The sequence below is a fragment of the Trichomycterus rosablanca genome, chromosome 16 (genome assembly GCF_030014385.1).
Source record: "Trichomycterus rosablanca isolate fTriRos1 chromosome 16, fTriRos1.hap1, whole genome shotgun sequence".
NCBI classification, from domain to species: domain Eukaryota; kingdom Metazoa; phylum Chordata; class Actinopteri; order Siluriformes; family Trichomycteridae; genus Trichomycterus; species Trichomycterus rosablanca.
Genome location: NC_086003.1, coordinates 14,127,285 through 14,199,373, shown reverse-complemented (window position 1 = coordinate 14,199,373; position 72,089 = coordinate 14,127,285). Strand labels below are relative to the sequence as shown.

The 72,089-nt window shown below is 40.9% G+C and overlaps 1 protein-coding gene across 1 annotated transcript; it reads right to left on the bottom strand.

Annotated features, from left to right (window-relative positions):
• Positions 1–40,635: 40,635 nt before the first annotated feature.
• On the bottom strand, positions 40,636–58,398 carry yipf5 (Yip1 domain family, member 5). Its single transcript, XM_063011348.1, has 6 exons — positions 58,334–58,398; positions 55,788–55,904; positions 48,625–48,797; positions 43,997–44,142; positions 43,578–43,759; positions 40,636–41,276 (listed from the first exon to the last, which is right to left on the bottom strand). The coding sequence occupies exons 2-6, from the start codon at positions 55,892–55,894 to the stop codon at positions 41,114–41,116; spliced, it is 771 nt and encodes a 256-aa protein (XP_062867418.1). The 5' UTR covers positions 55,895–55,904; positions 58,334–58,398; the 3' UTR covers positions 40,636–41,113.
• Positions 58,399–72,089: the final 13,691 nt, after the last annotated feature.

Genomic DNA, 72,089 nt, shown 5'->3' with positions numbered 1-72,089 from the left:
GCCTAGTGGGTAGAGCGTTGGGCTATCAGTTGCAGCCACTGTTGGGCCCTTAAGCGTGTCTGCTCTATGGGCGCCATACAATGGAAGATCTTGTGCTCTGACCCCAGCTTCCAAACAAGCTGGGATATGCAAGAAAAGAATATCAGAAAAGAACTGTACATGTGTATATACACTGATCAGCCATAACAATAAAACCACCTCGTTTCTACACTCACTGTCCATGTTATCAGCTCCACTTACCATATAGAAGCACTTTGTAGTTTTACAATTACTGACTGTAGTACATCTGTTTCGCTGCATTCTTTGTTAGCCCCCTTTCATGCTGTTCCTCAATGGTCAGGACTCTCCCAGGACCACTACATAGTAGGTATTATTTAGGTGGTGGGTCATTCTCAGCACTGCAATGACAATGACATGGTGGTGTTGTGTTAGTGTGTGTTGTGCTGGTATGAGTAGATAAGACAGCGTCCTGTGACCACTGATGAAGGTCTAGAAGATGACCAACTCAAACAGCAGCAATAGATGAGTGATCGTCTCTGACTTTACATCTACAAGGTGGACCAACTAGGTAGGAGTGTCTAATAGAGTGGACAGTGAGTGGACATGGTATTTAAAAACTCCAGCAGCGCTGCTGTGTCTGATCCACTCATACCAGCACAACACACACTAACACACCACCACCATGTCATTGTCACTGCAGTGCTGAGAATGATCCACCACCCAAATAATACCTGCTCTGTGGTGATCCTTTGGGGGTCCTGACTATTAAAGAAAAGGGTGACAGCAGGCTAAACAAAGCTTGCAGAGAAACAGATGTACTACAGTCAGTAATTGTAGAACTACAAAGTGCTTCTATATGGTAAGTGGAGCTGATAAAATGGACAGTGAGTGTAGAAACAAGGAGGTGGTTTTAATGTTATGGCTGATCAGTGTATATTTATGACAAATATAAACATTCTTCTTCTTACGTGTTTGGCAGCTCCATCAGGAAGCTGTAAGTTGAGCGAAATGGTATAGTTTATTGGCGTCTACTCGAATCTCGAAGCTAAACAGCAGAGCTGTGCTTCTTACGGAGGTGCTTGCTAGCTCATCGCTGTGAGCTTATCACTACTGTGTTAAACGCCGGGAACTGCTAGCAGTGGTGGAAGCCAGCAAGCATTTTAGGCCTTGCCTATATGGCTAGAAATTCAGTCTTCGCACTAGTCACTCGTTTTTTATTTATATAAGTTTTAAATCATCAGAGGGCGAGGTAGCAAGATGACTGGAAGTGCTTCAGTACATGCAGTTCGATACGGTCTATTAGGTGGACCCGAAGCACAAGAAGGCCAGCAGTTAAAGACGACGCAGCGGAGGCTAGGGGGATGAGCATAACAGCAGTCGTTGACAGCTGGGATTTGACAACACTGAGGTGGAGCATTAATCGGACCAGTGGTAATCTAGATAGAACAAGGCCAATAAAATGATCTGCATTGTGAATCACAGTAGCGCTTCTGTTGCCATAGCCTTCATTTCATTTTTGGCATTTATCCAAAGCAACTTACAGTACTGTGACAGTATATATCCTCTAATCAATTGAAGGTTCAGGGCCTTGCTCAAGGGCCCAACAATGGCAACCTGGCAGTGGTGGGGCTTGAACCAGCGACCTTTCAATTACTAGTCCAGTACCTTAACCACTAGGCTACAACTGCCCACCTTAATGACCTCTGGTATTAATCTTGCACACCCGAACAGTTGTTAGAAATTCGGCATACAGGAGTCAGGAGACCGGGTCTTCAGGGTAGAGTAGTTTATTAACACATACAGATGTATGGGCGCAGCTTGGAAGACCAACAGAATCTAACTAGACATATTTTGGGAAGACTTTATCTACACTCTAAATGAGGGGAGGAATTAGGAAAAAGAGGAGGAGGTTAAGGGGGAAGGAAATTACAATGGAGTGGGGGACTACAAAGGTGAACAAAGATTGGGGTAGTGTGATAAAAGGGGTGTTGGTTTTATAACGGGTAATACAAGACACAAGAGGGGGGTCAGGATACAAGATGACAAAAGGTGTGAAGAGAAAGGACTAGGTGTCTGTAGGAGACGAGTAAAGGGAGTAGGTGAGGGGTAAATCTCTCACAGTTGGCAGTTTGTGGCTTGTCCCTCCTTGTGTCACTATCAGTGGGCACTCACCACAGCTGCCTACGAGCACCCACTGTTTTTGTTTCTGAGATACTTTAACCCAGTGGTCTGGCCATAAAGATTTGGCCCTTATCAAAGTTAAATTTAGTTTGTTCAAGGTTGCTGCTGGGATACACATGTGTATTATTATTTCTGAGAACACACACACACAAAACAAGCAGCTGCCATCGTGTGTTTGTATATTTAACAGCATCTATAATCCTAGACTTTGGTATTTATTGATCAATAATTTTTTTTAACCATTGTTAAGTCAGGCATGCAGTGGGTCTGACAATAATACATGATATATACCTGTATATACACTGATCAGCCAGACTTTAAAACCACCTCCTTGTTTCTACGCACAGCTCCACTTAACATATAGAAGCACTTTGTAGTTCTACAATTACTGACTGTAGTCCATCTGTTTCTCAGCATGCTCTGTTAGCCCCCTTCCATGCTGTTCTTTAATGGTCAGGACCCCCACAGGACCACTACAGAGTAGGCATTATTTGGGTGGTGGATCATTCTCAGCACTGCCATGGTGGTGGTGTGTTAGTATGTGTTGTGCTGGTATGAGTGGATAAGACACAGCACTGCTGGAGTTTTTAAACCCCTCACTGTCCCTGCTGGACTGAGAATAGTCCACCAGCCAAAAACATCCAGCCAACAGCGCCCCGTAGGCAGCGTCCTGTGACCACTGATGAAGGTCTAAAAGATGACCAACTCAAACAACAGCAATAGATGAGCGATCGTCTCTGACTCTACATTTACAAGGTGGACCAACTGGGTAGTAGTGGACAGTGAGTGGGCACGGTATTAAAAAACTCCAGCAGCACTGCTGTGTCTGATCCACTCATACCAGCACAACACACACTAACACACCACCACCATGTCAGTGTCACTGCAGTGCTGAGAATGACCCACCACTCAAATAATACCTGCTCTGTAGTGGTCCCGACCATTGAAGAACAGCATGAAAGGGGGCTAACAAAGCATGCAGAGAAACAGATGGACTACAATCAGTAATTGTAGAACTTCAAAGTGCTTCTATATGGTAAGTGGAGCTGATAAAATGGACAGTGAGTGTAGAAACAAGGAGGTGGTTTTAATGTTATGGCTGATCGGTGTATATACAATGTAAACGATGCAAGTAATGCAGGAGAGTTAAAGGGTCTGAGTGAACTATAAGTGTCCAAGTGTACTGTACAGAGATTAGGTAATTAAATAAGGAGAAATTAGTAAATTAAAGTGTCCATTAAGTGAATAAATGGACACTTTAAATGGACACTCATAAATTCACTTACTCGTTTACACCCAAAATCAACTTAAAGTAGCCAATCACCATGTTTCTCTATCAAGTGATGTGATGAAATCCTAGAGAGTACCTGAGAGAAATCTGCAAGGACACTAAAAAACATGCCTAACTTTTGACTCCCCAGAACCATATTACGGTTTAACACCCATTCTATCTGCTGTACTATGCAGTCATCCATAAAACAAATGTGGATTAATGACCATGTTAGAGTTCCAGCTATGTTATGACAAGTTATTGGCACCAATACCCCTCCAGCTGCAAACTCAATAGGTATTAGCTCCTTAAACAACTGGTTGTGCCACCCTTGGCAGTACAGTGGTACCTTGAAACTCAACGTCAGTTGGTTCTGGGAGTAGCGTTGGGTTTAAAAGATGTTGAGTTTCAAGGTATTTTTTCCCATAAGAATGTATGGGAAACCTGTTAATGTGTTCCATGGTCTTGTGGAACTGCATATATTTTAGGCTAATGTAAAATAATGGGGTTGTTTTTGACACTTATACACTGAAAACAATACAAATATAATATAAAACCACTGAAATACAATAAAAAAAAAACAGTTAAAAATCAGTAAAAAAATACAATAAAACCTGCTCTTTACCTTTACTTCTTTATTGTTTCCTTATGCTTATTAAATAGTGGAGAGAACTTATGAGCGGTAATAATTAACAGAGGTTTAGTGTTTCTGTCATTCTTTTAATAAATTAAGTCACATTAAGGTTTTTTTTTTTATAATAAGAGTTTTTAGACTCTTTCGGAAAAGCTGATTCTTACAATTTTTCAGAACCCCGAGCTATAACACAAGTTTAAAAGTGAAACATGAGGAAAATCCAGCTAAACACAGATACATGTGGAGCTTTTAGAGGGAATTTGATGGTTATTTCACACAAATGCAGATTCATCTAACAGCCGCTCACACGTTGAGTTTAAGGGAAATGTTGAGTTAAAGGGTACACATTTCTCGACAAAGGGCGTTGAGTTTCAAAGATTTTGAGCTTAGGGGATGTTGAGTTACAAGGTACCACTGTAATTCTTCTTTGCAGAAATGTTATAATTTGGCTACATTGGGGAGTTTTCAAGTATGAACTGCCTGTTTGAGGTCTCTCAGGATCTCAGTTGGATTTAGGTCAGGACTATGATTTGTCCACTCCACTTTTCTTTTGTGCAATTTACAGCTGGACTTGCTGGGGTGCTTCAAAGCATTGTCCTGTTGCATAGCCAAACTGAGCTTGAGCTGTAGCTCACAAACTCATGAGGAGACATTCTGCTTCTGATATTCTGATAGCAGAATTCATGGGTCCATCATGGGTCCATCAATTAGGTTGTCCAAGTAATGCGGAAGCAAAGCAGCACATACCGTCACACTACAGTCATGTTTCACTGTTGGTTAAATGTTTAATGATGCACTATTGGCTCTGCATGGTTAATGTGTGGCTGTGTTCTTTTTGCTCAGCAATGGTTTGTGCCTGGCAGCACTCCCATGGATGCCAGTTGTGTGGCATGTGGTTTTGCATTGTCTTGTTGAAAAATGCATGGACATCCCTGGAAAAGATGACGTCTTGAAGGCAGCACATGTTGCTCTAAGATCTCAATTAACTTTTCTGCATTGATGCTGTCACAGAAGTGTAAATGACCTTTGCCAAGGGCACTGACACAGCCCCATACCATGACAGACCCTGGCTTTTGGACTTGTTGCTGATAACAGTCTGAATGCTCCTTTTTGTCTTTGGTCTGGTGAACACGATGTCGATTTTTTTCCAAAAAAGACCTGGAATGCTGATTCATCTGACCACAATACACGTTTCCACTGTTTGATGGTCCATCCTAGATGCCTCAGAGCCCAGAGAAGTCGACACCGCTTCTGGACATGGTTAACATAAGGCTTTTTGTTTGCATAGTAAAGTTTTAAGTGGCATTTGTGTTTATGTAAAGAGACCCATGTCTTCCAAAAAAATCTACTATCGTGTGTGGTTCATGTGCAGTTGTGTTCTTTTTGGTCAATAATGGTTTGTGCGTTAGCTCTCCCATGGTTGCCAATTGTGTACATTGACCTCAACCTAGAAAAATAAAGCCTGCAGTTCTTTAGATGTTCATCCGGGTTCTTCTGTTACCTCCTGTTCTTGGTGAAATTTAGGTAGGCCAGCCACTCCTTGTAAGCTTTATAATTGTTCCAGGTCTTCTCCATTTGTGGATAATGGCTTTCACTGGGGTTTGCTGGAGTCTTAGAGCCCTAAGCAATGGATTTGTAACCCTTTCCAGCCAAGTAGATTTCAGTGAATGTTTTAGAGTACATTTGTATTTGAATCTGTTTAGAAAGTGGCATTATGTGCTTCTAGCCTGCTTCACATTGCCAGACAGGTTCTATTTAAGTGATGTTTAGATTTAACAGGTCTAACAGTAATCGTCCCTGGGTGTGGCTAGTTAAATTATACCCCAAAATCAATTGATTTTGGTTAAATGGATGATTTAATAGCTAAGAGAGCAACTGTTTACATAAGGCAGCATTTTTCTTTACATTTACATTTTTGGCATTTAGCAGATGCTTTTATCCAAAGCGACATGCAGTAGTGTGACAGTATGTTGTCTAAGCAATTGAGCATTAAGGGCCTTGCTTATGGCCCAACAGTGGCAACCTGGCAGTGGTGGGGCTTGAACTGGTGACCTTTTGATTACTTGTCCAGTACCTTAACCACTAAGCTACAACTGCCCTACCAACAAATGAAATCATGAGATCACAAAGATCTTTAATGAGTCACTAGAACTAGAACTGTGTGAAGTCCCATCCTGCTTTAAATGCTCAACCATCATCCCAATTCCTTCCATAACATGATTCAATGACTACATACCTGTTGCTCTAACATCTGTAGTCATGAAGTCCTTCAAACGACTGGTCATGTCATTTTAAGACCATCACGGGCCCCTGCTGGACCCTCTGCAGTTCACCTACAAAGCAAACAGGACAGATGCAGATTGCAAAGAGTGGTGGATAGAGCGGAGAAAATCATCGCTGCTCCCCTTCCCACCCTCCAGGACAGGCAGAAAAGATAATCACGGACTCCTCACACCCTGGACATGAACTTTTTAACCTCTTACCCTCTGCCAGGCGCTACAGAACCCTACACACAAAATCAAACAGACAGACACTGTAACTGTAACTTATTAATAACCAGAACTGAACTGTTGTTTACATGCCACACTGCACTTTATACATACTGTACATTGCTGTAATTTCAATTTAACCCTTCATTGCATCGTATAGCGAATTTGCAACAAATTAAGAAATTGACTCTCTGCCAACATGTATTGGTGAGATTGTGAAGCTGTGAGTGTAGCAGAGGCACTGGCTGACCTACTTTACGTCTCACTCATGTATCTGTACCATAGATGGCGAACGAATCGTGAATACGTCCTTTTGTTATGGCTAATGGCTGCGTCCACGCTGTTCAGTAAATTAGGCCGTGAAATCGAGTGAAAAATTTAGCAAGTAAGCTTTCTGAAAAAATCCCAGGCGAAGCTACAGGTATGTAGTTCTTATCAGTCGCTTAACCGTACACAATAATCTTAAGGTCGGCTCCTCATGCCGAAAAAGGGGAACTTATTCGATCACCTGGGAGATGGTGCGATAGCTGCTTTTTTGGACCTCCCAAGCCATAGCAAAGACGAACTGTGTGGTGACAACGATGACGATCTGTGGGCTTCCGACGGAACCAGTAGTGATTCAGAAGATTCAGAGAGTGATAATGATGCCAATGGTGACTCTGTTGCCGCCTCTCAAGCAGTTTCAAGACAAGACATTGACCTTTCCCGGCCTTCAACACCAAATCAGTCACCAGCATCCCAGCAAGCAGCAGCAGTCAGGCCCAGAATTTCCATATTATTTCCTCAAAAATGCCAGAATGCCTGATGTACATACAACATATGACAGACATATACACTATATTGCCAAAAGTATTCACTCGTCTGCCTTCACGCGCATATGAACTTGAGTGACATCCCATTCTTAATCCATAGAGTTTAATATGATGCGGCCCACCCTTTGCAGCTATAACAGCTTCAACTCTTCTGGGAAGGCTTTCCACAAGGTTTAGGAGTGTGTTTATGGGCATTTTTGACCATTCTTCCAGAAGCGCATTTGTGAGGTCAGACACTGATGTTGGACGAGAAGGCCTGACTCACAGTCTCCTTTCTAATTCATCCCAAAGGTGTTCTATCAAGTTGAGGCCAGTCAAGTTCTTCCACACCAAACTCACTCATCCATGTCTTTATGGACCTTGCTTTGTGCACTGATGCGCAGTCATGTTGGAACAGGAAGGGGCCATCCCCAAACTGTTCCCACAAAGTTGGGAGCATGAAATTGTCCAAAATCTCTTGGTATGCTGAAGCATTAAGAGTTCCTTTCACTGGAACTAAGGGCCGAGCCCAACTCCTGAAAAACAACCCCACACCATAATCCCCCCTCCACCAAACTTTTCACTTGGCACAATGCAGTCAGACAAGTACCGTTCTCCTAGCAACCGCCAAACCCAGACTCATCCATCGAGTTGCCAGACGGATGAAGCTCTCTACACACTGTGCTTGAGCTAATCTGAAGGCCACATGAAGTTTGGAGGTCTGTAGCGATTGACTCTGCAGAAAGTTGGCGACCTCTGTGCACTGAGCGCCTCAGCATCCGCTGACTTCGCTCTGTCATTTTACGTGGGCTGCCACTTTGTGGCTGAGTTGCTGTCAGTCCCAATCACTTCCACTTTGTTATAATACCACTGACAGTTGATTGTGGAATATTTAATAGCGAGGAAATTTCATGACTGGACTTGCACAGGTGGCATCCTATCACGGTACCATGCTGGAATTCACTGAGCTCCTGAGAGTGACCCATTCTTTCACTAATGTTTGTAGAAGCAGTCTGCATGCTTGGTTTTATACACCTGTGGCCATGGAAGTGATTGGAACACTTGAATTCAATGATTTGGATGGGTGAGTGAATAATTTTGGCAAAATCTTGTTTTTTATAAAAGCTGAATTAGAAAATAATTTTTTAAACTATTTTTCTGTGTATTCAGTGGCTATCACAAACAACATATATTTTTCCCCACAGAGGAAAAAAAACCATGCAATGAAGGGTTAAATTTTTACTATTTATCGATGCTATTTTTCTATTTTCTGTATATATACAAATTCTGTCTAGCATGTTAAATTTGTACATTATCTGTATAGTCTTGTCTGTATATTGTATTGTTTGTATATTGTAGAGAGATAACAACAGCCGAAAGCAAATTCCTTGTGTGTGTAAACATACTTGGCGAATAAAGCTGATTCTGATTCTGAAAAAAGAATCCAAGTGCAAATGTTTAATCAATGTAGAAAAATGCTGTGGCTAAAAGTCACCAACAACACAGGGAACAATTGCAAATAAAAATAGGGAACTGTTGTTTTACCCTGAGGTGGTTCTGATAGAAACCTGTTTACCCACCCGAGGTTAAGGAGTGAAGTCGAGACTGCCGTGCCAACAATGCTGCTCCTGCCAGATGTGACGGAAACCTGCCGTGTTTGCACCAAGAATGCCAAGAACTCACTACAGATTTTATCACAGACTGGACTGAATAATAACTCCAATTATGCTAGTTATAACTTTTAGTTCATTTTAATTTGTGTATGCATGATTTGTGTAAATCCTATTCATTCAAATTATTCTCCAGGCCACCAAAGAAGGATGGGGGTCCCTGCTGAGTCTGATTCCTCTCAAGGTTTCTTCCTGTAATTTTAAGGGAGTTTTTCCTTGCCACCGTTGCCTTCGGCTTGCTCAACAGGGGTTTTTGGTCTGTTTGTCCTGGATTCTGTAAAGTTGCTTTGAGACAGTGTCTATTGTAAAAAGCGCTATATAAATAAAGTTGACTTGACTTAACTTGTTCCTGCAATGCACAAACGGCATCTCAACCCTACCAACTGGCGCTTCTCTCGCATAATGTGCATTTACGAGTGGGATCTGCGCCAGAAAAAGGATGTCATGCCACCTTTGGGGCAATCCGCTGTCCCAGGACTGTTTCATCGTGAGGCCTAGAATGTCACAAAACCAGGGTGAGTTCCTATAAAGATACAGCTGCTAACTCATGGTATCAGAAAACCGGACTGGACCAAGCAGACTGGCACCACAGTTTCAGAGAAAGCAGGTTTGCCAGACAGACGAGCGGGAGAACCTTAATATATAAAAGAACCTCCACCTGGAGCGAATTAATACTCACAAGGTGCAGATGACTGCCTATGAAAAGAAACTGACACATCAGTCATCTAAGCCTCCGTGCCCCCTCTGACAGCCAGCAGTTGGGGGACGGAGGAGCTGTAACATGCTGATCTGTCAGCCTTTCTCATTTAACCTTTACCTGTGTCTTGTGTCCCTCTGCATGACCTAGTTTGGCTGTCAGTTGGGGCATGGAGGTGCTGTTGCATGCTGATTTGTCAGCCTTTCTCATTTAACCTTTACCTGTGTCTTGTGTCCCTCTGCATGACCTAGTTTTGGCTGGCAGTTGGGGCATGGAGGTGCTGTTGCATGCTGATCTGTCAGCCTTTCTTATTTAACTATTACCTGTGCCTTGTGTCTCTCTGCACGACCTAGTTTGGCTGGCAGTTAGGGCACGGAGGCACAGTAGGATGTTGATCTGTCAGCCCCAATTATGTTGACAATCACCTGTGCCTTGTGTCCCTCTGCACTGCCTAGTTTGGCCGGCAGTTGGGGCACAAAGGTGTTGTTGCATGTTGATCTGTCAGCCTTTCACATTTGACCATTACCTGTGACTTGTGTCTATCTGCACGACATAGTTTGGCTGGCAGTTAGGGCATGGAGGTGCAGTAGCATGTTGATCTGTCAGCCTTTCTCATTTAACCATAACCTTGTGTCCCTCTGCACAACCTAGTTATTTCACTGCCTAAGAAAAGAAACTGACACATCAGTCATCAGTGCCTCCGTGCCCCCTCTGCCAGCCAAAATATCAACACGACTCTTAACGTGACTCACTGCAAGATTTATACAGCAAATGTGCCACGTTACAATAATAGAAAACAGGTTTCAGGTGTTCACAAGAGATTTTTGAGTTGACAAGTTATGAAAGCATTGATACGGACTGTCTCAATTTACTCTTTAAATCTTGCTGTTCTTTTCTGTTCCCTGATGAGTACATAATGTTCTTTAGCACATCCGTCTGCCATATTTATCGGAAAATATTTCAATATTTTGGCTATTGATTGTAGGATTAAATTTCATATGTTTCCTCTTTTCTTTGACGTTTGAAAGTTTGTTATCCAATCAAAACAACAATTTAAATGATCTATTAAAATGTATTAGCCTGTATTTCTGGAAGGGGCATCAACTTGATGCGCATAGGGTGAGTAAAAGCTAGATAAAGGTAGTTGGCGTTTGTGCAAAAATGCTTCGTTAAGCTTTGGTAATAATGTCTAGCTGAAGTAGGACTCATCTTTGCACCATATGTGTATTGGAAGAGAGTGTGTAATGCCTGGTTTATTGAACAGACATCGTAATGGACAGCCAGTTGGCAGAACTTTAAAGAAGCACTTTGAAGCAGAGCTTGGAGAATGACTTTGCTAACAGCTGCTAACCACTACCTGATCCTTGGACTGTATTTGGTAGAGTCACTTCATTCAGAGTCATCTAAACTGAGATGAGTAGAGCTTTTGTAACATGGTGGTGGTAAGAGCCGATCCACGTTAGGAGTCGTGTCCTTCTGCACAATCTATTTTGGCTGGCAGTTGGGGCACGGAGGTGCAGTAGCATGCTGATCTGTCAGCCTTTCTCATTTAACCACTGCCTGTGTCTTGTGTCCCTCTGCACGACCTAGTTTGGCTGGCAGTTGGGGCATGGAGGTGCTGTAGCATGTTGATCTGTCAGCCCCAATTACACCGACAGGCCGAGGCATAACATTATGACCACCTTCCTAATATTGTGTTGATCCCCCTTTTGCTGCCAAAACAGCCCTGACCCATCGAGGCATAGACTCCACTAGACCCCTGAAGGTGTGCTGTGGTATCTGGCACCAAGATGTTAGCAGCAGATCCTTTAACTCCTGTAAGTTGCGAGGTGGGGCCTCCATGGATCAGACTTGTTTGTCCAGCACATCCCACAGATGCTCGATTGGATTGAGATCTGGGGAATTTGGAGGCCAAGTCAACACCTCAAACTTGTTGTTGTGCTCCTCAAACCATTCCTGAAGCATTTTTGCTTTGTGGCAATATCCTGCTGAGAGAGGCCCATTGTTGGCGCTTTTGGCGGTGGACAGGGGTCAGCATGGGCACCCTGACTGGTCAGCGGCTATGCAGCCCCATACGCAACAAACTGTGATGCACTGTGTATTCTGACACCTTTCTATCAGAACCAGCATTAACTTCTTCATGCCGTGATGAAGAGATAATCAGTGTTACTCACTTCACCTGTCAGTATCATGTTTTGCCTAGTCAGTGTATGTTGACAATCACCTGTGTCTTGTGTCCCTCTGCACTGTCTAGTTTGGCCCGCATATGGGGCACAAAGGTTCGGTTGCATGTGATCTGTCAGTCTCTCTTGATTGTTAGTCATCTGGGTCTTACACCCAAGCTTCGGTGGATTCGCACACGAGTCTCATCAACTTTCCCACTCGGCATACAAGGTGGCCGATTTGTGTCTGCTGCAGGCACTGCCAATTGTGCCCGCTAGATGCCGACCGGTAGCAGAGCTGAGATTCAAACCGGGGTGTTCAGAATCTCTGCGCTGGTGTGCTAGTGGAATAACAGTGGCGCCCTTTACCAGCTTCTTTGTTAGCACACTTGCATTCCCTAAGGCTGTGGTGCCGGACCCGTGGTCCAGTGAGACATGCTCATACACACTTTTTTCTTCCCATATAAACACAGCCAATTACTGTATGTATGTATGGGTGCCTGGCTGGTCGATAGCTTCTTCACAAGAGCATATTGTGATGTTACTGTATGCTTGAATTTCTCTGTCTTCAGCTGCCCCGATAAATGCTTGATGGGGTTTCATGCATTTGCTCCAAAGCTTAGAGGTTTGAAATGTGTGATAAAAATGTTGTAATAAATGTAAGACAAATGCAAAATAGAAGCACTGTTGCTAGTACACTTGGACTTTTGCCCCCCTCGGTACAGAAAGCAGGTGATACACTTTGCTGATGAGGGTTGTCAGCATTCTGTTGAATCCTGGGCCTCACAAGGGAAATGCCCTGAAGGGTGGTGTAACTGCCCTTTTCCTGAGCTGGATTCCTGTGCAGTGGACCGCAAATCAATGTGGTAGGGGGTTCACATTCATCTTCAGTGGCAAAACTAGCCTGTCATATTATAACCACACGTTTTCATTTCTGCGCTATCCATGTTCTATCCGCTTTCTCTGTTGCAGGTTGCAGATGTTTTCATTTTTCGTTTGCTACTTTGTTTCTATTAATTTGGCCACTCATTTATCTGCAACTGCAGTCTGCAGTATTGTTCCACCTTCGATTGTATATTTGCAAATTGGGTTCTATTTCTATTCCTGTAGGTATAAGGGGATCTGCCTTGTACTCTCTGTAGCGAGGCACCTTCTAGTCCTGTTACAGAGGGCATAATTGTAATACTAAAATATTTTTTGCAATACATAAACATTTATTAATTTATTGTCTGTTTATCCACCGCTTTATCCTATTCAGCATCACAGTGGGTCTGATTCACTGGGTGAAAGGCAGGAAACACCCTGGAAGGGTTGCTAGTCCATCACAGGGCAAACACACTCACACACACACACACTTACCTAGGAGGATTTTGTTCAGTATCTCCAATTAACCTGCCTGCATGTATTTGGACTGTGGGAGAAAACCAGAGCACCCGGAGGAAACCCATGCAGACACGGGGAAAACAAACTTCAAACAAAAAGAACCCAGACTGATCCATCTTCTTGCTTTGAGGTGATGCCGCTACCCATCAACCCAGTGTGCGGTCCAACACAAAAACATAAAATGAGGTATTTCTTTTCATGGCTGAGAAAAAGCTTATATTTATATGTTATAAGAAGAACTATCCAACAGTTGTTATCCATAAGTCACTGATATGGGATTGTTTGTTACTCTAAGACTATAAATTAGAAAATAAATTGGGAAATGTGTTGTACTTAAAATTTTAATGTGTATTGTATTACAGATTATGCATTTCTACAACCCCAAATCAGAAAAAGTTGGGACAGCATGGAAAATGCAAATAAAATAAAAATGCAGTGTTCCTTACATTTACTTTGACTTTTATTTGATTGCAGACAGTTTGAACCCAAAATATTTCATGTTTTTCTGCTCAACTTCATTTCATTTGTTAATATACCTCCATTCCTGCATTTCAGGCCTGCAACACATTCCAAAAACGTTCGGACAGGGGCAGTTTAGGGCTAGTAATGAGGAAAAAATTAAATAATGATGTGATTCCAAACAGGTGATGTCAACAGGTGATTGTAATCATGGTTTGGTACAAAATCAGCATCCAGGAAATGCTGAATCTTTGGCTGATCTTCGATCGCTCAGACGGCACTGCATCAAGAACCGCCACTCAACAATAGCTGATATAACCACATGGGTGAGGGATTACTTTGGCAAATCTTTGTCAAGCACTACAATACAGAGTTACATGCACAAATGCCACTTAAAACTTTACTGTGCAAAAAAGAAGTCTTACGTTAACCATGTCCAGAAGCGGCGTCGACTTCTCTGGGCTCAGAGGCATCCAGAATGGACCATCACACAGTGGAAACGTGTATTGTGGTCAGATGAATCAGCATTTCAGGTCTTTTTTGGGAAAAATGGACACCATGTGCTCTGGACCAAAGATGAAAAGGACCATCCAGACTGTTATCAGCAACAAGTCCAAAAGCCAGTGTCTGTCATGGTATGGGGCAGTGTCAGTGCCCTTGGCAAAGGTCATTTACACTTCTGTGATGGCAGCATTAATGCAGAAAAGTACATTGAGATCTTAGAGCAATATGTGCTGCCTTTAAGACGTCATCTTTTCCAGGGACGTCCATGCATTTTTACACAAAACAATGCAAAACCACATGCTGCACACATTACAAAGGCATGGCTGCGGAAGAAGAGGGTACGGGTACTGGACTGGCCTGCCTGCCTGCAGTCCTGAAAAGGAATAGCAACATTACAAAGTGGAAAATACTTTACTGTCCTAACTTTTTTTTGTTGCAGGCCTGAAATGCGGGAATGGATGTTTAATAATAAATGAAATGAAGTTGAGCAGATAAAACATGAAATATCTCAGGTTCATCCTGTCTGCAATCAAATCAAGTCAATGTTTTTTTTATATATATTTGCATTTTCCTTGCTGTCCCAACTTTTTCTGATATGGGGTTGTACTCGTTACCCTATATACAGGAAGCAAATTATATATTTTACACTGTTTTAAGTGAAGTGGAATGATTTGAATGATCTAGAATTATGTTGTTATGAGTCACATACTGTAATCACGCTTGTTCAAGTCTAATCAGCAGCTACAGGAGCCGTTATTACAGCTAAAGGCGTTTTTGAATTATTAAGGGTTCACAAACCTCTTCAGCCTGAACTGTATATCGTTAATCAATGTGTTTAATAAAGATATGAAAAGTATAATTGTTCATGTATTATTAGTTTAAATCAGCCTATTTTACTGTCTTGGATTGAGATCAAGACATTTTTATAAATAATTATATCACATAAAATAAAATAAAATTGCTCTAGTGGGAAAAAGAAGAACTGTCAAAGTAATAAACAGCTTTGCAATTAAATGCAATTTGCCATTCATAAGCCTGGCAAGGTTACTAAGGAAAATTAGCTTTGGACAGGCTCATCAACATGATCCTGTGAGGCTGAGCAGTCTTAAATAAATATTAATGGTGTCAAGAGCCTCTTCACTCTTAGAATTAGCCTTATTAGCCTCATCTGATCACTGTGGGCAAGCAATACATAGCCAAAAGTACAACCCCAAATCAGTTGGGACAGAATGGAAAATGCAAATAATAAAAAAACACAGAGCTTCTTACATTTACTTTGACTTTTATATGATTGCAGACCGGATGAACCTGAGATATTTCATGTTTTATCTGCTCAACTTCATTTCATTTATTAATAAACATCCATTCCTGCATTTCAGGCCTGCAACACATTCCAAACAAAAGTTGGAACAGTAAAGCATTTACCACTTTGTAATATTGCTATTCCTTTTCACCACACTTAAAAGACGTTTTGTCACCAAGGATACCAAGTGATTTAGTGTTTCTGCAGGCAGGCCAGTCCAGTACCAATACCCTCTTCTTTCTTTGTAATGTGTGCAGCATGTGGTTTTGCATTGTCTTGTTGAAAAATGCATGGACGTCCCTGGAAAAGATGAAAAGGCAGCATATGTTGCTCTAAGATCTCAATGTACTTTTCTGCATTAATGCTGCATCACAGAAGTGTAAATGACCTTTGCCAAGGGCACTGACACAGCCCCATACCAGGACAGACCCTGGCTTTTGGAATTGTTGCTGATAACAGTCTGGATGGTCCTTTTCGTCTTTGGTTTGAAGCACACGGCATTCATTTTTTCCAAAAAACACCTGGAATGCTGATTCATCTGACCACAATACACATTTCCACTGTGTGATGGTCCATCCTAGATGCCTCTGAGCCCAGAGAAGTCGACGCCGCTTCTGGACATGGTTAACATAAGGCTTCTTTTTTTGCACAGTAAAGTTTTAAGTGGCATTTGTGCATGTAACTCTGTATTGTAGTGCTTGACAAAGGTTTGCCAAAGTAATCCCTCACCCATGTGGTTATATCAGCTATTGTTGAGTGGTGGTTCTTGATGTAGTGCCGTCTGAGGGATCAAAGATCACGGGTGTTCAGCTTAAGCTTGCGCTCTTGGCCTTTACGCACTGAAATTCTTCCTGATTCTTTAAATCATTTAATGATATTATGTACTGTAGAGGGAGAAATATGCAAATCCTTTCTTATCTGTCTTTAAGGTTCATTGTTTTTAAAGATTTTAATAATTTTTTCACACATTTGTTGACAAACTAAAGATCCTCCGATTATCTTTGCTCATCAAAGACTCAGCCTTTCCTGGATGCTGATTTTGTACCAAACCATGATTACAATCACCTGTTTGGAATCACATCATTATTTAGTTTCTTTACTTCATTACTAGCCCTAAATTGCTTCGTCCCAACTTTTTTTGTAATGTGTTGCAGGCCTGAAGTTGAGCAGAAAAAACATGAAATATCTCTGGTTCATACTGTCTGCAAACAAAAAAAAAAGTCAAAGTAAATGTAAGGAATACTGTATTTATATTTCATTTGCATTTTCCATACTGTCCCAAATTTTTCTGATTTGGGGTTGTACGTGGACATCTGACCACCTGACACCTGACTTTTGCTCATGCCCTGGAAGGCTTTTCATATTTTGATCTGTCTGTGGGTGTTTGTGCCCATTCAGTCAAGAAACATTTATGGGGCCAGACACTGACGTTGGATAAAAAGGCCTGGCTAGCAATCAAAGTACCAGCTTTTAAAAGGTGTTCAATGGGCTTGACGTCAGGGCTCCGTGAAGGCCATAAAAGTTCCTCCACACCATAATCATCAAACCATGTCTTTATTTAGTTTAATTAAAATGTGAATTCTGATAGTGCTTTTTACAATGGACACCAAAGCATTACAGCTTTCCAGATTCTAAAAGCAAAATACCCTAATTAGCAAGCTAAAGGAACCTAAGAGGAATCAGACTCAACCAGGATCCATCCGGTGTCTCTAATTATTACATCCGAACTACAACACCAAATCAGTAAAAGTTGGGACATTATGAAAAATGCATATGCAATGTTACATTCACTTTAACATCCATTCCTGCACCTCAGACCTGCATGACATTCCAAAAAAAGTTGGAACAGTAAAGCTTTTACCACTTTGTAATGTTTCCAATCCCTTTTTTTTTCAAAACTTAAAAGATGTTTTGGCATAAAAGATACAAAGTGATGAAATTTTGTCCCATTCTTCCTGCAAACACATATTAAGGTGTACAGCAGTTATTCATCAATAGCTGATAGAACCACATGGGTAAGTGATTACTTTGGCAAACCTTTAAGCACTACAATACAGAGTAACATTTACAAATTGCACTTAAAACTTTTACTGTGCAAATAAGAAGCCTTATATTAACCATGTCCAGAAGCAACATTGAGTTCTCTGGGCTTGGAGGCATCTGGGATTAACCTTTACACAGTGGAAATGTGTATTGTGGTCAGATGAATCAATATTTCAGATCGTTTTTTAATAAAAAAAAAAGGACGCTGTGTGCTTCAGAGCAAAGCCAAAATAGAACATCCAGATTGTTATCAGCAACAAGTCCAAAAGCCAGGGTCTGTCATGATATGGGATTGTGTCAGTGCCCTTGGAAAAGGTCATTTACACTTCTGTGATGGCAGCATTAATGTTAAAGACAGTCCTGACCTGTCCCCAATAGAGAATGTGTGGAGAATTTTGAAACGAAAAATGAAACAACGACGACCCGGTACTGTTGCTCATCTTAAGACGTGTTTGCAGGAAGAATGGGACAAAAATAAAAGCTGAAACACTAAATAACTTGGTATCCTCGATACCAAAACGTCTTTTAAGTGTGGAATGGAATGTGAAAAGGAATGGCAACATTACAAAGTGGTAAATGCTTTACTGTCCCAAATTTTTTTGGAATGTGCTGCAGGCCTGAAATGCAGGAATGGATGTTTATTAATAAATGAAATGTTCAGCAGACATAAAATATCTCAGGTTCATCCTGTCTGCAATCAAATAAAAGTCAAAGTAAATGTAAAAAACTCTGTGGGTTTTTATTATTGCATTTTCCATGATGTCCCAACTTTTTCTGATTTGGGGTTGTACTTTTGGCTATGTATTGCTAGCCTACAGTGATCAGATGAGGCTAAAAAGGTTAACTCTATGAGTGAAGAGGCTCTTGACACCATTAAAACAAGACAATGCAAAACCACATGCTGCACACATTACAAAGGCATGACCGCAAAATAAGAGGGTACGGGTGCTGAACCGGTCTGCCTGCAGTCCTGACCTGTCCCCAATAGAGAATGTGTGGAGAATCTTGAAATGAAAAATGCGACAACGACGACCCCAAACTGTTGCACAGTGTACTTTTGCACAGCTTTGTGCACAGAGAACCACACCCTGATCAGCATTATTCCTCGACGTCATCAACCAGCCAGCGGAGGGCGTAATTCGCTCAGTCATGAGGAGTCCCTATCCGGCTTATCCTACCCTATGAACAACAGCCAATCGTTGTTCATGCAGCCGCCCAGCCCAGTCGGAAAGGCAGAGCTGAGATTCGATACGATGTATTCGAAACCCCAACTCTGGTGTGCTAGCGTACTTTTTACCGCTGAGCCACCTGAGCGGCTCCCACAGACACTTTATGTTTTTCTGGACAGCCTTCGTAGGACAGTGCAAGCTGCAATAAGGGAGAGGAGGCAACTTCACATTAATGAATGGTTTTGGAATGTGAATGGGTCAGGCGTCCACATATTTTAGTCATTTAGTGTAATAAGACACCCTTTAACTAACTGTAGGTACTACAATTAAGTAGTTACATTGTGACCAACTTCGATGATGAGCTTCTTTGCTGGTGGGTGTAGAAATTCGACTTGAACACGCCAAGTGACTCAGCGGACAGGAATCAAGTCGAGGTAAAACTTCACGTGGTAAATAAACACAGCTGATGCTGTTTTATAGTTTCCTGTCCTCTGTGTTTTGTGTGTGTGCACGCTTGTGTAAAGGAAATAACATGTTTAAACCAGTATGAGCCCCTTCCAACTATAGCTGGGTTGCTGGGTATCCATTGTCGAGACAGTTAATATTGAGAGCAACAATTAATAAATGACATGCAGACACAATCAGTGCCCCAGCAGCAGTTGCAGCAGTGAATATTCATGCACTGGTGGTTATCATGCATAATGCTGGACGCCACTGAATACTAATTACTGTGTTTCCCAACCAAACACTGAGCTAATCACATTCATTGAGATCATTATTTATGGATCAGCCAAAAACCTGTTTTACTTCATTGTGTCTCGTTTCAGACAGGAAAGTAAAGATTTACACTTTATGTTAACTACAATGTCTTCATTTTCTCTTGTTTAAAGATATAAAGCTGTGTAATGAGCATTGTAATTATTTTCTTTAGAGGTTGTTTACAACCCCAAATCAGAAAAAGTATAACACAGTACTTTCCCATACTGTATAAGGAACAGTATGGGAAATGCAAATAAAATAAAAATGCAGTGTTCCTTACATTTACTTCGACTTTAATTTGATTGCAGACATACTGTGATAACCTGAGATATTTCATGTTTTATCTGCTCAACTTCATTTCATTTATTAATAAACATCCATTCCTGCATTTCATACCTGCAACACATTCCAAAAAAAAGTTGGGACGGTAAAGCATTTACCACTTTGTAATGTTGCCATTCCTTTTCACCACACTTAAAAGCCGTTTTGGCACCGATGATACCAAGTGATTTAGTGTTTCAGCTTTTATTTTGTCCCGTTCTTCCTGCAAACACGTCTTAAGATGTGTAACAGTACAAGGTCATCATTTTTCGTTTCAAAATTCTCCACACATTCTCTACTGGAGACAGGTCAGGGCTGCAGGCAGGCCAGCCCAGTACCTGTACCCTCTTCTTCCGCAGCCATGCCTTTGTAATGTGTGCAGCATGTGGTTTTGCATTGTCTTGTTGACAAATGCATGGACGTCACTGGAAAAGATGACGTCTTTCGTCTTTGGTCCGGAGCACACGGTGTCCATTTTTTCCCAAAAGACCTGGACTGCTGATTCATCTGACCACAATACACGTTTCCGCTGTGTGATGGTCCATCCTAAATGCCTCCGAGCCCAGAGAAGTCGACGCAGCTTCTGGACATGGTTAACATAAGGCTTCTTTTTTGCACATTAAGTTTTAAGTGGCATTTGTGCATGTAACTCTGTATTGTAGTGCTTAACAAAGGTTTGCCAAAGTAATCCCTCACCCATGTGGATATATCAGTTATTGTTGAGTGGCGGTTCTTGATGCAGTGCCGTCTGAGGAATCGAAGATCACGGGCGTTTAGCTTAAGCTTGCACCCTTGGCCTTTACGCAGTGAAATTCCCTCCCAATTCCCTGAATGGTTTAATGATATTATGCACCGTAGAGGGAGAAATATGCAAATCTCTTCCAATCTTTCATACATTGTTTTTAAACATTTCAATCATTTTCTTACGCATTTGTTGACAAACTGGAGATACTCTGACCATCTTTGCTCATCAAAGACTCCTGGATGCTGCTTTTGTATCAAACCATGATTACAATCACCTGTTGACATCACCTGTTTGTAATAATATTATTATTTAGTTTTTTTTACCTGATTACTAGCCCCAAATTGCCCTTATCCCAACTTTTTTTTGGAATGTGTTGCAGGCCTGAAATGCAGGAATGGAGATATATTAACAAATGAAATTAAGTTGAACTGTCTGCAATTAAATAAAGGTCAAAGTAAATGTAATTAGTGCCGGCCCTGCTAACCAATATATTGTTGTAATTTAATGAACGGAACTCTGGGACTAACAACTGAGGGAGTTACAGTACAAATCCATGAGGTTCTTTGCATTTAGAAATAAACTTTTTTTTTAGATATTAAATAATTACAGGTGATATATTCATAAAATCAACAACAAAATGCAATGTGTTTCAATAGCAAGATTATAAAAAATGTGCTCTTTGGCTGCAATGATTTTCCAGGCATACCTGACCTGCCAAATGCTAATACTTTGTATGGCCAGTTATATGAGGTGTTAAAAGGTGGGATTTAAATGTATTGCTCTTCCATGACTAAGAAAACATATTCTTATATTAGTGTTATACTGTACTATTTAAGGAACACAGTGTTATGTCTGTCTTCAGTAAGTGTAACATATTGTAACATTATCATTAGATAGTCCTTATGTACAGAAATTGAATTGATCACAAGATAGATCAGATGTTCATAACTGAGATAAGCAGAACACCCAGCTGGGCCTCCGTCATGTTCCTTATGCTGGACAGGACGAAGTAAGTTTGAGCCAGGAGAGTGGGTCAGTAACAACACTGCCATCTATCGAGTTCTTATGTGAGGAAATGGTTTGGTGAGTTTCAATAATAGTTTCAATAATTTTGAGTTAGATACTTTGTATGTTGTTGACCCATGGTCTAATAATTAACCCCAGTTATTTCCATTCAACTAGCATAATGATGAAAACAATGTTAATAAACATAAAAATAGAAATATCATATTAAAAACTCCCAATTTCTTGGAAAAGTTGGGACATTTAGTAAAATAGAATAAATACAAGAATCTGTCATTTTTTAATGCCTGGAACACACTCAGAGTTTGGGCCGAGGTATGTTTATCACTGTGTTACATCACCTTTGTATTTATTACACATTTTAATCGTTTGAGAATACTGATCTTGCTTAATACAAGACTTTAGCTGCTCAACAGTCTGTGCTCACCATTGTCTGATTCTCTTTTTCATGATGCACCACACATTTTTAAAAAGAGACAGGGCCAGCCTAGCACATGAACATGTCTTCAAAGCTTCTGTTATAGCTTGTGGAAAATAAGTTTAGGCATTGTCTTGCTAAAATAACCATAGACTTTATGGGAAAATATATAACCATGATATGTACAGTATATGTCTCTCTAAAATCCTAATTTAAGCCTCCGTTAATAGTATCTTCACACATATGCCAGTCATCCGTGCTATGGGAATTAATGCACCACTTACCATGACAGATGTTGGCTTTTGCACCTTTCGCTGATAACAGACTGGATGGTCCTGTTTGTCCTTGGTGTCCATTGTTCCTAAAAACAAGCTGAAACATCATCTGACCATAGCACACATTTCCACTGTTGTTTATTTCACCCTAGAATTGATGTATGAGTTTCTCTTTGCATAACAGAGTTTTAGGTTGCTTTCTTGATGCAGAGGTAGACTGTGTCGAGAGACAACAGTTTTCCAAAGTACTCTAGAGCCCATCACTATGTTGTTGCTGCAATAGCGACTCTTGTTGTCTGGTTCAGATGACAAAGCTTCATTGATTCGCATGTCAGTGAAGAGCAAGTGCCATTCTGCAACTCTAATCAGCCAGCGAGGGTGACGAGTATAGAGAGAAGGGAATTAAATATAGCCAAATAATAATGACTCTATAGGTATTGCTGAAATAAGTGGTTTATGGACACCAGGATGAAGTCAAACTCCTTTTTTGCCTCCCCAGCCACCAAATGGTAGAGTCATTAATTTTTTAATCCATCCATCCATATCAGTCTATTCATCCATCCATCTGTATCCGCCTATTCATCCATCCATCCATCCATCCATACATATCCACCTATTCATCCATCCAAACTTTTCATCCATCCATCCATATATATCCGCTCATCCATTTATCCATCTATATACGTATATCCGCTCATCCATTTAACCATCCATACATATCCGCTCATCCATCCATCCATCCATCCATATATATCCGCTCATCAATTTATCCATCTATATATATCCGCTCAACCATTTAATCATCCATATATATCCGCTCATCCATCCATCCATCCATCCATATATATCCGCTCATCAATTTATCCATCTATATATATCCGCTCAACCATTTAATCATCCATATATATCCGCTCATCCATCCATCCATCCATCCATATATATCCGCTCATCAATTTATCCATCTATATATATCCGCTCAACCATTTAATCATCCATATATATCCGCTCATCCATCCATATATATCCACTCATCAATTTATCCATCTATATATATCCGCTCATCCATGTAACCATCCATATACAGTGTATCACAAAAGTGAGTACGCCCCTCACATTTCTGCAGATATTTAAGTATATCTTTTCATGGGACAACACTGACAAAATGACACTTTGACACAATGAAAAGTAGTCTGTGTGCAGCTTATATAACAGTGTAAATTAATTCTTCCCTCAAAATAACTCAATATACAGCCATTAATGTCTAAACCACCGGCAACAAAAGTGAGTACACCCCTTAGTGAAAGTTCCTGAAGTGTCAATATTTTGTGTGGCCACCATTATTTCCCAGAACTGCCTTAACTCTCCTGGGCATGGAGTTTACCAGAGCTTCACAGGTTGCCACTGGAATGCTTTTCCACTCCTCCATGACGACATCACGGAGCTGGCGGATATTCAAGACTTTGCGCTCCTCCACCTTCCGCTTGAGGATGCCCCAAAGATGTTCTATTGGGTTTAGGTCTGGAGACATGCTTGGCCAGTCCATCACCTTTACCCTCAGCCTCTTCAATAAAGCAGTGGTCGTCTTAGAGGTGTGTTTGGGGTCATTATCATGCTGGAACACTGCCCTGCGACCCAGTTTCTGGAGGGAGGGGATCATGCTCTGCTCAGTATTTCACAGTACATATTGGAGTTCATGTGTCCCTCAATGAAATGTAACTCCCCAACACCTGCTGCACTCATGCAGCCCCAGACCATGGCATTCCCACCACCATGCTTGACTGTAGGCATGACACACTTATCTTTGTACTCCTCACCTGATTGCCGCCACACATGCTTGAGACCATCTGAACCAAACAAATTAATCTTGGTCTCATCAGACCATAGGACATGGTTCCAGTAATCCATGTCCTTTGTTGACATGTCTTCAGCAAACTGTTTGCGGGCTTTCTTGTGTAGAGACTTCAGAAGAGGCTTCCTTCTGGGGTGACAGCCATGCAGACCAATTTGATGTAGTGTGCGGCGTATGGTCTGAGCACTGACAGGCTGACCCCCCACCTTTTCAATCTCTGCAGCAATGCTGACAGCACTCCTGCGCCTATCTTTCAAAGACAGCAGTTGGATGTGACGCTGAGCACGTGCACTCAGCTTCTTTGGACGACCAACGCGAGGTCTGTTCTGAGTGGACCCTGCTCTTTTAAAACGCTGGATGATCTTGGCCACTGTGCTGCAGCTCAGTTTCAGGGTGTTGGCAATCTTCTTGTAGCCTTGGCCATCTTCATGTAGCGCAACAATTCGTCTTTTAAGATCCTCAGATAGTTCTTTGCCATGAGGTGCCATGTTGGAACTTTCAGTGACCAGTATGAGAGAGTGTGAGAGCTGTACTACTAAATTGAACACACCTGCTCCCTATGCACACCTGAGACCTAGTAACACTAACAAATCACATGACATTTTGGAGGGAAAATGACAATCAGTGCTCAATTTGGACATTTAGGGATGTAGTCTCTTAGGGGTGTACTCACTTTTGTTGCCGGTGGTTTAGACATTAATGGCTGTATATTGAGTTATTTTGAGGGAAGAATAAATTTACACTGTTATATAAGCTGCACACAGACTACTTTTCATTGTGTCAAAGTGTCATTTTGTCAGTGTTGTCCCATGAAAAGATATACTTAAATATCTGCAGAAATGTGAGGGGTGTACTCACTTTTGTGATACACTGTATGTCCGCTCATCCATTTATCCATCCATATATATCTGCTCATCCATCCATCCATATATATCCGCTCATCCATTCATCCATCCATATATATCCGCTCATCCATTCATCCATCCATATACAGTGTATCACAAAAGTGAGTACACCCCTCACATTTTTGCAAATATTTCATTATATCTTTTCATGGGACAACACTATAGACATGAAACTTGGATATAACTTAGAGTAGTCAGTGTACAACTTGTATAGCAGTGTAGATTTACTGTCTTCTGAAAATAACTCAACACACAGCCATTAATGTCTAAATAGCTGGCAACATAAGTGAAAACAAGCAGTCCAAGAACATGGATTACTGGAATGCCCTGTGGTCTGACGAGACCAAGATAAACTTGTTTGGCTCAGATGGTGTCCAGCATGTGTGGCGGCGCCCTGGCGAGAAGTACCAAGACAACTGTATCTTGCCTACAGTCAAGCATGGTGGTGGTAGCATCATGGTCTTGGGCTGCATGAGTGTTGCTGGCACTGGGGAGCTGCAGTTCATTGAGGGAAACATGAATTTCAACATGTACTGTGACATTCTGAAACAGTGCATGATCCCCTCCCTTCGAAAACTGGGCCTCATGGCAGTTTTCCAACAGGATAACGACCCCAAACACAACCTCCAAGATGACAACTGCCTTGCTGAGGAAGCTGAAGGTAAAGGTGATGGACTAAACCCAATTGAGCACCTGTGGCGCATCCTCAAGTGGAAGGTGTAGGAGTTCAAGGTGTCTAACATCCACCAGCTCCGTGATGTCATCATGGAGGAGTGGAAGAGGATTCCAGTAGCAACCTGTGCAGCTCTGGTGAATTCCATGCCCAGGAGGGTTAAGGCAGTGCTGGATAATAATGGTGGTCACACAAAATATTGACACTTTGGGCACAATTTGGACATGTTCACTGTGGGGTGTACTCACTTATGTTGCCAGCCATTTAGACATTAATGGCTGTGTGTTGAGTTATTTTCAGAAGACAGTAAATCTACACTGCTATACAAGTTGTACACTGACTACTCTAAGTTATATCCAAGTTTCATGTCTATAGTGTTGTCCCATGAAAAGATATAATGAAATATTTGCAGAAATGTGAGGGGTGTACTCACTTTTGTGATACACTGTATATCCGCTCATCCATTTAACCATCCATATATATCCGCTCATCCATTCATCCATCTATATATTTCCGCTCATCCATTTAACCATCCATATATATCCGCTCAACCATCCATATATATCCGCTTATACATCCATATACTGTATATCCACTCATCAATTTATCCATCTATATATATCCGCTCATCCATGTAACCATCCATATATCCGCTCATCCATTTAACCATCCATATACTGTATATCCGCTCATCCATTCATCCATATATATCCACTCATCAATTTATCCATCTATATATATCCGCTCATCCATTTAACCATCCATATATAGCCGCTCATCCATTTATCATTTATATATATTACATTATTGTATTGTTGCATGTTTTTATTTTCTTTGTCCTCTGTATGTTATTGTATTCTGTGTTGTTTGAGTAAGGTGGTTATTTAATGAGCAGAAGTCTATAAAAGGATGTGTTTTTCAAATACCATTGCAGTGCTGTGATGCTGTAATTTCTGGTGTTAATGACAGCTTTGTTCTGCTCATACCTGAGCAATAAGCTCAGATTAATAAAAGGTCAGAATGTACGCATGTGGAATGTTGTTTAAACACTCCACAATGAATATCAGCGGCTTTAAATGGCAGTTTTTAATAGCTGTTTTACACAGGTACACTATCTGTACTATGATTTATGATTTAAGTTGTGGTCATTAAAGACAGTCTGTTATCTAGCCGTCCGTCTGTCTATCCATCTGTCTTTCTATCTATCTCTCTGTCTGTCTATCTATCATCTATCTATCCATCTATCTGTCTGTCTATCTGTCAGTCTGTCTATCTATCTATCCATCCATCCGTCTGTCTGTCTGTCTACCTATCTATCTGTCTGTGTATATATCTATCTATCAATCCATCCATCCGTCCGTCCGTCCGTCTATCCATCTGTCTGTCTGTCTGTCTGTCTGTCTGTCTACCCATCCATCCATCCTATCTATCCATCTGTCTATATATCCGTCTGTCTGTCTATATATCTATCCATCCGTCTTCCTGTCTATATATCTATCCATCTGTCTGTCTGTCCATAAATCCATAATATCTATCTATCTATATATCTATCCATCCGTCCGTCCGTCCGTCCGTCCGTCTGTCTGTCTGTCTATCTATCCAGCTGTGTTCCTGTCTATCTGTCTATCCATCTATCTATCTATCTATCTATCTATCTATCCATCTATCTATCCATCCATTTACCTATCCATAATATCTATCTATCTATATATCTATCTATCCATCCGTCTTCCTGTCTATATGTATGTATGTATGTATGTATCTGTGTGTGTATGTGTGTATGTGTCTCTCTCTCTCTCTCTCTCTCTCTCTCTCTCTCTCTCTCTCTCCCTCCCTCCCTCCCTCCCTCCCTCCCTGCCTCCGTCCGTCCGTCCGTCCGTCCGTCCGTCCGTCCGTCCATCCATCCGTCTTCCTGTCTATCTGTCTATCTATCTGTATCTACAGGGTGGGCCATTTATATGGATACACCTAAATAAAATGGGAATGGTTGGTGATATTAACTTCCTGTTTGTGGCACATTAGTATATGGGAGGGGGAAAACTTTTCAAGATGGGTGGTGACCATGGTGGCCATTTTGAAGTCGGCCATTTTGGATCCAACTTTAGTTTTTTTCAATGGGAAGAGGGTCATGAGACACATCAAACTTATTGAGAATTTCACAAGAAAAACAATGGTGTGCTTGTTTTAACGTAACTTTATCCTTTCATGAGTTATTTACAAGTTTCTGACCACTTATAAAATGTGTTCAAAGTGCTGCCCATTGTGTTGGATTGTCAATGCAACCCTCTTCTCCCACTCTTCACACACTGATAGCAACACAGCAGAAGAAATGCTAGCACAGGCTTCCAGTATCCGTAGTTTCAGGTGCTGCACATCTCGTATCTTCACAGCATAGACAATTGCCTTCAGATGACCCCAAAGATAAAAGTCTACGACGACCAATCCACTTTCCAGGAAACTGTTCATCTAGGAATGCTCGGACCTGACACCCATAATGTGGTGGTGCACCATCTTGCTGAAAAAACTCAGGGAACGTGCCAGCTTCAGTGCATAAAGAGGGAAACACATCATCATGTAGCAATTTCAAATATCCAGTGGCCTTGAGGTTTCCATTGATGAAGAATGGCCCCACTATCTTTGTACCCCATATACCACACCATACCATCAATTTTTGTGTTCCAACAGTCTTGGAGGGATCTATCCAATGTGGGTTAGTGTCAGACCAATAGCGGTGGTTTTGTTTGTTAACTTCACCATTCACATAAAAGTTTGCCTCATCACTGAACAAAATGTTCTGTGTAAACTGAGGGTCCTGTTCCAATTTTTGTTTTGCCCATTCTGCAAATTCAGTGCGCCGATCTGGGTCGTCCTCGTTGAGATGCTGCAGCAGCTGGAGTTTGTAAGGGTGCCATTTGTGAGTAGCTAAAATCCGCCGAAGGGATGTTCGACTGATGCCACTCTACAGTGACATGCGGCGAGTGCTACGCTGTGGGCTCTTGCTGAATGAAGCTAGGACAGCCACTGATGTTTCTTCATTAGTGACAGTTTTCATGCGTCCACATTTTGGCAAATCCAACACTGAACCAGTTTCACGAAACTTGGCAAGCAGTTTGCTAACTGTAGCATGGGAGATGGGTGGTCTCGTAGGGTGTCTTGCATTGAAATCTGCTGCAATGACCCGGGTACTGCGTTCACCAGACATCAACACAATTTCTATCCGCTCCTCACGTGTTAACCTCTGCGACATGTCAATGGCTGTAAACAAAGAGAAGCTTGTAAATAACTCATGAAAGAATAAAGTTACGTTAAAACCAAGCAACACCATTGTTTTTCTTGTGAAATTCTCAATAAGTTTGATGTGTCACATGACCCTCTTCCTATTGAAAAAACTAAAGTTGGATCCAAAATGGTCGACTTCAAAATGGCCACCATGGTCACCACCCATCTTGAAAAGTTTTCCCCCTCCCATATACTAATGTGCCACAAACAGGAAGTTAATATCACCAACCATTCCCATTTTATTTAGGTGTATCCATATAAATGGCCCACCCTGTATCTATCTATCTGTATCTATCTATCTGTATCTATCTATCCATCCATCCATCCATCCATCCATCCATAATATATATCTATCTATATATCTATCCATCCATCCATCCATCCATCCATCCATCCATCCATAATATATATCTATCTATCTATATATCTATCCGTCTTCCTGTCTATCTGTCTGTCTGTCTGTCTGTCTATCTATCTATCTATCTATCTATCTGTCTGTCTGTCTGTCTGTCTGTCTGTCTGTCTATCTATCTATCTGTCTGTCTGTCTGTCTATCTATCTGTCTATCTATCTATCTATCTATCTATCTATCTATCTATCTATCTATCTATCTATCTATCTATCTGTGTCTATCTATCTATCTATCCATCCATCCATCCATCCATCCATCCATCCATCCATCCATCTATATATCTATCTATCCGTCTTCCTGTCTATCTATAGATCTATCCATCCATCTTCCTGTCTATCTGTCTATCTATCTATCTATCCATCCATCCATCCATCCATCCATCCATCCATCCATCCATCCATCCATCCATCCATCCATCTATATATCTATCTATCCGTCTTCCTGTCTATCTATAGATCTATCCATCCATCTTCCTGTCTATCTGTCTATCTATCTATCCATCCATCCATCCATCCATCCATCCATCCATCTATCTATCCGTCTTCCTGTCTATCTATAGATCTATCCATCCATCTTCCTGTCTATCTGTCTATCTATCTATCTATCCATCCATCCATCCATCCATCCATCCATCCATCTATCTATCTATGAAAACCACCGTGATCAGTTTTGTGCATTATTTGGAACTGAGCTCCTGCTGTTTTAAATAGCTCTTAGTTGTCTGTATCTCTGCCACTAAACTATTTGAACACAGACAGGGCTGATTTCAGCCAGCCATGAAAAATATAAAATAAGGAACAGTTTACAAGAAAATTTCAAAACAGCTGGAAAAAAGTTATGCAATATATTTGTCTAAAATGGAAAAACTTCTGACAAGAGCAAATCCACCCCAACAAACACCCAAAGAACTGCAGCTATTTCAAACCTCAACCAAGGTCAGCGTTCAGAACTTTTTAATATGAAAAAGACTTCAAAAAAGATTTATGGAAAGGCAGCATGAAGGAAACCACTGCCAAGTACTCATCTGACCTTGGCACAAAAGCAGCTGGGATAATGTTTTATGGACACACTTTTTATTGTTAAAATTGGATTTTTTGTACCTTAGACTTTCTGTACCTTAGAGGCACCCTGCGTCTTTGAAGCCACTCTGTTGTAGTGCATGCAGAATGAGTCCTGGTATTGATGTGCTGTATTGACCATGGACTGGGGAAAATATTTCACCTTGATGGCAGCTTCTGCCTCTGCACCATACAATTTTAAAACATTTCTATCCAGATGAATAAAGCATTCATCCATCCATCCATATATAACCATCCATCCATATATATTCGCCCATCCATCCATATATCCATCCATATATCCATCCATATATAACCATCCATCCATATATCCATCCATATATAACCATCCATCCATATATCCATCTATATATAACCATCCATCCATATATATTCGCCCATCCATCCATATATCCATCCATCCATCCATATATCCATCCATATATAACCATCCATCCATATATATTTGCTCATCCATCCATCCATCCATCCATCCATCCATACACTGATCAGTCATAACATTAAACCCACCTCCTTGTTTCTACACTCACTGTTCATTTTATCAGCTCCACTTACCATATAGGAGCACTTTGAAGTTCTACAATTACTGACTGTAGTCCATCTATTTTTCTACATACTTTTTTTAGTCTGCTTTCACCCTGTTCTTCAATGGTCAGGACCCCCACAGGACCACTACAGAGCAGGTATTATTTGGGTGGTGGATCATTCTCAGCACTGCAGTGACACTGACATGGTGGTGGTGTGTTAGTGTGTGTTGTGCTGGTATGAGTGGATCAGACACAGCAGTGCTGCTGGAGTTTTAAATACCATATAGTGGTTTTAATGTTATGGCTGATCAGTGTATATCCATCCATCCATCCATCCATGCATCTATATCCGCTCATCCATCCATCAATTCATCCATCCATCCACCTATCTATATATCTGCCCATCCATCCATCCATCCATCTATATCTATACGCCCATCCATCTATCAATCCATCCATCCATCTATATCTATACGCCCATCCATCTATCAATCAATCTATCCATCCATCTATATCCGCTCATCCATCCATCCATCCATCCATCCATCCATCCATCCATGCATCTACAACCCCTGGCAAAAATTATGGAATCACCACTCTTGGAAGGTGTTCTTTCAATTGTTTAATTTTGTAGAAAAAAAAGAAATCACAGACATGCCACAAAACTATCATTTCTCAAACTGTCAACCCTCTGGCATTAAGAAACAATAAAAAAAGAAACAAATATAATAGTTGTGGTCAGTCACAATTGCTTTTTTTTAGATCAAGTAGAGGAAAAAAATATGGAATCACTCAAATCTGAGGAAAAAATTATGGAATCATTAGAAAACACTGCACCATTATTACTTTGTTGCACCACCTCTGGCTTTTATAATGGTTTAAACTCTATGAGGCATGGAGTTAACTAATGACAAATAGTATTCTTCATCAATCTGCCTTCAACTGTCTCTTGCTGTTGCCAGATCAGCTTTGCAGGTTGGAACCTTGTCATTGACCATTTTCTTCAATTTCCACCAGAGATTTTCAAATGGATTGAGATCCGGACTATTTGCAGGCCATGACATTGACATTATATGTTTTCTTGAAGGAAAGTTTTCACGTCCTTTGCCCTATGGCAAGATGCATTATCATCTTGAAAAATGAAGTCATCATCACGAAAAATGAAGTCATCATCACCAAACATCCTTTCAACTGATGGAATAAGAAAAGCGTCCAAAATTTCAATGTGGACTTTGGCATTTATTGAAGACCATCTCCCCTGTGCCTTTACCCGACATGCAGGCCCATATCATCAACAACTGTGGAAATTAACATGTTTTCTTTAGGCAGTTATCTTCATAAATTTCATTGGACAGACACCAAACATTCCAGCATCATCACCTTGCCCAATGCAGATTCGCGATTCATCACTGAAGATCACTTTTATCCAGTCACCCACAGTCCACGATTGCTTTTCTTTAGCCTACTTTAACCTTGTTCTTTTCTTTTTAGGTGTTAATGATGGCTTTTGTTTGGCTTTTCTGTATGTAAATCCCATTTCTTTTAGGTGATTTCTTACAGTTCAGTCACAGACATTGACTCCACTTTCCGGCCACTTGTTTCTCATTTGTTTTGTTGTGCATTTTCTGTTTTCAAGACATATTGCTTTGTTTTCTATCTTGATGCTTTGATGTCTTACTTGGTCTACCAGTATGCTTCCCTTTTACAACCTTCCCATTTTGTTTGTACTTGGTCCAGATTTTAAACACAGCTTACTGGGAACAACCAACATCTTTTGCGACATTCCACAATGATTTATCTTCTTGAAGGAGTTTTATAATCCTCTCATTTGTTTCAACTGACATATCTTGTGTTGGAACCATGATTCATGACAATCTGCTTTGTGCAACAGCTCTCCGAGGTGTGAGCACTCTTTTTAAACTGAAGAATAATTAGCAAATCTAATCTGCTGCAGATGTTTTGTTTTTAAACTGCAAATTACAGAGTGATTCCATAATTTTTTCCTCAGATTTGAGTGATTCCATATTTTTTTCCTCTACTTGATCTAAAAAATGCAATTGTGACTGACCACAACTATTATATTTGTTTCTTTTTTTTATTGTTTCTTAATGCCACAAGGTTGACATTTTGAAAAATGATAGTTTTGTGGCATGTCTGTGATTTATTTTTTTTCTACAAAATTAAACAATTGACAGAACATCTTCCAAGAGTGGTGATTCCATAATTTTTGCCAGGAGTTGTATATCCGCTCATCCATCCATCCATCCATCCATCCATCTATCTGCCCATCCATCCATCCATCCATCCATATCTATACGCCCATCCATCTATCAATCCATCCATCCATCCATCTATATCCGCTCATCCAGGATGGATGGATGGATGGATGGGCAGATATATAGATAGGTGGATGGATGGATGGATCGATGGATGGATGGATGAGCGGATATAGATGCATGGATGGATGGATGGATGAGCGGATATAGATGGATGGATGTATTGATGGATGGGCGTATAGATATAGATGGATGGGCAGATATATAGATAGGTGGATGGATGAATTGATGGATGGATGGATGGATGAGCGAATATAGATGCATGGATGGATGGATGGATGGATGGATGGATGAGCGGATATAGATGGATGGATGGATGGATTGATAGATAGATGGATGGGCGTATAGATATAGATGGATGGATGGATGGATGGGCAGATATATAGATAGGTGGATGGATGGATGAATTGATGTATGGATGGATGGCTGGATGAGCGGATATAGATGGATGGATGGATTGATAGATGGATGGGCGTATAGATATGGATGGATGGATGGATGGGCAGATATATAATATGCCCATCCATCCATCCATCCATCCATATCTATACGCCCATCCATCTATCAATCCATCCATCCATCTATATCCGCTCATCCATCCGCTCATCCATCCGCTCATCCATCCGCTCATCCATCCATCCATCCATCATCCATCCATCCATCCACCTATCTATATATCTGCCCATCCATCCATCCATTCATCTATATCTATACGCCCATCACTCTATCAATCCATCCATCCATCTATATCCGCTCATCCATCCATCCATCCATCCATCTATGCATCTATATCCGCTCATCCATCCATCCATCTATATCCGCTCATCCATCCATCCATATCTATACACCCATCCATCTATCTATCCATCCATCCCTATCCGCTCATCCATCCATTCACAACGCTCGTTGTTGTGCTCCTCAAACCATTCCTGAACCATTTTTGCTTTGTGACAGGGTGTATTAACCTGCTGAAAGAGGCCACAGCCATCAGGGAATACCTCAGCCAAGGTCAGCATTCAGAACTTTTTAATATGAAAGATTATGAAAGGGCAACAAGAGGGAAACCACTGCCAAGTACTCATCTGACCTTGGCACAAAAGCAGCTGGGATAATGTTTTATGGACACACTTTTTATTGTTAAAATTGGATTTTTTTTGTACCTTAGACTTTCTGTACCTTAGAGGCACCCTGCGTCTTTGAAGCCACTCTGTTGTAGTGCATGCAGAATGAGGCCTGGTATTGACGTGCTGAAATAACCATGGACTTGGGAAAATACTTTGCCTTGATGACAGCTTATGCCTCTGCACCATACAATAAAAAAAAAAAAAAAAATCAATCGGGATGAATAAAACATCCACGCACTCACCCATCCATCCATCCATATCGGCCCATTCATCTATTCATCCATCCATATATAGCCGTCCATCCATCCATATATCCATATACAGCCGTCCATCCATCCATATGCTGTATATTCGCCCATCCATTAATCCATCCATCCATGCATCTATATCCGCTCATCCATCCATCCATCCATCAATTCATCCATCCATCCATCCACCTATCTATATATCTGCCCATCCATCCATCCATCCATCTATATCTATACGCCCATCCATCTATCAATCCATCCATCCATCTATATCCGCTCATCCATCCATCCATCCATCTATATCCGCTCATCCATCCATCCATCCATCCATCCATCCATCCATCCATCCATCCATGCATCTATATCCGCTCATCCATCCATCCATCCATCCATCCATCCATCCATCCATCCATCCATCCATCCATCCATGCATCTATATCCGCTCATCCATCCATCCATCCATCCATCCATCCATCCATCCATCCATCCATGCATCTATATCCGCTCATCCATCCATCCATCCATCCATCCACCTATCTATATATCTGCCCATCCATCCATCCATCCATCCATATCTATATGCCCATCCATCCATCCATCCATATCTATACGCCCATCCATCCATCAATCCATCCATCCATCTATATCTGCTCATCCATCCATCCTTCCATCATCCATCAATTCATCCATCCATCCACCTATCTATATATCTGCCCATCCATCCATCCATCCATATCTATACGCCCATCCATCTATCAATCCATCCATCCATCTATATCCGCTCATCCATCCATCCATCCATCCATCCATCCATATCTATACGCCCATCCATCTATCAATCCATCCATCCATCTATATCCGCTCATCCATCCATCCATCCATCAACTCATCCATCCATCCACCTATCTATATATCTGCCCATCCATCCATCCATCCATCCATCCATCCATATCTATACGCCCATCACTCTATCAATCCATCCATCCATCTATATCCGCTCATCCATCCATCCATCCATCCATCCATATCTATACGCCCATCACTCTATCAATCCATCCATCCATATCCGCTCATCCATCCATCCATCCATGCATCTATATCCGCTCATCCATCCATCCATATCTATACACCCATCCATCTATCCATCCATCCCTATCCGCTCATCCATCCATTCACAACACTCGTTGTTGTGCTCCTCAAACCATTCCTGAACCATTTTTGCTTTGTGACAGGGTGTATTAACCTGCTGAAAGAGGCCACAGCCATCAAGGAATACCTCAGCCAAGGTCAGCATTCAGAACTTTTTTAATATGAAAGATTATGAAAGGGCAACAAGAGGGAAACCACTGCCAAGTACTCATCTGACCTTGGCACAAAAGCAGCTGGGATAATGTTTTATGGACACACTTTTTATTGTTAAAATTGGATTTTTTGTACCTTAGACTTTCTGTACCTTAGAGGCACCCTGCGTCTTTGAAGCCACTCTGTTGTAGTGCATGCAGAATGAGGCCTGGTATTGACGTGCTGAAATAACCATGGACTTGGGAAAATACTTTGCCTTGATGGCAGCTTATGCCTCTGCACCATACAATATAAAAAAAAAATCGGGATGAATAAAACATCCACGCACTCACCCATCCATCCATCCATATCGGCCCATTCATCTATTCATCCATCCATATATATTCGCCCATCCATTAATCCATCCATTCATCCATCCATATACAGTATATTCGCCCATCCATCCATCCATATATATTCGCCCATCCATTAATCCATCCATCCATATATATTCGCTCATCCATCCATCCATATATATTCGCCCATCCATTAATCCATCCATCCATATATATTCGCCCATCCATTCATCCATCCATCCATCCATATACAGTATATTCGCCCATCCATCCATCCATATATATTCGCCCATCCATCCATCCATATATATTCGCCCATCCATCCATCCATCTATATATGCCCATCTATCCATCTATCGATCCATTAATATACACCGACCAAGTATAACATTATGACCACCTTCCTAATATTGTGTTGGCCCTTCTTTTGCTTCCAAAACAGCCCTGACCCATCAAGGCATGGACTCCACCAGACCCCTGAAGGTGTGCTGTGGTATCTGGCACCAAGATGTTAGCAGCAGATCCTTTAACTCCTGTAAGTTGTGAGGTGGGGCCACAGATGCTCGATTGGATTAAGATCTGGGGAATTTGGAGGCCAAGTCAACACCTCAAACTCAACGTTGTGTTCCTCAAACCATTCCTGAAGCATTTTTGCTTTGTGGCAGGGTGCATTATCCTGCTGAAAGAGGTTCACAGCCACCAGTGAATACCGTTTTCATGAACTGGTGTACATGGTCTGCAATAATGCTTAGGTAGGTGGTACATGCCAAAGTAACATCCACATGGATGGCAGGACCCAAGGTTCCCCAGCAGAACATTGCCCAAAGCATCACACTGCCTCCGCCGGCTTGCCTTCTTTCCATAGTGCATCCTGGTGCCATGTGTTCCTCAGGTAAGCGACACACACGCACCCGGCCAGCCATGTGATGTAAAAGAAAACGTGATTCATCAGACCAGGCCACCTTCTTCCATTGCTCTGTGGTCCAGTTCTGATGCTCATGGATAAAGTGTGTTTAAGTGTGTACTGTTGAGTTTCATTCCAGGAGCTGAACCAGAACAAAGATCTGGCTTAGCTACGCATAGTTATCCATGTCTGTGTATCATTAGGAACTAAACTGTTTAGGAAAACACTCAAAGTTTTGCACAACACTGAATGAACTAGAATAGAGGAAATGAAAGGAGAGCTGGGTTGCAGATGTTCTCATTGCTCATTAATGCGCTGACATCAGCTCCAGCTCACTCCGAAAGTGTTCAGTGAGTTTGAGTTCAGGTCTTGCTTCACATTAGCGAGCATGTTGGAGAGTGCGTCAGTTTTAAACTGACATTAGAAGGTTTTCAACTCAGATTTTTATAATTGGCTTTGTCTTGGGGCAGATTTTTATCCAATCATGTCTGTGTAGATGCCAGATCGTCCAATAGCACAGCTGAAAGTCAAATCCTGAATCTCAGCAGTAGTGAGCTTGAGTGGGAGATCAGTGCTTCAGGTACTGGAGAACTAATCAGGGGGTTGCAGGTTAAGCCTCACCTGTGCCAAGTTGCCACTGTTGGACCCCTGAGCAAGACCCTTAACCCTCGATTGCACAAACTGTATTCAGTCATAAGTGTAAGTCTGCCACATGAGACAATGATTTGATTATACACTGATCAGCCATAACATTAAAACCACCTCCTTGTTTCTAGACTCACTGTCCATTTTATCAGCTCCACTTACCATATAGAAGCACTTTGAAGTTTTACAACTACTGACTGTAGTCCATCTATTTCTCTACATACATTTTAGCCTGCTTTCACCCTGTTCTTCAGTGGTCAGGACCCCCACAAAGCAGGCATTATTTGGGTGGTGGATCATTCTCAGCACTGCAGTAACAATGACATGGTGGTGGTGTGTTAGTGTGTGTTGTGCTAATAAGAGTGGACACAGACACAGCAGTGCTGCTGGAGTTTTTAAATACCGAGTCCACTCACTGTCCACTCTATTAGACACTCCTACCTAGTTGGTCCACCTTGTAGATGTAAAGTCAGAGACGATCGCTCATCTAATGGTGCTGTTTGAGGTGGTCATCTTCTAAACCTTCATCAGTGGTCACAGAACGCTGCCCACGGGGCGCTGTTGGCTGAATATTTTTGGTTGGTGGACTATTCTCAGTCCAGCAGTGACAGTAAGGTTTTTAAAAACTCCATAACCGCTGCTGTGTCTGATCCACTCATACCAAAACAACACACACTAAAACACCACCACCATGTCAGTGTAACTGCAGTGCTGAGAATGATCCACCACCCAAATAATACCTGCTCTGTAGTGGTCCTGTTGGGGTCCTGACCATTGAAGAACGCATGAAAGGGGGCTAACAAGGCATGCAGAGAAACAGATGGACTACAGTCAGTAATTGTAGAACTACAAAGTGCTTCTATATGGTAAGTGGAACTGATAAAATGGACAGTGAGTGTAGAAACAAGGAGGTGGTTTTAATGTTATGGCTGATCGGTGTATACAATAAAGGATTGTAACACCTAACAATCAATTATGAATAGTCTACACTAAACACTACATTAAAAACATTAACATATTTTCTTGCTATCTTGGTTTATGGCTCCTTTATTTAATTTGCATTGGTGCAGTGGCTCGAGTGAGTTTTAATAAAGAAACCACATCCTCAAATGACTTGTTTACATGCTTTTTTCGTTATAATTACTATCCATTAAGCTTTAAGTTGAGATAAACTGGCAAAGAGGTTTGGAATGTGTAATCCATGATTGCTTACTGTGGTTACTAATATTCAGGATTTCAGATACAGTCCAAAAGACAGAATATGTCCAACTCAAACTTGTGCGTTTATTTAGGAAAAATGTGTCCTGTGTAACAACACAAGCGTTTCCACAGCTGTAGACATAAAAAAGCAAATCACATGGTGTATAGCTAGAGTGTGTAGTCGTGGCTCCCTGACATTTGAAGTACAAAGTTGGAAAAAAGGGAAAGAATGTAAGGGAAGTGGATATGACGAGAGGAACTTCAGTCTTCATTGGGTACTCTCTGTTTTCATCTTAAAACATTGGGTGTGTTTGAAAACCTAGTGAGCTTACATAGGCAGCTGCTTAAGTAGAGAGGATTCTAATAAGTCATAAACTTAAACCGATCAGCCTTAACATTAAAACCAGCTCCTTGTTTCTACACACATTGTCCATTTTATCGGCTTCACTTACCATATAGGAGCACTTTGTAGTTCTACAATTACTGACTGTAGTCTGTAATGCTTTGTTAGCCCCCTTTCATGCTGTTCTTTAATGGTCAGGACTCTCCCAGGACCACCACAGAGCAGGTATTATTTGGGTGGTGGATCATTCTCAGCACTGCACTGACACTGACATGGTGGTGGTGTGTTAGTATGTGTTGTGCTGGTATGAGTGGATCAGACACAGCAGCGCTGCTGGAGTTTTTAAACACCTCACTGTCACTGCTAGACTAAGAATAGTCCCCCAACCAAAAATATCCAGCCAACAGTGCCCCATGGGCAGTGTAACGTGACCACTGATGAAGGTCTAGAAGATGAAGAACAGCAGCAACAGATGAGCGATCGACTCTGACTTTACATCTACAAGGTAGGAGTGTCTAATAGAGTGGACAGTGAGTGGACACGGTATTTAAAAACTCCAGCAGCGCTGCTGTGTCTGATCCACTCTTACCAGCACAACACACACTAATACACCACCACCATGTCAGTGTCACTGCAGTGCTGAGAATGATCCACCACCTAAATCATATCTGTTCTGTGGTGGTCCTGACCATTGAAGAACAGGGTGAAAGCAGGCTAAAACTGTATGTAGAGAAACAGATGGACTGCAGTCAGTAATTGTAGAACTACAAAGTGCTTCTATATGGTAAGTGGAGCTGATAAAATGGACAGTGAGTGTAGAAACAAGAGTGTGGTTTTAATGTTATGGCTGATTAGTGTATAAGACACTTTATTCAGACACACTGCTTAGACAGCGATTACATCAGTTTAACACAGTTAGCCTAGAAAAGTTGTGCCGCACTGAATGCTGGGATTGCCTTCACCGCTAAGGCAGCATTGGATGCTCCCTCATTATTCAGTCAAAATAGCGGTCAAATTTAAGGTGCCTTACTAGGCATCATTTAATGGCATCTAAGAATTCGAACATCCTTCTTCTCGAGAGCGCATGTAGGATGATGTAAAATGCTGTCTATCTAGAGAGCCCACTAGGTTTTCGAACACACCCATGATGGCAAAGGCATATTAACAAAGCGGAAATGTACGTCTTACTTTAGAAGTTTATTCATTGACCAAAATAAGGGTTAAAAGACGGGGGATTGAAGTATTGCCCACATTTTACTGCCCTCTTGGTGCAGCATGTTTTAGCAATATTGCACATATAAACATGACAAAGTAAAAGCATAAAAGATGCAGAGGACAATGACTTGGACCCTGTGTACTGACCAAAGCTTTTAAACACATTTTAAATGACCGTTGCACATTACGAAGAATGGAGGTGAAAGAAATAAAGGTTGGTCATACACTAGCTGGTCAGACAAACCAATCATGAAAGTGAAGCAGTCTTTGGAGTAAACTGAACTGAACAAACAGGAAATAGTAAAGGACTTCCTGCAGATGATCACAATGGAATGTGCTAAACTGTAGAGGTGTGGCCCGATCACGGCTCAGTGGACACACACACACAAAGTGGCCACTGAGTAAAATTGTGTTTCGGTGGGTGGCATGTCCAGTGGGAGTTCAAAATACCGATATGAGGGCGAAAACTCCGTATAGCAGAGCGCACGGGTAGGCCACCAAAAGCTGCTGCCCGTCCATCGCTAAAGCCGAGATGAAGATCTTTGAAGCGGAGAAGCTGCACCAGCCAATGATGGCAGCTGCTAAGACCATTCCCAGCATGCCTCTGAAATATACGGGGAAATACATGGTTCATGCACATAGCTGTAGTTAAGTGTTACATCTAGTACAATATGACAGTTAACCAAACGTAAAACAGCACTAACGAGTTAGCATTTTGTGTAAAAATAGTAATTGCTGTAGTAATGGTAATAACCGTATTTAATTACGGAATTACGGTAAATTCCTAACTGAATTGCTGTAACATACTCGCAAAACATTTACAAACAACTGAGAATATAAATGTCTACTACTTACAGATAATGATTCTGTATTGGCTTGCAGTAGAATTCACTTCCTTTTGTTATTGTTTACGCAACTGACTTTACCCCGTGTTTTTTTGCCACTAAAACGTAAAAGTGACTTAGCAAAGTCAAAGTTAGTTGCTATGACTACGATGTCAACAGGTGTCCCATTAAATCATAAGTACGTCTCTGTAACTACTCGAACTAGGGCTGCACGATATTGGAAAAAACTGACATTGCGATTTTTTTTCCCCCTGCGATATATATTGCGATATTAAAAAAATGCATGCATTTTGCAGGAATGCATGTATCTTACTCTAAATAAGGGGCTCATCTGTGAAAAAGGGTGGTGCCTACAAGGGATACAAAAGATTATGACAAGCTACATCTTTGTACTTGGTTCAAACTGAGCATTAAACTAAGAAAGCTTCAATATCTCCTCTCACAGAAAAATAAACATGGCTGACGGAGCGGATAGTTATTTTCAAACGTAAATAAATAATTATTGATTTTTAACGAGTGTTTTTATTAAAGCAATAAGCCACGAGAGGCCGTGCATTACTGTGATTTTAGCACGGGGATGACGTTTTTGACGATTTTACGATTTTACAACGGCTTCGAACGCGGCTCAGCCAATCAGATTTTAGGACCGGAACTATCCGTTTTATAATAGCAAGTTTGGGCTTGTCAGCAAATGTAACCGTTTTCTGTACACGAATCGAGATGTTATATTGACATGTTAGCGCTAGGGTTGCCAACCGTCCCGTAAAATACGGAATCGTTCCGTATTTGAAAACTAAATGTCGCGTTCCGTATCGAACCGATACGGGACGCGCTTTGTTCCGTATTTTTATCATCGGGTTAATGATTCGAATCTTTGTACTGAATCAGGAATCACGAGTCCGAAATCTCAATGAACCCTCAGTACACAAGGCGTGTGAGCCGTCATTGAAAATGAGAACGGTGTGAATTTTCGTTTTGTGTCAAGCAGCAAAAAAGTTGTAGCATGACGTATTTGATATAATTTGCATTAAGAAACATCGCACGTCCTGCGAGGTGACTATCGCGCATGCGCATGCGTCAACATTGCGATGACGATGCTGAAACGAAATATCGTGCAGCCCTAACTCGAACCATCACAACAATCATACGTCTTTTAAGCTCTCGCAGACCACATAAAATGACGTGGCGGGCCTTGAGTTTGACACCCCTGGCTTAGACTGTATACTGTCACAACTGTAAATCGCTTTGGATAAAAGCGCTGCTAAATGCTGAAAATGTAATGTAACCAATTCCAACCATGTTTGATGTTCTTGTTATAGTTAAATTGTAGTTTTACCAACTTTCCATCAGTAGGAATCGGCCAATATTTATTTCATTCATTCACTGTCTGCTTTTCCACCGCTTTATCACGATGGATGCAATTCACTGGGTGAAGGGTAGGAAACACCCCAGACAGCTCGCCAGTCTATCACAGGGCAAAACACACATAGCTCCGATTAACCTGACTGCATGTCTTTGGACTGTGGGTGGAAACCGGAAGAAACCCACTCAGACGCGGGGAGAACATGCAAACTCCACACAGAAAGGACCCGGACCGCTCCGGCTGGGAATCGAACCCAGGACCTCCTTGCCGTGAGGTGCCAGTGCCACCCACCGGGCCACCGTGCTGCACGAATTGACTGATATGTTAAGGACAAATCCATAACTGGTACTGGCCTTGAAACCAGGACCATTTCGAATGCCCTTTTTTGACTGCAAGGTACCCAGTGGTGCAATATGGTACGTATTAAAATCCAGTATGCTTGGTCCCTGGTCAAGAAGGGTAAGCAGATTTAAAACAGGTTAATTAGGTACAGTACCGGTCACTTAGCAATGGAAAAAGGACAGTACCATAGAATACATGCAGTACATAAAAGGCTTAAGGGATATTCCGTCAAATTGGTGCCATTTCCGTCCACAGGACATCATCAGACAATATCAAGTAAGTTCTCTGTTCACCTGTACACATTTGAGGTTCTGATTACTGAATGACGCCAGTTTAATAATACAAGGTTACTTACTGTAAAGAGAAGAGCACGCCAAAGCTGGAGAGGACGATCATGGGTAACAGACAGTACCCCAGAACGCTGGCCACACAGCCGAACGAGACGCCCGTCATGCTCATGAGGTTTAGCAAGCAGTACATACCCAAGCACCCGATAACGCTGATGCCATACACGTAGCCAAACTGGATTTTACCCGTCTGTACACATAAAAAAACAAAAAAACAAATAAAAAATATTCAGATTTGTTTCCGGGTGAAGGTAAACACCCTGCAGAATTTACACCAGACCAGATCTGGAACAGTAAACACAGTCATTGTTTGCTAGGCCTCATAAAACAAGATTAATCCATACTTACATCATAGATTTAAGTTAAACCCCATAAATCTCCTTGATTAAAAACAAGATTCCACTGCTGAGTCAACAGTGCCACTTACGAGCAACAGTGTGGCCCCGAAGGCCAGACAGAACACCATGGGACCAGCCAGATCCGTTTCGTTCATTATGCTGCCATCTGCTGCCTTCATGGGGTGCAGCACTGTTAGTGTCTTCTGCCAGATGTGGTCAAATTTGATTCCGAGTTCTTAAAAACGAAAAGGAAAAATGAAGAAATGACCCATTTTATGTAAGCCAGTGAAAAAAGCTTAACTGAAATCATACTGCTAATGGGACAGGAATTCTGTTCCATAAATAAAAAACAGGCAAAAATGATCCCATGTTTTTCCTAGCAAATTGCAAACGTTTGTATATGAACAAACAAACGGAACAAAACATTTGACTCTTCTTGAGTGCATTATTATTTACAATGTCATTTATTTTAACAAAAGATGAAAGCTCATTTTTAAAGCCAAGGAATGACTTTCCAAAACCCCAATTAAGCAATAGAACACGAGAGCCTTCGGCTCGTGCCTGCGACCAAATCACAGCCGTGTGAGTGTTCTATTGCTTTTATACAACAGTTTTTACAAAATATAGAAAGAAAATAAATCAAAGAAGCCCTGAATTTCATACTGAATATGCTTTAATATTGACAATACCTTCCGCCAAAAAAGTAGTTCCACAACGAATATAAAGTTTAACACTACAAAGCAGACATCCCAAGTTGCAAAAACTCATTTTAGGGAGGTAAGAACAACAAGAAGAAGAGGAGGGCAAGAACCTCCGAAGGGAAAAAAAGAAATAAAAAACCTCTCACACACACCAAAGGATATGGGTGATAACAGAACTCTTAGGAGCTGCTAACTGGTCTATTAAGCTAACTGTTCACGTTACAAACACATTAAAGTTCCCTACATAGTGCACTAGACTGTGTATCAGATCGCAGATTCATGTTCCCTACATAGTGCACTAGATAGTGAATTAGACAATTGATTTATGTTCCCTACACAGTGCAGTAGATTGTGTATCAGATAACGGATTTAAAACGAGATCGGGAATAAAGTCTGTGTCGCCTGCGTGCGCGTTTGTGTGCATGAAGCTTGTCGTTACTGGCAACGCGTCAGCGGAGTAATACAGTTGTGGTGTGAAAAGGCCGTGCTGTTATCACGAATATCAGCACGGTTAGAACGCTTCTCAACCAATCAGATTGTAAGGTCGGAACTAAGTGTTGTATAATACAAAATATCAGATGCCTCAGACGCATTTCACATGAAGTATTTATTTATATGGGATTTTTACGCCATGTTAAACACGTGTGTGTCATTTAATGGCAGGAACTGGGTATAATATATCTGTCTTTATCATTTGGTCCATTTTATAATTTCATTTTCATGGTTGCGAGGTAGGTTACTGTTCTTGTGTTGTCTTGTGAAAGGATTTCTTTTATGGTTTCAGGCATGTGCACTTGTTGTCTTTCCTTTGTGTATTTAGGGCATTCTATCAAAATGTGTTTTATAGTTGTAACCGTTTGGCAGGTTTCACATGATGGTGGGTTTTCTCCTTTTACCAGGTATTGGTGGGTTACCCTGGTGCGGCCAATTCTGCATCCTGTGTGTATGGTTTGGTCTATGCGTCGTCCCTGGTGAGTTCTTGGTTTGGTATTGATGTTTGGATGTATTTCTCGGAGTTTGTTGGTGGTTCCATTCAACTTGCCATTTTCCCTTGATGTAGGAATGTATTCGTGGTTTCAAATCTGTTGATGGGATTTTGATGTTTGCCGTATTTTGGTTTGTTTTTCTGTAGCTAATTGATCTGATTTTTCATTCCCTTCTATTCCGCTGTGTCCTGGTACCCAGCATAGCTTCATGTCATACTCCAGTTCTGTTAGCTGGTTGATTGTTTTTTGTACCTTTCTTGATTATAGGGTGGTCTGATGTGTATGATTCCAGGGCTTTAAGACATGATTGTGAGTCTGTGCATATTAAGATTTTGTGTTTTTGTTTTCCTTAGGCATATTGTAGTGCCATAAGTATGGCATGGGCTTCTGCGCTGTAGATGGAGCTGGGTTGGGGTAATTTGACTCTGTCTGTGTATCTGTTTGTATATACAGCTGCTGTTACCTGGTCTGTGGTTTTTGATCCTTCTGTGTGGTGCGGGTATTCTTCTCTGACTTTGAGAAAGTTGTTGAGATATATGTTTGGATGTGTGGTTACATGATGAAGTAATTAACCATAAAATGATTCTACATGGCTACAATGTACAGTAATGTTGACTGTCATTTTATGTCATTTATTTTCTTTGTTCTTGTCCTGTTAGATGTTTTTATACTTAATTTTTTTTATTTATTTTTTTATATCTTACTTGTGTTTACATTTGTCTTAATTTTTTTATTGTTTCATTTACCTCATTGTAATGTAATTGTGTGATGTTTTTTGTAATAATTGTTATTGCTGCTGTGACACCACAATTTCCCTTCAGGGATTAATAAAGTACTCAATCAATCAATCAATCAATCAATATTGTTAGTACTTATTTGTGTTTCCATAAACTTCACTTATTCTTTTTTATAATAAAAAAACCTCATTTTCATCATGGTTTAATTTTACCCTGACAGTTCAATAGATTATTAAATTCTTGCCGTGGAGTCCAAGATGACAGGATTAACTGCATTAAATAAACAATCATGAAGTCTTGATTAGGCCATAAAATAAAGACAGTGGTAGCCTAGTGGGTAGAGCTTTGGGCTATCAACTGAAACGTTGAGAGTTTGAATCCCAGTTCTGTCATGCAGCCACTGTTGGGTCCTTGAGCAAGGCCCTTATTCCTCTCAGCTCCAGGGGCACAGTGCGATGGCTGACCCTGCGCTCTGACCCCAGCTTCCAAACAAGTTGGAACATGCGAAGAAATTATTTTATTGTACTGTACATGTGTATATGTATATATGACAAACAAAGGTGTTCCATTCATTCTTTTCTAAATATCACAGTGTTTATTAAAATATGATAATAAACTGTAATAAAAACTTAAATCTCTTAGATGTGGCTTTCACAGTGTTTGGGGGCGGCACGGTGGCTAAGTGGGTAGCACTGTCGCCTCACAGCAAGAAGGTCCTGGGTTCGATCCCCAGGTGTGGCGGTCCGGGTCCTTTCTGTGTGGAGTTTGCATGTTCTCCCCGTGTCTGCGTGGGATTACTCTAGGTGCTCTGGTTTCCTCTCACAGTCCAAAATCAGGCTAACTGGAGATACTAAGTTGTCCATGACTGTGTTCGATATAACCTTGTGAACTGATGAATCTTGTGTAATGAGTAACTGACGTTCCTGTCATGAATGTAACCAAAGCGTAAAACATGACAGTAAAATCCTAATAAACAAACAAACATCCACAGTGTTTGGAGACATTCATTTGGGATGGATTTTGATCCATGTTGACTTGATTACACATATTATACATGTATATTCACTTATTACACATATATACATGTATTCATACACCTATCGGCCATAACATTAAAACCACCTCCTTGTTTCTACACTCACTGTCCATTTTATCAGCTCCACTTACCATATAGAAGCACTTTGTAGTTCTACAATTACTGACTGTAGTCCATCTGTTTCTCTGCATGCTTTGTTAGCCCCCTTTCATGCTGTTCTTCAATGGTCAGGACCCCCACAGGATCATTATCAGCACTGCAGTGACACTAACATGGTGGTGGTGTGTTAGTGTGTGTTGTGCTGGTATGAGTGGATAAGACACAGCAGTGCTGAAGGAGTTTTTAAACACCTCACTGTCACTGCTGGATTGAGAATAGTCCACCAACCAAAAATATCCAGCCAACAGCGCCCCGTGGGCAGCGTCCTGTGACCACTGATGAAGGTCTAGAAGATGACCGACTCAAACAGCAGCAATAGATGAGCGACCGTCTCTGACTTAACATCTACAAGGTGGACCAACTAGGCAGGAGTGTCTAATAGAGTGGACAGTGAGACTCCAGCAGCGCTGCTGTGTCTGATCCACTCATACCAGCACAACACACACTAACACACCACCACCAGTCAGTCTCACTGCAGTGCTGAGAATGATCCACCACCCAAATAATGCCTTCTCTGTAGTGGTCCTGTGAGGGTCCTGACCATTGAAGAACAGGGTGAAAGCAGGCTAAAACAGTATGTAGAGAAACTGATGGACTACAGTCAGTAATTGTAGAACTACAAAGTGCTTCTATATGGTAAGTTGGGCTGATAACATGGACAGTGAATGTAGAAACAATCAGGTGGTCAGAATGTTATGCCTGATCGCTAAATCGTGGCCATAATAGGATGTGCATGGTCAGCAACTTATATAAAGGTATTAGGCCCAAAAGTGTGCCAAGAAAACAATTCCCACATTACACCCCACAAACCAGCAGCTCGAGGTGCTGACACAAGGCAGATTGAATTTATGGATTAATGTTGTTTACAAAAATTCTGACCTTTGCATTTGTACTGCATATTGCAACACAACTTAAGATTCATCAGAACAGGCCACATTTTCCTCCTGCTTTACCATAGCCTTCCTGTCAGCTCGAACCGGCCGAGTTATTCTCCTCTGACCTCACCCTAACAAGACGTTTTCTGTCTACAAAACAAAGTCTTTGCCCTTTTCCAGCTCTCCTCATGTGTCTGTTTCAAAACAAGCGTACGTGACTTACCCTCCAGCAGCGGGGGTTCATCCTCGAAGCTGCTGCCGTACATGGACTGTGTCGAGGCAGGAGTAAACGCAGGTGTGGGTTGATAGATCTGCCCTGTGTACGGCTGCTGGGGCTGCATGATCGGAGGCCCCGAGTAGCCCATCTGCTGGGAATAGTCATACTCACCGTACTGCCTGAAAGTAGAAAACATCAAACATTTATTTTCTTGGGCTTTAACACCATGTTTAACACATACACCGAATAGGCATAACATTATGACCACTTTCTTAATATTGTGCTGGTCCCCATTTTGCTGCCAAAACAGCCTTGACCCATCGAGGCATGGACTCCACTAGACCCTTGTAGGTGTGCTGTGGTATCTGGAACCAAGATGTCAGCAGCAGATCCTTTAACTACTGTAAGTTGTGAGGTGGGGCCTCCATGGATCAGACTTGTTTGTCCAGCACATCCCACAGATGCTCGATTGGATTAAGATCTGGGGAATTTGGAGGTCATTCACTTCACCTGTCAGTGGTCATAATGTTATGCCTCGTTGGTGTATCTGTCCATTAGCAGCAAACTTAGGTATTTTGGTTTGGTCTGTTTATTTTATCTTGTCTTTATATATGGTCCAATTTATATTTTCATATTTAATTGTATGCCTTCAAGGTCAGTTAAAACTGTTCTTGTGTCTTGTGTAAGAGTCTCTGTTATGGCTTAGTGATTGGCCTTAAACATACACTGATCAGTCATAACATTAAAACCACCTCCTTGTTTCTACACTCACTGTCCATTCTATCAGCTCCACTTACCACATAGAAACACTTCTAGCCTGCTTTCACCCTGTTCTTCAATGGTCAGGACTAGGGATGTAACGATACACTCTACCCACGATGCGATACGATTCACGATACTGAGTTCACGATATGATTTTTTTTTAATCAAAATGAAATTAAAGACAAATGAGTTTCATTTTATCATTTCTCTTTGCTTATCTTTTATTTATCTAAATAAAAAACAATCAAAACAATGCTGCACATTTCCCCTCAGATTTCACATTTTGTGTAAAAAAGTTAAATGAAATTTTAAAACAAATCCCACATTATATAAATAAATATATAATACAAATAAAAAAATAATCTCAAATAAATAAACTAAGGTTCTGCCTGTGCTCCTTCTAAGCTTGGTAAAGTGCTGTAAAGTAAAGTGCTGGCATTACAGTATGGCTAAAGTGCGGGGGCAATGGAATGCAGTATTTGGGCTCCAGTGTGTTAACCAACAATCGAAATCCCTCATTTTCATCTACTGAAAATGGCCTCATATCTTTTGCCATAAAAATGCCAGTGCACCTCGTAATCTATTTTGCTTGTTTGAGGCTTGGTATATAAGATTATTCCGTTATTCTTAATCGGTATTGTAAATTAGATAGAGGGCCTACTGGGAAGGGTTAGGCCACCATCTAGCTGGAGATGCATAGGTGTGTAGTAGGGATGTAACGCGGTTGTGTAAACGCGCTTGTTAGTGTGGTTTGCCCTTTAATGAATGATCTTCGCTTACGCGGGGTGACTGGAGCTTCTGGGTTTATATGTTTATCATGTTCGTTGTGCTATTTGTGTACTTCAGTATCCTGTTGTTTTTGTTTTGTCCATTATCTTCTTTCATTTTCGGTCTTGAGGAAGACAAAATGCTGCCACACTTCTGATTTGAAAGAGGAGGGGGCATCCTCAAGTTCCACATCTTCACCTGCGGTTGCCTTTTTTCTAGAACTGTGTAGTGACAGGGTTGCCAAGTCAGGTATAAATCACCACCGCAACCTTTGAATTTTCACCCATTTTGAATCAAGCCCGATTTGGCAACCAGGTGAGGTGGCTAGTGCAAGTGCCCTTTGCTGTTTAAAGTGAATATCGATTCATTTTACTTGAATTACCGATTTAAATCGTGGCAAAAATGCATCGATTTTTAACTGTGTATTGGTGCATCGTTACATCCCCAGTCAGGACCCCCAAAGAACCACTACATAGTAGGTATTATTTAGGTGGTGGATCATTCTCAGCACTGCAGTGACACTGACATTGTGGTGGTGTGTTAGTGTGTGTTATGCTGGTATGAGTGGATCAGACACAGCAGTGCTGCTGGAGTTTTTAAATACAGTGTCCACTCACTGTCCACTCTATTAGACACTCCCAAGTAGTTGGTCCACCTTGTAGATGTGAAGTCAGAGACGATCGCTCATCTATTGCTGCTGTTTGAGTCGGTCATCTTCTAGACCTTCATCAGTGGGTCACAGGACGCTGCCCACAGGGCGCTGTTGGCTGGATATTTTTGGTTGGTGGACTATTCTCAGTCCAGCAGTGACAGTGAGGTGTTTAAAAACTCCAGCAGCATTCCTGTGTCTTATCCACACATCCCAGCACAACACACACTAACACACCACCACCAGGTCAGTGTCACTGCAGTACTGAGAATGACCCACCACCCAAATAATACCTGCTCTGTAGTGGTCCTGTGGGGGTCCTGACCATTGAAGAACAGCATGAAAGGGGGCTAACAAAGCATGCAGAGAAACAGATGGACTACAGTCAGTAATTGTAGAACTACAAAGTGCCTTTATATGGTAAGTGGAGCTGATCAAATGAACAGAATGTGTAGAAACAAGGAGGTGGTTGTAATGTTATGGCTGATTGGTATATTTAAGCTTACAAGTATTAACTAGGGTTGTTAGAACGCTCTTTATGCTCACTGATCTAGACTTATTTGGGAATTTTATGCTACAAGGTAGAAGGTTTGTCTCTTTATTAGGATCATGTTTTACACTTTGGTTACATTCGTGGCAGGACAAGTAGTTACAGGTTACACATGATTCATCAGTGGGTGGATTGGCTACTGTTCATCAGACTGTGGGAGGAAACTGGAGATTCTGGAGGAAACCTACAACAACATTGCAAGGCATACACAACTTTGGAGCAGTTTAGGAATTGATTCGCCCTGTTTTAATCTAACCTTTGTCGATAAATGCATTTTTTCTTTGCATTATCAATGTGTTATATGTAATAGAGTAGAGAAAGGAAGTCAATGCTGGAATTTTCTTTTAACAGTACTGTACTAGAGGCTAGACTTCCACTCCAGATTCCTGGGTTTAAGCCTCGGCGGAGCTACGTGTCAGGTCAGGTGCTCTACAGACCAAATTGTCCACATCTATAAGAAGAAGTGCCGAACAGCTAGTCATCTTTTTGTGGCTGTACCAGCAATATCCACTGTCTAGACGAGGAGCCACAACAAGTGCTGAAGAAATACAAAGAGCCTGTTATGTTCTTTGTAGAAATCCACGACTGTCCAGTGTGAGAAAGAAATATCTGATGAGTGGAGAAGGCATGTGATAACCTGCAGCTTTCCTCAGCCAGCATGGGTGTAGAGCATATGGCTAGGGTCAGGATGGCCTTGCAAACCGGACCTGATACGATTGGAGATGGGGCTTACCATTCTAGATTCTTATTGTGATGCTGCAGACTAGGGTTGGGCGGTATGACGGTATTACGGTATACCGCGGTATTTAAAAATGGTTACGGTATTTTTTAAATGTGAAGCGCCAAATTTCTGCTTCAGGTTTACCTTGAAAACTGAGACTTTAGGACATGCGCGCATCCACAGTAAGGGAGGGGTGGGAGGGGTAGGCGGTTGGAGCTCGCTGATTGGTTGTGGACTGTGTGATTGGCTAGCGTTAGCTGTGCGCTAACGAGCAGAAACTGGAAAACGGCTCGTCAAGGAGCAAACAGTAATAATAACGTTACGCCCAATCCGCTGTTCTGACTCTTGTCTGCCATAGATTTTCCTGCCTATTTAAGAACTATTTTTTTCTAAATAAAAGCGCTACAGTGTATCACAAAAGTGAGTACACCCCTCACATTTCTGCAGATATTTAAGTATATCTTTTCATGGGACAACACTGACAAAATGACACTTTGACACAATGAAAAGTAGTCTGTGTGCAGCTTATATAACAGTGTAAATTTATTCTTCCCTCAAAATAACTCAATATACAGCCATTAATGTCTAAACCACCGGCAACAAAAGTGAGTACACCCCTAAGAGACTACACCCCTAAATGTCCAAATTGAGCACTGCTTGTCATTTTCCCTACAAAATGTCATGTGATTTGTTAGTGTTACTAGGTCTCAGGTGTGCATAGGGAGCAGGTGTGTTCAATTTAGTAGTACAGCTCTCACACTCTCTCATACTGGTCACTGAAAGTTCCAACATGGCACCTAATGGCAAAGAACTCTCTGAGGATCTTAAAAGACGAATTGTTGCGCTACATGAAGATAGCCAAGGCTACAATAAGATTGCCAACACCCTGAAACTGAGCTGCAGCACAGTGGCCAAGATCATCCAGCGTTTTAAAAGAGCAGGGTCCACTCAGAACAGACCTCGCGTTGGTCGTCCAAAGAAGCTGAGTGCACGTGCTCAGCGTCACATCCAACTGCTGTCTTTGAAAGATAGGCGCAGGAGTGCTGTCAGCATTGCTGCAGAGATTGAAAAGGTGGGGGGTCAGCCTGTCAGTGCTCAGACCATACGCCGCACACTACATCAAATTGGTCTGCATGGCTGTCACCCCAGAAGGAAGCCTCTTCTGAAGTCTCTACACAAGAAAGCCCACAAACAGTTTGCTGAAGACATGTCAACAAAGGACATGGATTACTGGAACCATGTCCTATGGTCTGATGAGACCAAGATTAATTAGTTTGGTTCAGATGGTCTCAAGCATGTGTGGCGGCAATCAGGTGAGGAGTACAAAGATAAGTGTGTCATGCCTACAGTCAAGCATGGTGGTGGGAATGCCATGGTCTGGGGCTGCATGAGTGCAGCAGGTGTTGGGGAGTTACATTTCATTGAGGGACACATGAACTCCAATATGTACTGTGAAATACTGAAGCAGAGCATGATCCCCTCCCTCTGGAAACTGGGTCCCATGGCAGTGTTCCAGCATGATAATGACCCCAAACACACCTCTAAGACGACCACTGCTTTATTGAAGAGGCTGAGGGTAAAGGTGATGGACTGGCCAAGCATGTCTCCAGACCTAAACCCAATAGAACATCTTTGGGGTATCCTCAAGCGGAAGGTGGAGGAGCGCAAAGTCTCAAATATCCGCCAGCTCCGTGATGTTGTCATGGAGGAGTGGAAAAGCATTCCAGTGGCAACCTGTGAAACTCTGGTAAACTCCATGCCCAGGAGAGTTAAGGCAGTTCTGGGAAATAATGGTGGCCACACAAAATATTGACACTTCAGGAACTTTCACTAAGGGGTGTACTCACTTTTGTTGCCGGTGGTTTAGACATTAATGGCTGTATATTGAGTTATTTTGAGGGAAGAATAAATTTACACTGTTATATAAGCTGCACACAGACTACTTTTCATTGTGTCAAAGTGTCATTTTGTCAGTGTTGTCCCATGAAAAGATATACTTAAATATCTGCAGAAATGTGAGGGGTGTACTGACTTTTGTGATACACTGTATATTAAGAAAAAAGAATGTCTCACCTGTCGTGTAATTTGAATTATAAAATATATAGTCTGGCCCTTTAAGAATGTTAAGTGCTTTATAGGGCGTAGGGAGCGAGTGTGTAGGGAAGAGGTCGGATTTGTACCGTTTCCGTGTTCGTGTTTTGCACTGAGCTTGTGTGACATGTAAAGTAGCGTTCTCGTTAACCACTCAAATGTTTGGACTTTAAATTATTTTAACATTATTTTACATCACAGTCATCGCAACATGAACATTTACATTCATATTTTTTGTTACGGTATAGAACTTAATTCTGGATTACAGGCGTAACTAATCGTACGCCCCCAAAAAAGCAGCAATTAGTTTTGTTTGTATTATCTGGTGTACTTGCAATACATGCATACACCGATGAGGCATAACATTATAACCACCTTCCTAATATTGTGTTGGTCCCCATTTTGCCGCTAAAACAGCCCTGCAACTGTGATGCACTGTGTATTCTGACCCCTTTCTATCAGAACCAGCATTAACTTCTTCAGCAATTTGAGCTACAGTAGCTCGTCTGTTGGATCAGACCACACGGGCCAGCCTTCTCTCCCCACGTGCATCATTGAGCCTTGACCGCCCATGACCCTGTCGCCGGTTTACCACTGTTCCTTCCTTGGACCACTTTGATAGATACTGACCACTGCAGACACCCCACAAGAGCTGCAGTTTTGGAGATGCTCTGACCCAGTCGTCTAGCCATCACAATTTGGCCCTCGTCAAACTCGCTCGAATCCTTACGCCTGCTCATTTTGTCTCGACTTTGAGGACACTTGCTGCCTAATATATCCCACCCACTAACAGGGGCCGTGATAAAGTGATAATTTTGTTTGTTTATGTTTAATGCCGTATCAGCACATTTAGGCTATTTATACAGCGGTACATTGTTGTGTAAGTGTATGTCATTTAAGTGTATGTCATTTTAATCAAATTATAAAAGATGTTTTAGATTTAAGGGTGACAAAAAAAATCTGTATTTTCCCTGGTGATGTCTTAAGCAGGTTTTGTACATTGTTTTCATTAAAGAATTTCAGTCTTTCTGTGTTTAGTGTTGGGCAGTCCGTCAATATGTGTTTGATTGTTAGGGGGGTTTTGCATAATTGGCAAGTTGGTGCAGTTTCCCCTGTAAGAAGGTGCTGGCGTGTTAGTCTGGAGTGTCCGATCCGGCATCTTGTAATAATAGTTTGGTTTAGACGACTGTCCATTCTAGTGTAGCATTTTCCTACGGTCGACTCTATTTCATACAATTTGTTGTGTGGTTTACTGTCCCATTCATTCTGCCATTTATTTTTAATGAGTGAAAAAATCTTTGGAAAGGCGTCTGTGGGGGTGGGGGGGGTGTGGGGTTGCGTGGTGATCTAATCTTCGGTCCATGTTATAGCAATTCAATCCGCTCGATAAAGAGATCAGTGTTATTTACTTCACCAGTCAGTGGTCATAATGTTATGCCTGGTCGGTGTACTAATACACATTTTTATGTTGACATAAGTAGTTCCCATTAACAGAAGTTGAACAATCAGTATTTTTGTACGCTGACATTTATAAAATAGAACAGAAAAATAGAATTAGTGCATCTCTAATGTTAAATGTAAAATAGCATTTTAAACATCAAACAGCATTCAATGAATTTGAAACTTACTTGTTGTATGGGTCCTCTGCATTTCCATAGGCATTTTCACCTTGATTTTGGCCATCTACACTGTATGTAGACTGGTAGAAGTCTGTGTTGAAGTCAAACCCTGACATTGCAAGCGACCTTAATTAAAAAAAATACATAAATAAACAAAGGCTTGGATTATGTTATTAAGTCTTGAAATGAAGTATTAGTGTTCCTAGGAAAAAAACAGCAGACAGCAAGGCCAATCACATGACATCACGTTCCCAATATATTTTCCCTTCTATATCGTTACTAATTCCCTTGATGCAATTCTCTTGCCGCTTATACCTCCTCCTCACTGGCCGAAACAATCAAGTGCCCACTCTAGACACATATTTTCACCTGCCATTGGTTTTAAAGACTCCTTAATCATTGAAATGGTACTCGGGTGGTGCAACACAGAAGTACGGTAGCTCACTACCATTGAGATCCAAAGTTTGAATCTCAGCTGTGCCATCAGCCGGTTGGGAATGTTCTCACCATTTCTGCACAGTTTCCTCAAAACACACTGGTTATATTAAAAGTAAATAAATATATAAATATATAAATATATAAATCAACAAATGGGCAGAGAGTGGACTGGCTGATCTTAGTTACCCTTTGGTTTTAAGTAAAGTAGAAAGTACTGAGTAAATAGGTTAGTGATGCTCTGACATGAACTGGGGTCAAGCATTCAGTGTTTCTGAGTGGGTCTGGATCCACTGCAAATCTGACCACCATCATTTGTCCCCAGACTCCCCATGGGGGAAATTCAAGATTTAAATTAATTAGGTTTAAAGATTATGTTACAGTACCTGAGGTGAAACAACTAAAAAATGATGTGATTCCAATCAGATGATGTCAGCAGGTGATTTTAATCATGGTTTGGTGCAAAAGCAGCATCCAGAAAAGGCTGAGTCCTTGATGAGCAAAGATGATCAGAGCCAGAGGATCTCCAGTTTGTCAACAAATGTGTGAGAAAATGATTGAAATGTTTACAAACAATGAACCTCAAAGAACGATTGGAAGGGATTTGCATATTTCTCCCTCTACAGTGCATAATATCATTAAACCATTCAAGGAATCAGGAAGAATTTCAGTGCGTAAAGGCCAAGAGCGCAAGCTTAAGCTGAACGCCCGTGATCTTCGACCCCTCAGATGGCACTGCATCAAGAACCGCCACTCAACAATAGCTGATATAACCACATGGGTGAGGGATTACTTTGGCAAATCTTTGTTAAGCACTACAATACAGAGTTACATGCACAAATGCCACTTAAACCTTTACTGTGCAAAAAAGAAGCCTTATGTTAACCATGCCCAAAAGCGGCGTCGACTTCTCTGGGCTCAGAGGCATCTTGGATGGACCATCACACAGTGGAAACGTGTATTGTGATCAGATGAATCAGCATTCCAGGTCTTTTTTTGGAAAAAATTAATGCCGTGTGCTCCAGACCAAAGATGAAAAGGACCATCCAGACTGTTATCAGCAACAAGTCCAAAACTCTGTTTTTTTTTAATTATTATTATTATTTGCATTTCCCAACTTTTTCTGATTTGGGGTTGTATGTGTACTCAGTATATGTATGCATAAATTATTATATGTTGTATAGAAATTATGATGTGTTTTAGTTCCATATTTGTATATAGCAGAGACTTTGTATATGCCTACGTTATTGTGTTTTCTGGTTTTATTTTTCCCTCTGGGATTTATAAAGGTCTGTCTATCTATCTGTCTGTCTGTCTGTCTGTCTATCTATCTGTCTGTCTATCATCTATCTATCTATCTGTCTGTCTGTCTGTCTGTCTGTCTGTCTGTCTGTCTATCTATCTATCTATCTATCTATCTATCTGTCTATCTGTCTATCCATCTGTATCTATCTATCTATCTGTCTGTCTGTCTGTCTGTCTGTCCATCTGTATCTATCTATCTATCTATCTATCTATCTATCTATCATATCTGTCTATAATATCTGTCTGTCTATCTATACATAATATCTGTCTGTCTGTCTGTCTGTCTATCCATCTGTATCTATCTATCTATCTATCTATCTATCTATCTATCTATCTATCTATCTATCTATAATATCTGTCTGTCTATCTATACATAATATCTGTCTGTCTGTCCGTCCGTCCATCCATCCATCCATCCATCCATCCATCCATCTATCCTCTCTAGTTAGACAAATGACTAAAATAGTCATCATTTTAGCCAGCTAGCTAGCTAATTAGATCATAAAACCCTTATATAGACGCACATATAATAAATAACCCAGTAAAGTGCCCAAATGCTACATTTAAGAAGATTTAAGCACACAAAACATTATAAAAACGATGAAACTCTGTAAATAAACTGAAATCACTGCTAAATCACTAACAAACATTACTGAGTGTAACATCCTGAGCTCACGTTCCACTAAACGCCATCAAGCTCAGGAGAAATTAAATAAACTCTCAGCGCAAAATACAGCATATAAACAAGTGAGTAAATATCCACGCTTTATTATTTATGTTTTAATATTTTATATATATAAACAAACTGAGCTTACCTGCACAGTTCAGCACTAACAACACAACCAACTCTGCTACCTACGTGTCAACTATTCACTTCCCGGTCGCTTAACTTCTTCTATGAATGCAGCGCTCTAAATTAAACTGAAGTGTTTATTACCGCCACCTACTGACCTGGAAAGAGGACTTTTATTTTATTTTTATCGTTTACCATCGCTTTATCCTGGTCAGAGTCGCGGAATCACTGGTCACAATGCAGTAACACACCCCAGACAGGACGCCAATTCATCCAATCCAGCCTTTGCTGTCACTTTCTTAGAAAGAATATATATATATATATATATATATATACACTGATCAGCCATAACATTAAAACCACCCCCTTGTTTCTACACTCACTGTCCATTTTATCAGCTCCACTTATAGAAGCACTTTGTAGTTCTACAATTACTGACTGTAATCCATCGTTTCTCTGCATGCTTTGTTACCCCCTTTCACCCTGTTCTTCAATTGTCAGGACCACCACAGAGCAAGTATTATTTAGGTGGTGGATGATTCTCAGCACTGCAGTGACACTGACATGGTGGTGGTGTGTTAGTGTGTGTTATGCTGGTATGAGTGGATCAGACACAGCAGTGCTGCTGGAGTTTTTAAATACCGTGTCCACTCACTGTCCACTCTATTAGACACTCCTACCTAGTTGGTCCACCTTGTAGATGTAAAGTCAGAGACGATCGCTCATCTATTGCTGCTGTTTGAGTTGGTCATCTTCTAGACCTTCATCAGTGGTCACAGGACGCTGCCCACGGGGCGCTGTTGGCTGGATATATCTTTGGTTGGTGGACTATTCTCAGTCCAGCTGCAGCAGGGACAGTGAGGTGTTTTAAAACTCCATCAGCGCCGCTGTGTCTGATCCACTCATACCAGCACAACACACACTAACACACCACCACCATGTCAGTGTCACTGCAGTGCTGAGAATGATCCACCACCTAAATAATACCTGCTCTGTAGTGGTCCTGTGGGGGTCCTGACCATTGAAGAACAGCATGAAAGGGGGCTAACAAAGCATGCAGAGAAACAGATGGACTACAGTCAGTAATTGTAGAACTACAAAGTGCCCCTATATGGTAAGTGGAACTGATAAAATGGACAGTGAGTGTAGAAACAAGGTATGTTACGGCACATCGATGTATATATACTATTCTGCATCTGCTCTTGCTCAAAAATAACCTTAATTTGTCTTTATACATATTATACTTGGTCTGGAAAATTCTAAAATGTAATAATTGACAAGAAAACTATGAAGTAGAGTGGAAAAACTGTTTAATAAATCCAGTACCAATTTTGTAAGCAGTAGTTTAAATGAGTAATAAGAATAATTAAGACTACATATATTGGTTTTATAATTTTTGCCTTTACTGTATATATTTGATTTTAATACATTTACATGAAGTGATCAGTGTTGTTTAGCATTAGCAACTGTTTTATTCAGCATCTTCTTGTTCCTCCAAGGAACTCACTGAAGCCCTCTAGTGGCCACAGTACTTAAAATTTGATGTGAAAATAACCTCATGTCTTTGCCATAATAAAATGCTGTTTTAATGATCACTTAAAATGTACTTTAAAAGCAAGTTTAATAGGACAACAACCCCAAACATTAAGCAATAATAAGTCAAGCCTAGTTTCCAAGGTGTTTGCATGACAATATTTGACTCTATTCCCATTAAAATGTATGAAGACTTTGAGACGCATATGTAAGGATTCCACACTGGGAAATTAAAAACAAAATAAATGACCAAAAACTGAATATATTTTAATTTATTCTTATACTTATGCATATGCAAATGGCAATATTTTTTTATTATGTGTGTGAGTTTAAAGTGACTAAAAAATATATAAAAATTAGTTTGAATACTTTTCCCCCTATGTATATATAATTAATGCCAATATTTTTGAAATGCTCTAAAATGCTCTCTTTATTAAAAATGTCAAAAACAGCCGCTCAGGTGGCACAGCGGTAAAAACACACGCTGGAACCAGAGCTGGGATCTCGAATACATCTTATCGAATCTCAGCTCTGCCAACCGGCTAAGGCTGAGCGGCCACATGAACAACGAGATATGGGCGGGACTAAGCCGGATGGGGTCTCTCTCTCCCATGACTGGTGCAATTATGACCTCTGCTGGCCGATTGATGGCGCCTGCACAGAGATGAAAAAAGAGTGCTCTTAGGGTGTGTCCTCTCCATACACAACGCTGAGCTGCACTGCACTCAAAGTGCAGGTGATAAAATGCATACTCCTTATATAGGGAGTGATGCTATGTGATGTAAATACTATTATGTTGGCAAACTCCCTAATTGATGTTCCCCTATAGACAGGGTTAGCTTAACATGGAGACTTCTTGTGATTTCATATACACATATACAGCTTTTCAATGAACTTTTTAAGGAGATCTTAGCCATATTAGTGATGTTGTAGGCAAATGTTGCTTTCTGCTTTAATTAAATTAAATTCATTCATTCAGTTACTGTCTTTACCACTGTGTTATCCGATTTAGAGACATGGTGGGTCCGATTCACTGGGTTTTAGTGAAAAAGACTAAAAGAAAATGTAATAATTCTCAAACTATTAATAAATATGTATATGCTTTTACATAATCTAATTACAAAAATTTAAACATATCAATACATCATAATTTCATTATAATATGTATTTTTTTTATCTGTTGTACTGTTGTAAGGTTTACATTAAATCGTGTTGCAGGCTCTCTTCCTAAAGTGCACAATTTAAGCAAGTGAAGGTTAAAGGTTTTTCTCAGTAGCCCAACAGGGACAGCTTATAGTTGGTGAGGATTGAACCCTTGACCTTACAATCAATAGCCCAATATCATATCCTCTGAGTCACTATGGGTTGGTTTCACAGACAGGGATTAAGCCTAGTCCTAGACTACACAGCATTTTGAATGGAGATTCTCCAGTTAAAGCAAAATGTAGTTCTGGACTAGCCTTAATCCCTGTCTGGGAAACCAACCCTATGAGTTTAAGTAGTTGAGTGTGGATTTGTAGGTATATTGCAGTGATTTAATATTATAGTAAATATATTAGTACAGTTAATATTATAGTACAGTTAACACATTTTGCTACTGTAAATCATCTGGATGTTACAGCAATAAATCCTAAATGTACTACAACTGCTTTTTAAATTATTTTAGCTTTAAAACTGACTTCTGACTTTTTCTGTTCCATCACTGTGGTCCATCTGTTTTTCTACATACCTTTTTAACCTCCTTTTAATCTGTTCTTCAATGGTCATTCTTAGCACTGCAGTGACAATGACATGGTGGTGGTATGTTAGTGTGTGTTGTGTTGGTATGAGTGAATAAGACACAGCAGCGCTGCTGGAGTTTTTAAACACCTCACTGTCACTGCTGGACTGAGAATAGTCCACCAACCAAAAACACCCAGCCAACAGCGCCTCGTGGGCAGCGTCCTGTGACCACTGATGAAGGTCTAGAAGATGACCGACTCAAACAGCAGCAATAGATGAGCGATCGTCTCTGACTTTACATCTACAAGGTGGACCAACTAGGTAGGAGTGTCTAATAGAGTGGACAGTGAGTGGACACGGTATTTAAAAACTCCAGTAGCACTGTTGTGTCTGATCCACTCATACCAGCACAACACACACTAACACACCACCACCATGTCAGTGTCACTGCAGGGCTGAAAATGATCCACCACCCAAATAATACCTGCTCTGTGATGGTCCTGTAGGGGTCCTGAACCTTGAAGAACAGAGTAAAAGTATGAAGAGAAATAGATGAACTAAAGGCAGTAATTGTAGAACTACAAAGTGCTTCTATATGGTAAGTGGAGATCAGTGTATTGTTTCATGATATATATTGGTATAAATGAATTTTTATACCACTTTTATATTGATTGGGCAACCTTTCTCTGGGTAATAAACACATCTTGCTTTTTCTCTTGCTCTCAACCCTGCTGCCATCTTTTAATCATTGTAATTCAGATTAAATGTTTGTTTCTGTCTGACTTATTGGGCTCCCACCACCAACCCTGTCATGTTTTATTGCTCGCTTGGCTGCTTTATCAGCACTTTCATTTCCCTTTATTCCCTGATGTGCAGGAACTCAAATAAATTGAACTGTTCTGATTGATCTATACAAGCGCAAAGCCTGCTGAATGTTAATCTGAGCATAAATACTTGTTTTATCCTTAATCTGCTCTCTATCCAGCGCTTCTTGTGTGTAGACTATTAGATGATTTGATTAACTCACGCTTTCATACACGAGTCAGAACACATCAACTTTAAGAACGCACCTCTTGACATGTGTCATTGTAAAATGATGATCAGTGTAATTTACTTCGCATCTCAGTGATTTTAACATTGTGGCTGATAGGTCTAGCTTCGGGAATTCAGAGGAAATCAGAGTGTGCTATTTTAGGAATAGAGCAAATCGCTGTTGGCTCTAAACATCCATCCTTCTTCAGTAACCACCTACTATGCTTATGGTCACACTGGGTCCAGCATTAAGCCAGAAATAAACCCCGGTCCCTCACTTACTGACACAAAGAGGCTATTTAGAGCAGCCAATTCATGTTTGAAGAGGTAAAAAAATGGAGCACTTGGAGGAAACTCACATAGACTTTAAAATACTAACTCTTAAACTGCTCTTCAACACCCTATCCCCTCTGCAGTGTCACCATCCTACCCTTAAATAATTAGTAATAACAAGTCAACAAACCACCCAAAATAAATGGATTTTTTATTAACAGTTAAAAAGTTTCACCTCGCTGCTTCATCTCTTCTGCTCTCAGATGTTCTCGTCTTTTTCTGTTCTCCTCTTTCTTCATCCTGATCTCTTTCTCCCTCTTTCTGAAAATCTTCTGATACTTCTGTCATCTCCTCCTTTAATTTTTCCTCCTCTCTTCTCAGATCTTTAAGTCCCTCTCTCATTCCTCTGGTCCTTCCTCTTGTCTCTTTCTCTCAGACCAACCCAGCACAGCCATTTCAATCTCCAGCTGCTCCTGATGTTTTGTGTCCAGCTCTATTAGTCTGTCTGTCCTGGTTCTCCCAATTATACCAGACTTATACTTCAGTTCTGCTTTGTACTTAATTAACATGATCTCCCGCTTCAGACAGAGATGTTCACAAATCACAAAATACGAGTCTGAGTCAAGTAACGAGTCTTTAGGCTAGAGTCCGAGTCAAGTAACGAGTCTTTAGGCTAGAGTCCGAGTCAAGTCACGAGTCTTTAGACTAGAATCTGAGTCAAGTCACAAGTCTTTAGGCTAGAGTCTGAGTCAAGTCACAAGCCTTTAGGCTAGGGTCCGAGTCAAGTCACGAGTCTTTAGAGTCAAGTCGCAAGTCTTTAGGCTAGAGTCTGAGTCAAGTCACGAGTGTTTAGACTAGTGTCCTAGTCAAGTCACAAGTCTTTAGACTAGAATCTGAGTCAAGTCACGAGTCTTTAGGCTAGAGTTTGAGTCAAGTCACAAGTCTTTAGGCTAGAGTCTGAGTCAAGTCACGAGTCTTTAGACTAGAATCTGAGTCAAGTCACGAGTCTTTAGGCTAGAGTCTGAGTCAAGTCATGAGTCTTTAGGCTAGAGTCTGAGTCAAGTCACAAGTCTTTAGGCTAGAGTCTGAGTCAAGTCACGAGTGTTTAGACAAGAGTCTGAGTCAAGTCACGAGTCTTTAGGTCTGTCATGGTATGGGGCTGTGTCAGTGCCCCTGGCAAAGGCCATTTACACCTCTGTGGACTGCACTTTGTTGGACTGTAGATTGATGTTGAATGTACATAAGAGATGGATGCCATTTTTACCCATGAATCATTGTGGTTAGATGATATTAAACAGGTTATTCTGCCCAACGACTAGTGAATCTTTTTTCCTCCTGTGTCCACAGCCCTGTACGCGCAGTTTAGCAGACTCAAAGCGAGGTATCATATGCCTTTTAGTCAACAATGCTCAAAAATGAAAAGGACCATCCAAACTGTTATCAGCAAGAAGTCCAAAAGCCAGGGTCTGTCATGGTATGGGGCATGTCAGTGCCCTTGGCAAAGGTAATTTACACTCCTGTGATGGCAGCATTAATGCAGAAAAGTACATTGAGATCTTAGAGTAACATGTGTTGCCTTCAAGACCATCTTTTCCAGGGACGCCCATGCATTTTTTAACAAGACAATGCAAAACCACATGGCTGCGGAAGAAGAGGGTACGGGTTCTGGACTGGCCTGCCTGCAGTCCTGATCTGTCCCCAATAGAGAACGTGTGGAGAATTTTGAATGAAAAATGCGACAACAACGACCGCATACTGTTGTCAAAGTAAATGTAAGAAACTCTGTTTTTTATTATTTGCATCTTCCATGCGGTCCCAACTTTTTATGATTTGGGGTTGTACAAGATTTTGTAAAGTGTTTGTGGGAATATACTTTGTCAGGTCAGGTACTGATGTTGAACAAGAGGATCTGGTCTGCATTTAATGTTTTAGTTCATCACAAAATTGTTCCATTGGGTTGAGGTCATGGCTCTGTGCAGGCAACTAGGGTTTCTTCACAAACAAACTCATCAAAACAGGAAGATGGTCTTTCTGAAACTACTGCTACAAGGTAGGAAACATATAATTAATTTTAAATAATTGATTTTACACATCACTCAGGAATTGGCGTGGCTAAAACATAAAAAATAGAATAGTAAAGGCTGTGTTTAATGAATTCATTCAATACGTCTGGGCATTCAAAAGATTAACAGAAACATGTCCATCATGTAGGCCTCCCAAACAACTATATGCCAACCATATGAAAGCATAAAGAATTTGACGAGAAATTAAGTAGGCCTGCATTAATCATTCATAATCTGTTCCTGCAAACAATGTGATGGCAGTTACATAAAGGAGGCATGATATTCTGCTGTCAAGAGACTCTAAAAACAGCTCTGCTGGGAACCAGTCTCATTATTTTGTGGATGTGTTCAGTTGAGGGATTTCAAGATGAGTTCATGTTGCAGCATGCAACATGGAGGAAGAAGCCAAGTCTCTCATATAGAAATATTATCTGCTAAAAATATATTATATATAAATAATATATTGTGCTAAAAATGTACATCCTTGTATGGCTATATTATTTTCATTATTCTGATGAGAAATAAAGCAGCATTTTACAAAGCGGATTCAGAAAGCAATCAGACCCCTTGACTTTTTGCCAACTTTGTTGGACTGTAGATTGAATTTAAATGTACATAAGAGTTGGATGCCATTTCCTCATGAAGTCCTGATTTTGGGAGTACTACAGTAATAGTTATGTCCGACAGATTCTTTCATCTCTGCACATGACTTTTGAAGCTGTTTTATAGTGACCATTGGGTTCTGTTCTTATATCTACACTGATCAGCCATAACATTAAAACCACTCACTGTCCATGTTATCAGCTCCACTTACCATATAGAAGCACTTTGTAGTTCTACAATTACTGACTGTAGTCCATCTGTTTCTCTGCATGCTATGTTAGCCCCATTTCATGCTGTTCTTCAATGGTCAGGACCCCCACAGGACCACCACAGAGCAGGTATTATTTGGGTGGTGGATCATTCTCAGCACTGCAGTGACACTGACATGGTGGTGGTGTGTTAGTGTGTGTTGTGCTGGTATGAGTGGATCAGACACAGCAGCGCTGATGGAGTTTTTAAACACCTCACTGTCACTGCTGGACTGAGAATATTCCACCAACCAAAAACATCCAGCCAACAGCACCTTGTGGGCAGCGTCCTTTGACCACTGATGAAGGTCTAGAAGATGACCAACTCAAACAGCAGCAATAGATGAGCGATCATTCCTGACTTTACATCTACAAGGTGGACCAACTAGGTAGGAGTGTCTAATAGAGTGGACAGTGAGTGGACACGGTATTTAAAAACTCCAGCAGCACTGCTGTGTTCGATCCACTCATACCAGCATAACACACACTAACACACCAGCACCATGTCAGTGTCACTGCAGTGCTGAGAATGATCCACCACCTAAATAATACCTGCTCTGTGGGGGTCCTGACCATTGAAGAACAGGGTGAAAGCAGACTAAAAAGCATGCAGAGAAACAGATAGATTACAGACAGTAATTGTAGAACTACAAAGTGCTTTTATATGGTAAGTGGAGCTGATAACATGGACAGTGAGTGTAGAAACAAGGAGGTGGTTTTAATGTTATGGCTGATTAATGAATATTAATGGAAAGCCCTTGGTTTTGGAATGGGTTGTCAAACAAACTTATGGACATAATTTAAACAAGATTATCTTTAAGCGCCAAGGCTTGCTATTCATTGAATGGCTGAGTTACAGGAAATTTTTATTTCATGTTTTCTTATTTCATTTTTATCAATCAGTTTATACTTGTCAAGGTTGTGGCAGGTCTAATTCCATCGGGAAATACTGGGCACAATACAGGAATCTTAGGTAGGGTGCCAATCTATCACAGGGCTTCCTTTCCCCTCTCAGACAAAGCCAATCATGCCTGAATAGATGCCTGGCCGGCCGATAGCACTGCTGAGCTTGAACCTGGATCTGCGTGGTGATGGGCTAGGAAAAAGTTATAACACATCTTAACTGTGTACATATACATATATATCAGTGATGTGGGTATACAATTACTGACTGTCTCTCTTATCTCTGCAAAGGACTTGGGCTCTTTTAATGTGACCATTGGGTTCTTTTTTACATCCATATTAATACAAAGCCCTTGGTTTTGGATTGGCTTTTCAAACAAACTCATGAACTCATCATCATTTTAACAAGATTATATCCTTTAAACAAGATTATCCCCCAATCCCAATCCGCTCCCTACTCACTCCGCCTCTCCACTCCGCCTCCGTTTGCGCGTTCACGTGGAGTGCTCGCCACATTAAGGGCCATCCCGAAGTAATTAGGACGGAGGGGGAGTGGACTATACAACCCTCCAACAGCGAGTGAACACGAGCACACTCAACCACCACACTCCACAGAAGTGCAGCTAGGAAAGGTGAATAGAGGAAACACCTTACAAATATAGGTTCCCACATCATTTTCAGTAAAATATGATATTAGGTTTTCTCATAAGGTGTTAGGGCAAATTTAGGCACAGTCTTCTTCAGTCTTTTTAAAGAAAGTAATGGAATGTGTGACTGGTGAATTTAAACTTCATAAATAGCAAAATTATTGTACCCCAACAATACTATCACTAACATTATTATCATATTTAACACAATTTTTTTAATTAAAACATAATTATACATTTGTACTAGTTATAAAGTAGCAGGTGCTTGCGTCTCCTGAGCTCGTATTCCCGCTTGGAGATGCTGAAATGATAAAGGAGCGCAAGACATGACAGCAAGGTGAGAAAAGCGTCTATCTGTAGCCATGGTGATGGCAGCTTCCTTCTTCCGCTCGAAAGCAAAGAGGGCGTCCCAGAGTTGACTCCTGAATTTAGACCCTCCCCTTAATGGGAAGCACCCTTCACAGCACAGAGTGTGACTTCATATGGAGTGTGACTCTGTAGTGGAGTGTTAGTGAGGAGGGAACGGTTTGGGAAAGGCCGTATCTCTAAGCACCTAAGCTTGCTATTCATCGAATGGCTGAGTTACAGGAAATAGGAGAATTACCATAGTGTGTGGTGTGGTGTGATGTTAAACAGCATGCTAGCATTTAAATTCCCAGGGGTTTTATTTCAAGATAAAATTTTATGATACTATTAACAAACCACACATTTACCCCAGTGGAACTGCATACTGAAGGTTGGCAGGATTACTACAAGCTTCATGCAAGCTATCAAATTTATTATCCCACTTTAGTCATCATTTAACAATAGAAAGTTATTTTTAATTCATTATAAAAAGCATATTAAAAAACAATAATAAAAAATAGCATGGTGGTGCAGCAGGTGGTGTGGATGCTGTACAGTCCCAGAGTCCTGAGTCCTGGGTTTAAATCACTGTCTGTAATTAATTTGGTCTGGTTAGGTTTCTTCCAGCTACTTTAAATTCCTGATAGGTGCGAGTAATTAAGTAAGTAAACTGGTAAGTGAGGGGTATTTTGCTATAAATTAACAGCCTGCCCAAGGTGTATTACTTTTTTGTACTTACCAGATGATGCCAACAATTCTGAATACTGAAAATAAATAAATAAATGATATTCAAAGAGTAGGTCTGTTACAGAGATTCCATGTGATCTTAAAGATCGTATGTGAGTAGTTATTAAGCAGCATAAATGACCGCAAGTCGAGACAGCGCAAATTGGAACTGAACGCATAGCTGCAGGAAACAGCACGGAGGCAATGGCAGCAGTGGGCATGATTTATTTAACATAATAAGAAAGAAAGAGAATGTCTGTGTAAGGACAATGAGGAGCAATTTAAATGTAGCACAGTTATTACCCCGAGGAAGTATTTATGGAGATCTGCAATACAAAAGAAGCTTGTTATGTGGATATAATACCAGTCAGCTTTACAATGAAGAACGAACGGGTATCTTTAGTAGGACGGCGTTGGGGAGAGTCAGATTTGAAAAAAAAAAGGTTGATTTATTTTAAATACTGCATGAATATTGATTGATGCCTTACATTATACTGACATATACCCAGAAACACTGGATGAAAGGCAGCAACACACCCTGCACAGGGTGCCAACCTATTGCGCAATATTCACAAAGTTGAATCAGTTCATCTGGACACAAGTTTGTTTTAGAGATACATTTCGCCACTCATCCAAGTGACTTCTTCCTCATAACAATGAAACCTATGATCATGTCCATATGCAAATCACAATGACCATTAATTACAATGGCCATGTGTGTCTTTCACACATGATTGGGGTATAACTCCTGTTACGGCGTTGTAAGATGGTGAGAGATATACTCTCAGGCCCCCTCCTTGGTTCAGGGATGGTCGTTCCCTCTACACGTAGATGGCCTCTTTGACTCCCCGTTCAAACCAGCGTCCGGCTTTAGGTCGGACAGTCCAGTTTTTCAGCTGTCAGTCCTCCGCCCACGCAACGCTAGGACGGACACTTAAAAATCCTCCTTTTGGAATGAACTGGTTACATTTTTGATCAATATTATCTGTCATTGGCTCAGGTACATGTCAAAACAAATGCTCGCCCACCACTGGCCAATCGCAGAAGGTCCGCCCTCTAAATGCTAGTCTGTGATTGGGTGGTTGAATTTCGCCCGCTCGCTCTGTTCTGCATACACCTCTACTTGAGTCAATTAGTAAACTTTTGGAGGCGGCGAGGAACAGACTTAAATATCAAAAGTAGACACAACATTTGGTGACTAAAACAGTAATTTGTTATAGAATTCTTGCTTAAATTGGTCAAAAACTCTGTTATATGGGTTATGGATTCCATCTGTGTGTTGCAGTATTATGTCCCCCTGTTCCTGGTATGACGTCCTCCTTTTGGGGTGTAATGTCCTCCTTTTTGTGACTATGAATGTGGCCACCCTAGTTCCACCTTGTCAAGGATCCTTGTTCATTGTTATGCAATGGGCGGTGATTGGTCGTTATGCAAATCGTCTGCATGTAAGGTTGGGGTATCCACCACCAGCTCAGACTGAAGAAATCACTTGGATGAGTGACGAAACGTATCTCTACAACAAACTTGTGTCCAGATGAACTGATTCAACTTTGTGGATTTGTGTACCTGGATTATTGAGCATGCATCAAGAGACTATTGCGCAATACTCACATACACACATTTATTCAAACACTGACTCACCCCGGGAGCCTTTTTAAATAGCCAATTTATCTTCTGCATGTTTTTGAAAGGTTGAGGACATTGGACAATTTAAAGAAAATTACCATGGACCTCAGAAACTGTACTGTTCTGCAGCACCCACTCTAACAGTCATGCCACAATGCTGCCCATGGATACATATGCCAAATTGTATTCATAAAATGTTATAACATGGTTGAAAAAAATCAGGTTTAGCATTTATATGAGTAATTGACATATATTGTCCCTCTTGCGTAAAAGAAAATCAGTTTTACATTTAAACAACCCCAACTGCTGTTATTTTATTAACTTAAAAAAATGAACAAATACTGTCGTATGTAAAAGTTTTGCACCCCTGGTCAAATACCATGTTTTATGGAGTAAAACTTGATAAAAAAAAAGATCTTCTGCACAGTTTACTGTTTATTTGCTGAATTTGCATAAAAAGGGGGGGGGGGGTCTTTAAAGTTTCTCATAGCTCACCTTAAAATAGTGGCCCAGACTTTAGAGAAGAACAAGGTACAAACTGTCTTAAAATAAGCATCTTCATACACCAATTCATACACCAATTCATACACCAATTCATTAATTATGCATCCATCCATCCACACACCAATTCATACATCTAATTATGCATCCATCCATCCACACACCAATTCATGCATCCAATTATCAATCCATTCATCCATCCAATCACACACCAATTCATACATCCAATTATGCATCCATCCATCCACACACCAATTCATGCATCCAATTATCAATCCATTCATCCATCCAATCACACACCAATTCATACATCCAATTATGCATCCATTCACACACCAATTAATACATCCAATTATGCATCCATCCATCCACACACCAATTCATGCATCCAATTATCAATCCATTCATCCATCCAATCACACACCAATTCATACATCCAATTATGCATCCATCCATCCATCCACACACCAATTCATATACATCTAATTATGCATCCATCCATCCATCCACACACCAATTCATACATCTAATTATGCATCCATCCATCCACACACCAATTCATACATCCAATTATGCATCCATCCACACACCAATTCATACATCTAATTATGCATCCATCCATCCACACACCAATTCATACATCCAATTATGCATCCATCCATCCATCCACACACCAATTCATACATCTAATTATGCATCCATCCATCCACACACCAATTCATACATCCAATTATGCATCCATCCATCCATCCACACACCAATTCATACATCTAATTATGCATCCATCCATCCACAGACCAATTCATGCATCCAATTATCAATCCATCCATCCATCCATCCACACACCAATTCATACATCTAATTATGCATCCATCCATCCACACCAATTCATGCATCCAATTATCAATCCATCCATCCATCCATCCATCCATCCATTTACCCAAGCACCCATCTATCCAATTATCCATCCATCCACACAACTTTTCATACATCCAATTATGCTGTAACACTCACTGGGTCTATCTTATCAAAAAGAATGAGGTTAACATAATAAAAAAAAAAGAGGGGGGGGGGGGGGGGGGCTTTCCTGATAGTAAGAATACCATTAACAATAACAACAATCGCCACCATATTACCATAGGCAAGTTTCAACTATATACCATTGACCCATTGTCTGGGATAACAAATAAGAAAAACAAAATAAAAGAAATAAAAAAGGATGTAAAGAGTCCCTCTGCAGAAAAAGAACAGTATATTCTCCCAACAAGGGCCTGAGGAACATGCCTAAGGAACATAAAGAAGTCCTGCACGCCACAAACTCATTTTTTCTCTCAAACTAACTCCTCTTCTCCCTCTTAATTTTACACCTGAGGGGTTGACACTGCTCCCTAGCGACTGGGAAAAGAATTTCCCTAGTGACAGTGCCTGAACATTGTCAAAATGCGTTCATACATCCATGCATCTACCATGCATCTATTCATTTATTTATCTGTCCACACAACTACTCATACATCAACGCAATGGATGATCAAGATCTGTTTGTTTGTTTATTAGGA

Excerpts from the sequence above, each read along its gene's own strand:
- yipf5 (XM_063011348.1), bottom strand. The coding sequence starts at position 55,894 with ATGTCAGGGTTTGACTTCAACACAGACTTCTACCAGTCTACATACAGT. Across the intron at positions 48,798-55,787 it reads GCAGAGGACCCATACAACAA|GCAGTACGGTGAGTATGACT; the intron begins GTAAGTTTCAAA and ends TTCTACTTTCAG. Across the intron at positions 41,277-43,577 it reads GGCGTGCTCTTCTCTTTACA|AGGCATGCTGGGAATGGTCT; the intron begins GTAAGTAACCTT and ends CGTATATTTCAG.